This window comes from Ascaphus truei, unplaced genomic scaffold (assembly GCF_040206685.1).
Source record: "Ascaphus truei isolate aAscTru1 unplaced genomic scaffold, aAscTru1.hap1 HAP1_SCAFFOLD_1047, whole genome shotgun sequence".
Classification (NCBI taxonomy): Eukaryota; Metazoa; Chordata; class Amphibia; order Anura; family Ascaphidae; genus Ascaphus; species Ascaphus truei.
The window spans coordinates 35151-107239 of NW_027453912.1; the positions used below are offsets into that span (position 1 = coordinate 35151).

At 45.8% G+C, this 72089-nt stretch overlaps 1 protein-coding gene across 4 annotated transcripts; it reads left to right on the forward strand.

The window, feature by feature from the left end:
• The first annotated feature begins 1077 nt into the window (after positions 1-1077).
• On the forward strand, positions 1078-33072 carry LOC142475002 (transcription factor CP2-like protein 1). 4 transcript variants are annotated; one of them, XM_075581094.1, is made up of 16 exons: positions 1078-1465; positions 6345-6496; positions 17654-17730; positions 18073-18178; positions 18981-19087; positions 19414-19566; positions 19848-19958; positions 20691-20782; positions 22304-22352; positions 22802-22855; positions 22987-23089; positions 23998-24088; positions 24217-24317; positions 25820-25962; positions 28091-28142; positions 29411-33072. In XM_075581094.1, the coding sequence occupies exons 1-16, from the start codon at positions 1404-1406 to the stop codon at positions 29446-29448; spliced, it is 1491 nt and encodes a 496-aa protein (XP_075437209.1). In that variant the 5' UTR covers positions 1078-1403; the 3' UTR covers positions 29449-33072. The 4 variants fall into 4 exon arrangements, with proteins under 4 accessions (XP_075437209.1, XP_075437210.1, XP_075437211.1 ...); XM_075581095.1 differs by having other exon boundaries at positions 29414-33072; XM_075581096.1 differs by lacking the exon at positions 1078-1465 and adding an exon at positions 2302-2445 and having other exon boundaries at positions 18965-19087.
• The last annotated feature ends 39017 nt before the right edge of the window (positions 33073-72089 follow it).

Consider the following 72089-nt stretch of genomic DNA (forward strand, 5'->3'; position numbering starts at 1 on the left):
CAAGCACCTGCACTCCTGCGCACGGTGCTGCACACATGCACCTGCACTTCTGCACACATCAACCTGCACTCCTGCACATGGTCCTGCACACCTGCACTCCTGCGCACGGTGCTGCACACATGCACCTGCACTTCTGCGCACAAGCACCTGCACGCCTGCGCACAGTGCTGCACACATGCACCTGCACTCCTGCACACGGTGCTGCACACATGCACCTGCACTCCTGCGCACGGTGCTGCACACATGCACCTGCACTTCTGCACCCATCCACCTGCACTCCTGCGCATGGTGCTGCACACATGCACTTGCACTTCTGCACCCATCCACCTGCACTCCTGCGCACGGGCTGCACACATGCACCTGCACTCCTGTGCACAGTGCTGCACACATGCACCTGCACTCCTGTGCACGGTGCTGCACACATGCACCTGCACTCCTGCGCATGGTGCTGCACACATGCACCTGCACTTCTGCACACATCCACCTGCACTCCTGCGCATGGTGCTGCACACATGCACATGCACTCCTGTGCTGCACACATGCACCTGCACTCCTGTGCACGGTACTGCACAATTGCACCTGCACTTCTGCACATATCCACCTGCACTCCTGCGCATGGTGCTGCACACATGCACATGCACCCCTGTGCACTCCTGTGCTGCACACATGCACCTGCACTCCTGTGCACGGTGCTGAACACATGCACCTGCACTCCTGCGCATGGTGCTGCACACATGCACCTGCACTCCTGTGCTGCACACATGCACCTGCACTCCTGTGCACGGTGCTGCACACATGCACCTGCACTCCTGCGCATGGTGCTGCACACATGCACCTGCACTCCTGCCCATGGTGCTGCACACATGCACCTGCACACATGCACCTGCACTCCTGCGCATGGTGCTGCACAAGCCGGCACCTGCACGGGACACTCCCGCCACCTCCCCAAACCTCTGCACTCCTGTCCCATCCCAGGGCAGGGCCACCAAGGGGGTGGCATGGAGCGTGACGTCACGGGCAGCCTCCCAACCACCGCGCAGCAGGCGGTTGGTAAATAAAAGCGCGTGCAGAGGCGCGAGCGCCCGATCTTCCCCGGGCTCTGTGCAGCAGGCGCGCGCTGTGGAACGTTGTGCTGGCGAGGCGCGCGCTGCGGGGCAGCAGGGGGTCAGCAAAGGGGGGAGCAGAGGTCACTGCAGGGTGAAGGAGGGCTGCAGCTGGAGGAGAAGCAGCAGAGGAGCTGAAGGATCTGCTGCCTGGGGAAGAGGGTCTCTCTGTGCAGGGGAGAGGAGCAGGGGGCTCCCCGGGGGCACTGCACCTTCTCTGCTCCCGGACCCTCGCTGCATATTGCCCTGAGCCTCCCGGATTTGTTGCCCTCTTTGCGCCAGTCTGTGCCCCTGCTGAAAATGCTCTTCTGGCACACCCAGCCGGAGCACTACAACCAGCACCCGAGCGGCGGCTACCTGCGGTAAGAGCGGGGAGCGGGGTACCCGGGGGGGGGGGGGGGGGAGATAGGGCTGAGCTGTCAGGGGGCTCTGCAATGGGGCAAAACCCCTCCAGCAAACCTACCAACGCAGGAGATGCCACTGCTGCCAAAAGCAATGACCCCATGCAAATCTGGTGCCGTTTTTTTTGCCCCAGTTTTGCCCCCAGTGGGATGTATTTATCTGCTGAGGGGGTCTATCAAAGTACAAGGTGTGTGTGTGTGTGTGTGTGTGTGTGTGTATATTGTGTGTGTGTGTGTGTGTGTGTGTGTGTGTGTGTGTGTGTATATTGTGTGTGTATATATATATATTGTATTTCATAAATATGGGGTAACTTTTTTTTTTTGCCCTAGAATTGCTCCACTTTTGCTTGATACCCCCTAAGCTTGGTGTTTGTACCCCTGGGAGGTGTGATAACCCCCTGGGTGCATGTGACGGATACTCCGGGTGCTGCGTTATGACAGATGCTTCCCCCAGTAATATGACCAGCAATCCAACTCCTGACAGGGAAACAGAGACCGGGTCACTGCCTGTACAGTATGCGTAGCTCGCTGCACCAAGGTGCCTGAGTGTGGGTTATCTCCCGAGTGCCTTATTGCTGGGAGTGTGCACCATGGCTGCATGTAATCACTTGGGGGACATTACAGAGCAGCTTGATGAATAGTGTCGGGATAATGCAGACTCCAACACTAATAAACCGCTGCAATGGCAAAGTAACCGGTCTCTGCAGAGGTGACATGCATTCTTGTGCCAGTAACACTGTGATGGGATTGAGCAGCTTCTGCAGATGTGTTACAGAGTGTGTTACACACAGACATAGGTGCTGCTGCTGCTATCTCTCGCTGCCACCCAGTCTGTGCTGAAATGTGTACAGAGCAACATTCACAGATAGCCGGTTTCTACACTTCAAAAGCTTAACATTTAAATTAGGAAAGTGTCTCTTCTAAAAGCATCACTTTAAAAGGTAATGTTTCAGAAATGTGTATTGCTCTTTTCTCTATTCTGTGGCTAATTATATTTTGTACAAAGTTGGTTACTAACTGCCACCTTTAGTAGTTTTTATTAGTATTTTTTTTAGCTATTATTATTTATTTATGAAATGTTTTACCAGGAAGTAATACACAGTTACCTCTCGTTTTAAAGTGTGTTCTGGGCTCAGAATTGTGATGACAAATACATGGCTATTTGTTCGATTTGTAGTTTAGTTGTTTTGAGGTCAGATGTTAATTTAAGAAACTTTTTGTAGATTTTCCAGCCTATCTTATTTTTCTTTTGAAAATTATAATGTTGCTACTTGGTACCTGTTTTTTCTAATTATTAATATACATTTATACTTTTTTTTTTTTGCGCTGAAATTGTGGTGTTTTAAAAATGGACCTCTTCCTTACTTGATTTTGTTTATGAAAACTTGGTGCCCATATCTCTATTCAAAACATTACATGGCGGTTATTGGGCTTGGAAGCAGAATATAGGGAGGGTCATCATGGTAAACATGGGGCAGATGTCTGCTAGAAGGTTGACCTTTCACTATGCAAATGTCACCAGGAATGAGCTCAAGGCAGAGGACATGTTGGGCTCAGATATTGCGTACTAGCCGTTCTGGATCAGTGAACCCGATGTGAAATGCAGAACAGTCAGCAGGTGATGGCTCGGTAATAACGTTTAGGTTAATCCGTCCCCATAAGAGGCTTGTTTGGCTCTGTGAGAATCCGGTAATTGTGTGAGGGCTGGAAGACGCATTTGGTTCACCTTTCCAGGTAGATGACACTTCAAATAGAATAGCCATATGCAATGCTACTTTATATTGCTGCCTGCTCCTCTACTGAAGATTAAGCTTCATGGATGGAATGTAGTCAAGTTAACAAAGCTCAGATCCTAGCTTGGGCCTTACCTGAGGAATATACGTTTGTCCTCTTGTGTGAGCCCCGTGCTACTGACCGTAATAAAATGTCTCTGCAGGAACCTTGAGTTGGTCCAGTTGCACGTCTCTTGCCACGGATTGCTCCAGTTCGAGCAGTGGCTGCATCTCTTGCATTGTATTGAGTTTTGTTGGTTAAATCATTGACAAGCTTTCAGGATCTAAGCTTCTATCTTTATCATGTAATCATGCCTGATGGTAATATATTGGTAAAGGGTGCCACTTTATTTTGTAATTACAAACCTGTACTTTTAGCTTTCTCTGTTTATCCTTTCCCTGCTAAGCAATGCGTTACTGGCCTGCCTGGCAGCATGAGGGTTAACGGACTTAAAAGGGCTTCTCATTTTTATTTATAAAAAAACGTAGTTCATGGATCTTAAATATTGTGTAGTGAACGTGGCTCTCCTGTTTAGAAAGTTTCTTGTGCATGCATACCCACTACCACGGATTTTTCTTAAAAGCTGCAGTTCAGTCTTTTTTTTTTTTTAATTAATTTTTTTTACTTCAATAGTTTCATGTGGGCAATCTCTAATTACCTAAAGAACTGCATAGCGGACGGTCAATTCGTTCTCCGTCTATTGATCGGCAAAGTTTGGCGACATCTTTAAATATGGGGAATGTAAATCGTTGCTATAGGAACAAGCTTGCTTGTTAAAATAGAATACAAGAAAATTGGTCTTTCAAAGTTGTTGTTTTTTAAAACAGAAAATGCTAAAAGTATTTTTTCTTACTACAGAACTGATTTATTAAAAATAAACACACATGCAGGATATTGCCTGTTCTGCAGCTTTAATGCCAGTTTGATTGGTGGCTGATGCAGGAAGAGCCTCATTTTTTTCCTTGCCCTTTGCCAGGTCTATTTTTGTTCCCTGCCCTCTCCCAGTGACTGCAGGAGGAGTTGCCAAGGTTTCGTGTGCTGCCAATGTCCGTGTCCTCTGCTGACATGACCCAAAATGCAAGATGATATGTTCTCACCTCTATCTCCAAGCGAGATCCTGGCTCAGATGCAAGCAGATCTGTACAATGATTTTGAACCTCCTTCCCCCCTGTAGCCCTAAGGGAGGTGATTGTGTTTGAGGTGCTTGGTTAAAACTATAACTGTCTTATAGAATGTTGCTTAGTGACTCTTTATCCAGAAGATTAGATTTAGCAAACCAAATGTAATAAGGCAAAGTGCACGTTTTTTATTTTCTCTCTGAATTGCATTTGCTTTTCCTTCCTCGTCTCACACGTTTTGGGGGAAATTGTCCACTAGGATTGGAGACATTTTGATGTAATAAAATCTTTTTAAGTCCATTACTTATTCCTGGAAAGGTGGGACACTGAGCCCCTTTTCTATGGAAGCCACAGGTTACTGATTTGTGTTATTCTGAAGCAACCACATAAGAGCATATAGAGAGAAGCATGGGAGAAATACAGTATGATCCAATATAATGCAAGATTTAAAAGACATTAATAATAGCAATGCTCTTGAAACCTGTTCCAACTGTGATTGAAAGTCTGGTTTTGTTATTGGCTGCGTTCTAATCTGATTTGGGTACCAAAAGCAGTTATTTAATGACAGTTATTTTATATCTTTTAATAGTAACACAAAAAAGACTTTGAAATTCAACCGAATCCTACAAACATATATGTATATTTTGATTTGATTGCATGATGTAATACTCCTACAATTGTAATGTTTTAGGGTAATTTGATGATTGCTAGATTATTGTCAAATTGGGCTATGTATTTTCTATACATTAATTTTTGCTTCAATGCTTGTTGTTCTGCACTTGACACATCAGCATCAAAGTCCTCTATACCAAGGTGTTTTCGTAATAATCAATACAATTTAAAACACATTTTTTTCTCTCTACCTGTTTGCTAAATGTTTTTGTTTTGTGATGTTGCCCTCGAAAAAACTCCAGGGTTCCACTTATCCTGTAAGTTCAGTAATAACATTGTTATCTTTGCGTAACAAATTGCAAGAATACAGTAACACATTTTAAGTCAGAACTATAAAGATATTGGTGAAAATAGCCCTTGACTGTTTAACATGTAGTCACTGAGTGTATTGCTCCAGTGCATGATGGGTAATAGATATTTATTTCACTCGCTGATCTTGTTTGAACCAGATCTATCCTGCATGGAGTAGTCACATTTTGTTAAATGTGTTTAATACACATGGTCAGCCAACATCGATCTTCAGAATGTTCTAGGTTGTATGAGAGCAATGTAGAACATTACCTTTCTGTTTTTAATTAAGCATATCTTGGAGACATTAAAGTTTTGCTAATGGGAGTAAGGATTTAAATAATCTGGGATCCAGCAGATGTGAGACCTCCTGCATCTAAGAATATTACAGTTAATATGGTCAGCTCTACAGCATGTGCACATGAAAGTGGTTTCTTAACCTTTTTTTACTACTGGAAGGCTCCATCCACCATGCTGTTACACTCCTCTCCAGCACGGATAACGTATGAGAAGCTGGGTATTTTGGCTCTTTTGACCTTGGAAAGCCCTTTCTATATGGTTTTGCTGTTTTCATATTTACATATAGATATCGGATCAAAATAAACTTCCTTCTTGCCCTGCAGGGGTTGGGTTGCTGTGTCTTCTGTTGCCTAAAATGTCACTCGCTGGTTTGCCTTCAACTATTTTTGTAATATTGCTTCTTTAACCCCCTTCACTGATGGAAGGACCTGGAATCCAATGAGAAGGATATTGACAAGCTGTATAAGGAGTTGTCCAAGGAAGTGAAAGACCATCTTTCATAACCTGGATGTACAGCTTGAAGTTGGTCAGATAAAGCTACCCCTTACGGAGGGAGCCTTGTCCCATTTCTTTAGGGGGCCTCAAAAATTGCACATTTTTTATTGTGGCTCCAGACTTTATTTTTGAAAAGCCTGCAGCTTTTACCCCTTGGAATATGCTGACCCTGTCTGCTCGTGGTTTCGTTTCAGTGACGTCCTTGCACTGCCAATATTTAAGCAAGAAGAGCCCCAGCTTTCCCCTGAGAATGATACCAAGCTGCCCCCATTCCAGTATGTTCTGTGTGCAGCAACCTCCCCTGCTATCAAGCTACATGAAGAGACCCTGACCTATCTCAATCAAGGTATGATGCGCGTGTGTGTGTAATGACACAATGACATCGGCGTCATGCCTCGTTAAAGAAAACCCTTAACTTCACCAGTTTGGGGAGAAAAGGGGGAGAATAATCTTGTTGTTAAAGCTGAATGTTTATTGTTTTTGTTCAGTCTTGTTGAAATTAACATGTTAATATATTCATTAGGTTTGGGACACGTCCAGAAATTCTTGGGAGACATAATAACCCTTAGAGAGACTTATTTATTAAACTTTGGTAGCGCTCAAGTAAATAGGAGTTAATGTCCAGTTGGTATTGCCGTTCAGTGTTTAAAGATAACCTCTTCCATTCAGTATGTTTCCCTTGCCCAGGAAGATTTTAGCTTCATACAAATTAATGGAGGTGACACCTTAAAAAAAAGTGGAACTGGATTCTTCCGTGCACTGGGAAGATGGATTCATGGCATATTGATCTTGTATTCACATTTATTTATATCTTTGAAGATTAATTTATTTAAACATGTTTTAAAAACATGAAATTGAAGAATAACTTGGCAAAATAAACCTTGTAGAATTTACATACTTGGGGAAGAGTTTTGTGAAATCGCAGAACACAAAATATGTTGTTAGTCGTGCGATCGGCTGTTTGGGATATACATTTTACATCTTACATTTCTCATGCGTTTTTGTTTCATTCATTTTTTGCCATGTTGGTGGTAATACTCTTATATATTACATTTTTGGTTCATGTGCTTGCGCTGGAGTAATCCTTGTAGTACAGTTATCTACATACACAATACAGGCATACCCCGGTTTAAGGACACTCACTTTAAGTACACTCGCGAGTAAGTACATCTCGCTCAATAGGCAAACGTCAGCTCACGCATGCGCCTGTCAGCAAATCCTGAACAGCAATACCGGCTCCCTACCTGTACCGAAGCTGTGCGCAAGAGGGGAGACTATAGAACCTGTTACACATGCGTTGTTTATATCAGTTATGCACGTATATGACGATTGCAGTACAGTACATGCATCGATAAGTGGGAAAAAGGGAGTGCTTCACTTTAAGTACATTTTCGCTTTACATACATGCTCCGGTCCCATTGCGTACGTTAATGCGGGGTATGCCTGTACATAATCATGTTGCAATGCACGGTCCATCCCCGTGTCCGCAGACATGTGAATATATTGTAACATCCTGTGCTCCGTTAGCAGATATTGACGTTATTCAGGTAAGTTGAGGAGATATGAAACTTTCTGATTTGCAATTTTTATGTTCTTATGTCTGTGCACATATTAAGCTAAGAAAAGCTAAATGGAATTAGAGTAAATGTCAGTTTAAATAAACCTTTTCGGATGTATCGAGGTATCTCAAATACTGCAAGAAGGCTAACATTTTTATTTGCCTTCAGAGCACGTGAACTGTTTATTAAAAATTAAATAGATCAAAACCAGCAGAATTTCCAGGTAATTCTGTTCCTATGGATCACTGATAGTGTATATACTGTGCCATACATAGCTGTGTATATACTGTGCCATACATAGATGTGTACATGTTCCTTCCCCGTTTTCTAATTTTGGTACCTGAAATACGGGAGAAAGAAATGATTTACCTGTTACATAAAGAACTGATTTATTTTATTTAGTTTTAGTTGAGGATCAGGCTTTATTGCTTGGGACAGCATGTTAACATCTTGGATCATTTGTTCTCGAGTAGGTAAAGATATAGATTATATATTGTTCCAACATTTTATGGGTCATGGGTATAATTACAAAACACATAAACAGACTTATATTCAATCAAAACCTCAACCAGGGTAAAAGTAGTTAAAAATACTAACGTTGATTCCTAGACTTCTATTATTTTTTTGGTCTATTTTTATTTATGGACATTATATTTACATGAAGCCTGCAGTCATAGGATTCAAGTGATGAAATAATGATTTACACTTGGGAGACGATGTCAGATTTAGGGGGTAATTAATATGCTGTGAAGCAATCAGCCACTTCTGAGTATACTGAATTGCCCCCTTAATCAAAACGAGGAATGGGTGTTACACAGTTACATAACAGATGAGGTTGAAAAAAGACATGTCCATCATGTTCAAACCTATGCTAAATTTAGACGACAGATACTTATCCTATATCCCTATTTACAGTATTTGTGATCCAGAGGAAGGCAAACAAAAAAAACCCCCAGTGACACATCATCCAATAATATCTCATAAGGGGAAAAATAAATTCCTTCCTGACTCCAAATAATGTGACGAAGGAAATGCTAGGGCGCTCTCTCTTAATGGGAATAGCAATATAAAATAAAAACCGGATACGATGCTACCATTGTAGAGGACCCCTACATGCCCCCCAATGCCCCCCCCAATGCTGGTGCACTACGATGGGATCCAATATCTGCTGCTCAACCCCAGGGGTCTTTCCAGGATCCCCAAGTAGATAAGAGACAAAAGTAGAATAAGGGGGAGCGCAAATGTACAGATGGATAAACGATAGTGGATTGGCTAATAATCATATACACAGATAAATGCACAAGGGCTAATGAAGCCACAGTCAGTGCACTTACTTGATGGTGTGGGTAAAGATGGCGGCGTATATAAAGAAAGGTGCTACTTGCACGGCCATGTGTAAGCCAACGGTGCTTAAAGGTTTCTTTACTTTGTCACCATGCAAATTTGGAGTCTCCATGGGGTCTCCGGCGAGATGCTTTCCAGGGTGAAGGTTGTCAGATCGCCTCATCATGGGAGGGTCTCCCGAAGACATGTGTATAGAAAATGTTACGTTAAAACAGTATTTTATTTGTGCAGCATAAATGTAGACTTACATATTAAAAACTTCCTATACGCATTCAATGTCTTCGGGAGACCCTCCCATGATGAGGCAATCTCACAACCTTCACCCTGGAAAGCATGTCACCGGAGACTCCAAATTTGCATGGTGACAAAGTAAAGAAACCTTTAGGTATACAGTATATGGTGGTTTGGTTATATTATTAACCAATACAATATCGTTTGTCCATCTGTACATTTGTGCTCCCCCTTGTTGAGTTAAACTAGGGCGACCTGCAAAAGTGGCAGTCACAGAACATAGACTAAAAGTGCTTTCCATTCTGTTCCATCATTCCGTATAACCTGTATCCCTGCACCTCGGAGAAAGCACACGTTGCCTTTTAGAGGGAAGAAGAGAGGGTTGAATTAGGACTTTCAATGTTTGCAGAAACACTTCAGTTGCAGCTTTATGGCTGCAGCTTCACCAGCTAATTTAAATGGCTATTTTGTGTTTCACCATTCTGATCCTTGCTCTAGTTCAAAATGTCTTCATAATCTCAGTCTGTCTCATTTGCATATTTTGTCATATTCCTCATCACTGGTAGACCAGGAAATTGTACACCATACATAAAATTACAGCCATTCCCTATAGCCCACATGGCTGGCTTTTTTTTTTATTAGGTGGAATTGCTGCATTTTATCCTGCTCTGGTGTTGCAGTAATGCCAATTTTATTATTACCGCAGCACTGGGTTTTGTTGCAAGGAAATACTCCAGCCAATGCACTGAAGTCCTAAAGCGGCGTATTCCGAATATAGTCTCCCATAAATCTGAAATGCTGTGTCTGGTAAATGCAGCCTTGTAGAAGAGGAAGTCTCAAAGTCCGATTATTAAGGAAAGAAACGGAAACCTTTTTGATCTGGCTGCCGTAGTCCCGCGGGTTTCCAAACCCTTATTCAACAGATACAAGAAAAGAATGGCTCACGGTGCATGGATCGCAGTGTCCACAATGGAAGGGGAAACAAAGTATAATAATGTTACAACAATGTGCACGTAATGTTTCATTCACATTTTGTGATCAACATTGCGCCCACATTGTTATAACATTATTATACTTTTTTCTCTTCCATTTCGGAAACTCGGAAAGTTGCATGGGTGCACTTGAGACTCTGTCGGTCTCCCAGCTGTGGACTTTGTGCCAGTATTGTTGTCTGTATCCCTGTTTAAATAAAGCAGCCCCAGAGCTCTGAGAAAACAGCAGAGATAGTTTATTGCAGCCCCTCAATTAACTTGTCTCCACCTGGACTAATGAGAGCTCGGTAAAAAGCCACGTGAGACACAGGAGAGGGACTCCTTAGCTCACAATTGGGGTGACACGGGAAACCAGAGAAGCCTGCACACCGACACTGTCTTGCGCACAAAGGTCTGCTGACATCAAGACACCCAGAGGCCTATATTTCCTGGGCATAGAGGACCCAGGAACCTGCCAGAGACTGACATGGAGGGCCACCTGCTGAAGGTACCTCCTGAGACTTTGATGTCTAGGCTGGTAATGGGAATATCCCTCCAGTCCTGCAGATAGGGTCCGGGGAAGTAAGTTAGCCCTTACACAGGGATAGGGGTTTGTTATTTTCTTGGTTTTGTATGTTTTACCTGGATAAAGGAACAGGCTCAATAAAGCCAAGATATAATTTCACCCTAATCGGTCCCTATTATATGAACCTCAGCACACATCTCTTACAGGGCTCATTAATCCCTTGTTTTTCAAAGCACACACATTTAAAAGGAATCTTAAAACACTGATGCCATATTCCTGCATTAGTACATCAGGGTTAATTCCATCAACTACCTTCCTCCGTCCCGCACCCTAAACCTGCCCCGTATAGTTTTGCAATGATGTACAGTTTATTCAGCACAGAAGAGACTAGTGAACACATTTTTGTCTAACAAACCCCCTTTTTGTTGACCGCATTGGGGGGGGGGGGGGATATATTCCAGAGCTGAACCATGTTATTTTCAGATCCTCCTGCTTTTGGAGATGCTTATTATTACGTGCTGATTTTTTCCAATACTGTATTTTTAAACTGATGCTCCTCCCAGGAAATATTAGCATTTTAAATAAGCGTCCGGGAGTTTTAAATGGAGTTCTCCCCAGAGTCCTGTTAAGTTTAAAAGATGAAGAAAATCGTGTTTTTTTTTTAACATGTTAAAAATAAATCATAAAACGCTCAGGAGCCAAGATGCCAATGTTGAGTTCAACACACAGGCTGCCTGGCGGAGGGGGGAAGGGGAGGTGGGATTGCTGTTTTGATAGATAACCTCCAAAGTGTCCCTGTGAAAAAACAACAGATTTAAAAGAAAACAAAAACCTTTAACAGCCAGAATTGATTGATGCGTTTGCTGCTAATGTTGTGCGTTCTTTACATAAGTGTAGCCCCCTTTCCCTACGCCTAAGGGAACTACACTGGCGACTACGCGTGCTGCTGTTACCTGTCTGCTCACAGGAGGCCCAAGCCTCCGCTTCTGGGAGCCTGGGGATGAGCTCTGTCTCCTCGCGTGCAGCGCCTCCACCTATGAGGGATCCCAGCGTTGTCGGGATAACCCCTCACAGGAACCAATACAACAGTAGTAAGCAATACACCACACAATGTATATAACTAATCTTTACTGTACACAACACTAAACACTAAACACAGATAACACACAATATCAACACACAACACACAATAGTATAATGCAATGACCCCAAACACTGAGTGGTCCCCCCAAAGTACGGAGGGTGCCGTGGCACCAATAACCCCTGGTGTCCGTCCCAGCAATCCCACCCAAATATGAGGTAGTGCTACCCCCTGTAAATGTTGGTGCATGTTGGGTACCTGCCGGGGCACTCCAGTAACCGTGTGCTGCTTGGCACGGTGTGTTGGAGCGGGTCCCACGCAGCGGGGCCTCCGACACAATTCCCCTCTCTGCTAAGGGTCCCGATCCTCCTTGTGGGGTGAGCTCCAGACAGAGGGTCTCACTCAAGTGTTCTGGGATACTGCGGCCTGGTCGCAGATCGTAGTGTGGCCGTCCGCCACCGCCATACTAATGAGGGGAATGGTCCCTATCTTGGGCCTTGCCTGCAATATTGGCCTTCTGGTGTCTCAGGGTCTGACTGGGGCCTAGGGGCGAAGTTCTGGCCTAGTCATGGGGCTGCGGGCACCCTGGATGCATCTGTCCTCTGCTGGCTCCTGCTAGACTGATTTCGCGGGCTCTCCGCCCGCGAAAGATTTCCTATTCCTCCTCCTGCCATAGTCCCATTGGGTGGGACTGTCCCCTGTGGTATTTCCCTCCCACCTGAGGATTCTGGGACATGTAGTCCCGCTGCTGCATATGCTGAGCCATTCTAAGATGGCCGCTGCACTCCTGACACTGCGCATGCGTGTCTAGCAACGTGGCCGCCTCCACACTCCCGATCGCGCAAACCTCCGGCGATAGCCAGGCAGATCCCGGCACTGGAGGCAGGGTAGGGGACTCGGCTACATATGTAAAGGATTAACAGAATATTCTCCCCGTCAGCTTTCCCTGTACAGTTATCCCGTGTTTCATTCTCAATGGTCTTCTCCGTTCAGTGCAGGGAGACCTTGGGTAAGATGCAGGACCCTGCCACTTTGAAGCAGCAAAAACCATTTTATGAACACTAACTGCCATTGTACTGGTGTATTGGTCCCTGTTAGCATAAGCTCAGGGAATCTGTAGCACTTTGGGGTCGATTGTTCGTTCCTTTCATCTTCTCTCCACGATTTGTAACTTTATTTGATGTGAACAGTACACATTACTTCACGATTGTTAGAGAGAACTCTTCTGTTACATATATACATGGTTGTTTAGCAGCCCCTTTTTGCGTCGTTCTGGTATTTGTTATTGATTGATTTTTTTTTAATAAGCATACCCCCAAAAATAAAAAGTGAAAAAGATGTCACCCACAGGAAAATACAGTGTATCAGGATGAAAGCGAACATAGATCTGGGTACTTTTATTGGAAAACATGCGTCTTTGATGCAAGATCTTAACCCAGCATCTCAGTGTTTATTCAGGGACCTTAAGGACGGGGCATGAGTGTTGGAAGTAAAGCCGCTCCTCCAGGGCTAGATGTGCCAGCAACGCAGTGCTTGGAAAGGGTCCAAAAACACAAGAGCACCAAAAATGATATTCATAACTTCCTAAAGAGCTCTGAAGAAAAGACTTGACGTGACCCTGCTGAACTCTTCAATTTCAAATCTTCGATTGGTCAAAAATTGAACTCCCCCCAGTAACATGCTGTATTTTGCTTTCCGTTGATACATTGTATTTTGTACTGGCTCAAATCTAAAATACACAAGTCATCTTTGAGGTGTAAATGTTGTGTGTGTATGACCTCAGACATCATTTGTTGTAACTGCCCTCTCCCGGCAGGTCTCCTTCCCTATGTTTATCATCTTTCTTCAGTGTGATTTTTGTGTAGAAGCTATTTGCAAATCTGAGGGAGTGTTTTGTTTTCCCAGTTCTCACCTGTTTTCTTTCACCTGTTTCCCTGTGGAGTCATCAAAAAAAGCTTGTACTTGGCAAAGACATGGTCAGCTTGGGTGATGCTCTGGCCCCCGCTCTGAAATCTGCACCCTGCTGCCTTGTGTAGGTGGGTGGGTAGAGGAATGGCCTGATGTACACACCATATGGAGGTGATGATACATTTACTCCCTTCTCACAGGTATCTATTTCTCTTTTCTTCCTCTACCTTTTTGCATTTATCATCAAGGGCTCGTGATTTAAATGTACTTGGTAGTGTTTTGTACAGTCGATAGTAGACTCTATTGAAGGATAGCAACAAGTCCTAGGGTGTGTAAATTCACTGGGGATTGTATGGGTGTGCAAAAAATTGATTGTTAAAAATAAGGCGCCAGTTGTGTAGCTGCTGATATTGGCATCTCGGCACAATATTCACTGGCCGGTCAGAGATTCCATGATAAATGAATCCACGTGACATGAATCTGTGGCGTGTCAAAGCAGTAGGTCATTTTAATAAAATGTATTTTAGTTTCCAACCCAGAATACCACTTCTTTTTATTTTATTATTTTTAAACAGCAGGGGTGTTATGTTACTCTCCCTATGGGGAAGGTTCAGAAAGCCACGGTGTGGTTATCACTCCTCTGAGTGGTGGTGTGATACTTTGCATCACGGAATGATGAATCCCAGTCTATGGTCCTAAAGCATAAATATCGCATACGTTTTTCTGAAAAAAGTCTAAAAAAAACAAACTTTGGCCCTAATTAATACATTTTTATTTATTTTTAACATTGGGCCACCACTATTTTTTTCTATATGTATATATTTTTTTAAACCACTTTAGCCATTATGTCAAAGTATGCTCCTTTTAGTCTGATTTATTTCCTTCCAGCCTTGATGAAATAATAGCTTTCGATGTAATGATCAGAAACTCACCTGTAGTCACTAGCTCTAAATTGAAGTCTTGCCAACCAGGGTGAAGAGCCTGTGTGTGAGTCATTCTGCGTTTTGTGTTCCCACAAATCCAGAACAGCAGTTGGCTGCTGGTTTGGAAACACATCCTTGCCTCTTAATTGCATGCTACCATGTTAATTACGTGGGATTGTAAACTTTATAGCCAACCGCTCTTTGTTAAAAATGGGTGGAATAGCCTGTAACCTAGAACACCCTGATCCCGAGGCTCTGCTTGCTGCGGTGCTGGAATAACCTGGCCGCCTGCACTGCCCTAAGTTTGGATCACTTATTTTTGGGCAGGGATCCCCTATTTTGCTGCTAGAGCATAGGTGGGCATCTCCGGTCCTCAAGGGACACCAACAGGTCAGGTTTCCAGGATATCCCTGCTTCAGCACTGGTGGCTCAGTCGAAGACTGCACACCTGTGCTGAAGCAGGGATATCCCTAATACCTGGCCTGTTGGTGGCCCTTGATGACTGGAGTTGCCCCGCGCCCCTGTGCTAGAGGGAAGTGCAGTAGAGTCGTTAAAAGTCTTAGGCGTAATTATTTGCAATTAGTATTTTTTGGGGCTTCAAGTATGAATGCAAAGGCTTGCAATGCTGCACTGACCTCTATATTCATTCATATTTAGTTATCCCATCCATAAACTTCTTTCAAGTTTGGGAGTTTTGTGCACGTATACATTGTATAAGTTTAAAACGGCTTTTTGCTATGTAGGCACAGGTAATGTTTTTGTGTCATTTTTGAAAATATATCTCTTAATACTCAACTTAATTTTTTTATTTTTTTCACTTCTAGTACATAACTTTTATTTTTTCTTCTCCCATTTAAAGAATGGAAAATTGGCCCCAGCACAATCATATTGCGGATGTTTAAAAGAAAGTGAATTTCATCCTGAAATTTTTATTTTCTTGACCTCCATGGGGGTGCAAAGCGGATAAACGGAATTCTGGCTCAAAAAGGGCCACAGCGCCTTTCCATTAAAAAAAAGGCATATTTTGTATACTTCAGCCATGTGTTTGGCCATTTAACTCGCTTTTCCCATTTCCTGATTTTTCATTAGCAGTGCTTAACCCAGGGGTGGGCAACTCCAGTCCTCAAGGGTCACCAACAGGTAAGGTTTTAAGGATATCCCTGCTTAGTCTTTGATTCCGTCTTTGACTGAGCCACCTGTACTGAAGCAGGGATATCCTGAAAACCTGACCTGTTGGTGGCCCTTGAGGACTGGAGTTGCCCACCCCTGGCTTAAATGGTCTTCAATTTTAGTAATGCTTCTTTATTTACGGTTGGGACTCCCCTTCTTTAAAAAAATGTCATAATAAATAAAACCACTAAGTTCTTCTGTTACTGGTAAGGTGAGGCTTTGGAAAGTGTTGTGGTCTCTCGGATGCTGGCGAGTTGGTATTTTCCATGCCCCTTTCACAGAGCTCTGCCATATTGTGTGCAATTCTCATTGTAGATTATGTCTGAGGTGCTGCCCTAGAAGAGCTTGCAGTCCTCTTCGTGGTAGCACAGGGTGATAAAGGAGCTTGTGAAATATAAAAATGACACATTCTCCAGCTTCAGGGTTCTAAGGCACTAATGTCTAAAATAACTGCAATGAAGACCTCAAAGAATAAACTGGAAATTCTGCATAGTTTCTGCGTCCTGCAGCTGCTCGAGCAGCAGATCCTGCCCTAACCAGTTTTGAAGGTCAGTTTCCAGAATTGCCATTATTTTGAGATGGTTCATTGGAACGAAAGGTAGCCTGCAATATTCCTACATTTTGTTCACAGAAAAGAACAAGACAGATAAGTGTGTGTGATATATATATATTATTGTATTGTATGTCTTTATATAACGCCATTAATGTACATAGCGCTTCATAGCGCTTCACAGTAGTAATACACGTGGTAATCAAATAAATAACAGATAATATAAATAACAGTTCATGGAAATAACTGCATCAGACATAAAAGTAACATTAAGGAAAAGGAGTCCCTGCTCCGAGGAACTTACAGTCTAATTGGTAGGTAGGGAGAACGTACAGAGACTGTAGGAGGGAACTGTAGTAAGAGCGTCAGGGGGCCAAGCTTTATGTATCATGTGTCCAGTATAATCCACAGTGCTATTCATATGCTTCTTTAAGCAAGTGTGTCTTAAGGTGGGTCTTAAAGGTGGATAGAGAGGGTGCTAGTCGGGTATTGAGGGGAAGGGCATTCAAGAGGTGCGGGGCAGTAAGTGAGAAAGGTTTAAGGCGGGAGAGGGCTTTAGATACAAAGGGGGTAGAAAGAAGACATTCTTGAGAGGAACGCAGGAGCCGGGATGGTGCATAACGAGAAATTAGAGCTGAGATGTAAGGAGGAGCAGAAGAGTGTAAAGCTTTAAAAGTGAGGAGTATTGAGTGTGTGATACGGGATTTGATCGGAAGCCAGGAGAGTGATTTCAGGAGGGGAGACGCGGAGACAGATTTAAGAAAGAGTAGAGTGATTCTTGCAGCAGCGTTTAGGATAGATTGTAGGGGAGACAGGTGAGAGGCAGGAAGGCCTCTCTCTCTCTCTTTCTCTCTCTATATAGATAGATAACATAAAATAGAACTTGCTGCTATGTACTGAAGATGTTTAAACCTTTCACTGCCAGAGGCACCAACAACTCTCTGCTACGCAGTGTCCGGAGTTCTCTGGCAGTGAAAAGGTTAACACAGGGATGGCAGCTGTCCTTTTAAAGTATACACCTAAATGGGCTATATATGTGGGGTTCTACTGGCGCAGAAAGCCAAATGTACATGCAGATTTGTGTTTAGAAAGTGCCCGCTGTGACTCTTCTGAAAATCTCTGACCTAGGTAATATGTTTAAAGGTGTGAGAGTTTTAGGTGAATTTGTTCCTTCCTCTTCTTAGTAGATCAGTAACTACAATCTAAATAATACATTCTGAACCCGGTTGTGTCATTCCAGGACAATCTTACGAAATCCGTCTCCTTGACAATAGAAAATTGGGAGAGTACCAAGAGCTGAATACCAAATATATCAAGGTACAGGGACATACATACACACGTGTGTGTGTGTGTGTGTGTGTGTGTGTGTGTGTGTGTGTGTGTGTGTGTGTGTTTGTGTGTGTATGTGTGTGTCTGTGTGTATCTATCTCTATAAAACACTCCAAAATCCGAAGATGACCTTTGGATTTTGGAGTGCCTGTCCTGTTTTTCTGTATCAGATGTGCTGCATTGCTGACACTGGGCCAACCTGCTCCCTGCCTATCACCTTTAACTTTACATGGGACTGTCTCCTCCTTTTGACTGTGTGTGTGTGTGTATTCACACGAACACGCATTCCATATATAACACACCATTTATTTCCCCTCTCCCGGGTTTCAGAGCATCATAAGGGTCGTTTTCCATGACCGGCGTTTACAGTACATGGAGCATCAGCAGCTGGAGGGCTGGAGATGGAGCAGACCTGGTGACCGCATCCTCGACACAGGTCAGTCTGATTCAGTGTGACATTCCCAGGTGCTGTAGCAGGGACAGCACCAACTCTGACGATATCGCTGAAGCACGTAGCTGCGTCCTGAGGAAATGTACATGTGGCTGCGATAACGTTAAATAGACCAGCAATAGCTCTTCAAAATACAGCTCCCAGAACTCTCTGACCTTTCTTGTGTCCTGTCCTTCATCTCTACGTGTTCACAGTGCTGATGGAGACTTGTGGGATTAAACATACTTTTACTCTTGTTGATCCTTAAAAAATCTCACACAGTTTGTTTTGTCCGTGGTGTCTTAAACATTTTGAGTCAATGGCATAATCCTACTAAGAATTATTAAAGGTATCTAATGAAATAGTCCCCTCTCTTCCATCTGTCTTGTACATTACTGTAGGCAGATTTGTGCCAAAATATCTTGGGCCGATGCGGATAAAAAAAAGTCTATTATAAATGAGTCACACAAGAACTCGGCCACAATAGTTTCCCCTCCTGAGAGCTTATTCAACCTTTCTCACTCGCCTATCTCTTTCAGTCTACAAAGAAAACGCTTGCCCAACGTTTTCAGCCCGGTGGGCCATATTTATTAAGCGGTGCAAATGATTCTGGCCCATTCATCTGAACCATGAAGTACCTTAGTGTGTAACGTTACATTCGTGTCTCATGTATGCTGTGGTGATAACAGGCAGGAGGATGCAGCATGGTTTTTGCAGTAACTCACCATGAAAGGTGTTCGTTTTTAGGCAGGCGTGTGTTCTCTCTTCATTGTAATCTTTTTAATATTTTAGGGGTTTTCTTCTGCAGATATTCCATTGTCGGTTGGTATCTTGGATCCCAGAGCCAGCCCAACGCAGCTAAACACAGTAGAGTTTCTATGGGACCCAGCAAAACGAACTGCAGCCTTTGTTCAGGTAACATACATTTGGTAACATTTGTTTATACCACAACTCCTCATCACATATCTCATTGAAACACTTGGGGGGGTTTCTGTGTTTTGGTAGGAGAGAGCCTCATTGTCTAAGGGATGGTTAAATCGTTTATCTTAAGCTCCCTTCTGACCTTGGGTGGTGAGAGCAGTGAGGCATGGAAATTAAAGCAAATTAGAGGAATAATGGGATTCTCTGTATGCATATTTATTACCTTCTTAACACGTGTAAACCTGACTCTATGCATACGGTCATTTTGAAAGAATGTCACACACCACTCTTACGTTGCCCTGCTTCCTTACTTTTACCAGGTACATTGTATCAGCACAGAATTCACTCCTAGAAAGCACGGAGGGGAGAAGGGTGTCCCTTTTCGGATTCAAATTGACACGTTTAAACAGAATGAGAATGGAGAATACACAGAACACCTGCACTCTGCCAGCTGCCAGATCAAAGTATTCAAGGTACACAAGGAGTCGTGTGCCGCTGCAACAAAAGAACAATTCTTGCAGTTTACCATTCCATTGCATCCGTGTGACCTGCAAGCCCTGTATGTTTTTAGTACCCGTTTATCAGGACTTGCAGAACATGCCGCTGACGGTTCATTCTGGTACTAGGAGGGACTGGTTCTTTTTTTTTTTTTTTTTTAAAGATGTTATCCCTTAATTTTTAGTAGTACATGGAATCCACAGAATGTGAGCCGATGGTTTTCAGAGTCGTGTGTGTCTTGTGAATCTGTCCACAGCCCAAGGGAGCAGACCGAAAACAGAAGACCGACAGGGAGAAGATGGAGAAGAGAACCGCTCAAGAGAAGGAGAAATACCAGCCTTCCTATGATACTACGATACTGACAGAGGTGAGAGAACAGTGCGGTGATACTGTGTGGCAAATCCCTGCAAGTGAAGTAACCCCTCAGTATGATGCCCGGGGAGAGCACTGTATTTCTGGAGACCTCCTATGTTATTTTTGAGCAGTCTTTGTTGCTTTATACTGCATAGTGTGTGCAGGGAGAACCCAAATAGAGAGAACCTGTTTCAACTTGCAAAACTTTTCATGGAATCGGCTTGTGATGGAGGTTAATTACTGTACACACAGCTCTCTCTGTATATTGCATGTCCCTCGTACTTTTATTTTTCTGCAACCTAAATTACAAAATGAAAATTGGGGAAAATATAAACTGAGAAATAACTGATACTTTTTATTGCCTTTAAATGGTAGCCCAATTATAGGGAATATGTTGGGTGTGAATTAGGATATTCTGCATCTGGCGCTTGATACAGAGACCTGCACAGACATCTCCCTCACACCTGGAATTGCTCCATATGACATAACCACTCCCTATAACTGCTCCTTTATTCCTCATATTGCTCCATATAACACCTCCCTAATATCCCCTGTTGTTCCATGTAACTTCTCCCTAACTCCTTCTGCTCTGTATAACTGCTCCCTATAATTCCTGTTTCTTATTTGCTCCATGTAGCAACTTCCTGTCACTTTTTTGATACATTCCCCCTGAATACAACAGCGAGCTCGCCTGTATATCATTGCAGTGACGCAGTGTAACTCCTTTCTGCTTCTCTTTGTGCAGTGTTCTCCTTGGCCAGATTTGCCATGTCAGCCAAACAGCTCCTCTTCCCCTGGTTACAACAGCTCCCCAAACAGTTTCAGCATCGGAGATGGGTATGTTCATGTCCCTTGGTGCTGGAGGCTTTGTACAAAAACTATGTACAGGGCTACAAATACTATGGCCTGGATTCTCTAAACCAATACTAAGCCTTCAGCCGCCTGAATTCTTGTCCGGGGGAATCAATATGGCTGTCAGGGTGTGCATCACTACAGCAGCCAATAGAAAACCACAACGTCTTCAGGACATACAGTTGCAGCTTTCTATTGGGTGATCATGATGACCATATTGGATGGATCGATTTTATATCTATATATCTTAATAGTATGTAAGAAGCTTTATATGTAGGGGGTCTCCAGAGCTGATGGTAGTAATATTCAGCTGCACAGCACCTCCCATTTCAGATAATGAGAAAACAAAAATCACTATTTGCCCAAACATTAATTTAGATTACTTCATTTCTCATTTTGGTGTGTCATGTGGCTAAATTAAACTTTCACGTGCAAAAAAATTGGCATGTCAGTCATGGCGAGGGCATGGGGTTATATATGTATTTATATATATATATATATTCTCTTATCAGGGCTCAAAAAAGTCCAAAGGCCCACTCGTGGCCCCCACCCCCCCCCCCCCCAAAAAAAACCTCAACCCCCTTATTTTACGTGCTCGCGAGTGGTAGCGGCGGCGGGGTGAAGCATCGCCCGAATTGTCCTGATTCCTCCCCAGCAACTTCTGTGTCTCTGCTGCAGCTCCCGTAAAATGGCTGCCATGACAATGGGACGCTAGGTGACGTCACGCAGTGTCAAGTTGTCATGGCAAGGTGACGCCACATGATGTCATGGCAACGCGGCGTCCTTTGATGCCCCACAGCCATCTTTACTGTAGCTGCAGCGGAGACACAGAAGTTGGTAGGGAGGAGTCGGTAGAATGCCGTGAGATGCTGCCACACTCCACCGCCGGTAATGCCAGCAGATAAAATGCACTCGCCCCAGGTGAGGGGGCGAGTGCATTTGTCGAGCCCTGTATAGAATACTAAAGGTCCCATTGTATATGATGTGAGGAGGTCTTCCCTGTTCTTGAACAGATCAGCGCCGTTCAAATGAATGGAGATGAAATCTTCTCCAGCACAGGTGAAGTGGCTTCAGAGCATAGGGAATAAGGTGCAGGTGTGGTCAGACTAATATTAGAAACCTTCCTATACGCAGGCCTGCACAACTCCAGTCCTCGAGGGCTGTAAACAGGGCAGATTTTCAGGATATCCCAACTTCAGCATAGCTGGCTCAATTAGTGGCTCAGTCATACTAAACCACTAATTAAGCCAGCTGTGCTGAAGTAGGGATATCCTGAAAACCTGGCCTGTTTGCGGCCCTCGAGGACTGGAGTTGTGCAGGCCTACTATAAAGCGTTCACACATCTTCAGCACTGCTGTCTTGGACAGCGACATATCAGGAGTCCTCTTCCTTTTTGCAACCGTAGAAATGCCCTTCTATGCATTTCCAAATCATGATGATTTTATTAAACCTCCTTTTAACGAAGGCTTCATAATTCTTCTTTCCCAACTCTCCTGTCCATTTTAGGAACTGTTCTCCCACCCCCCAAGTGGAGCCCCCTCCTCCCAGAAATGATGTAAGTATCTTTGCAATGTGGGTCCTTTACCTGCCCGAGGTCCCGGCAAAGGATTTCAGGCAATGGTGGAAACCAAGGGGTTAAAAGTGCATGAGTTAACTACCTTCTGCAAATCATTAACATGCCTCCAATGTAGGAAATGTGAGCACAGAACATGAGGAGGAAGGTGGGTGTTTGGGGAGCTTGTCGTGGTATTCCGATCAGGAAGTTTATATTGTCCAATGTGTGAAAAGTTAAGGGTTAGAAAATGATTTATTTCCTCCCTTTGTCCCTAAATAAATCTGCTTCGGCTTCTCCATAACCGCGATCAAAGTTGTTTTGATACAAAGCAGAATTTTGAATGCCACTTAACTCCTTCCTTGCCAGAGGGGTAAAACGCATTGCAAAGCGCTGGTGGTTAAGGGGGCTGTTGGGAAATTACATTTTGCATCTTTTGTCTCTCAAAATAGAAACCTCCTGCAGGATTTCAGAACGATGTATTGTATCAGGATGAAAAAGGAAAAGTAAAAGCAATTTCTTTTTATATATATATATATATATATTTTTTTTTGTTTGTTAAACTGAAACTTTGAACTTTGAGACTGTGTGTAGCACTTACTTGAAATAACACTTACTTTTTTTTTTTTTTTTTAAGTCATTGCAGCACCTTAACCCCTCAGCCTCAATCCAAGATGCCCAACAGTGGCTGCAGCGTAACAGATTCCCTCAGTATTGCAGACTCTTCTCTAGTTTCTGCGGTGAGTGCTAGGAGCTCCGTCGCACTGCTGAGCTCTCATCCCTCACTACCAATGTGACTAGTTCTATGGTAGAAGGGGTCACCTTGCCCTGTATGCACTCACAGGTCTGCTACAAAATAACCTTGCTTTGCCATTCTGTGCTTTTTCACTTTCCCTGCTGTGTGATGTCTTGTTAATAAGATCCTACATCATTTTAATGCAAAAAATCTCTTCACGGCTACACTGCCACCTCTGGGGTGGAATCCTGGGAACACATTGCTGCTGCCATGAGTGATATATTATTAATAATTGAGAATGCAGGTAAGGTCAGAGAGGGCGTGGAAGTGTGTTGCCCAAGAATTTAGATATAAGGGTGGAATCAAAACTCGCAAGCTATTTCTGTCAAAGGCAACACCTTCACCTGTACATAACTTGTGTTACTATAGCAGGGTGGCCAACTCCAGTCCTTAGGGGCCACCAACAGGTTGGGTTTTATGTATATTCCTGCTTCAGCACTGGTGACTTGGTCAACAACTGAGACACCTGTGCTGAAGCAAGGATATCCATAAAACCCAACCTGTTGGTGGACCTTGAGGACTGGAGTTGGCCGCGCTTGTACTAGACGCTGGCAAAGACCAAGTCTTGTGTACAAGAGCAGCTAAGTGTATTTACTGCTAAAGCGATACCTTCACTGTCTGAACATCTGATAGTCTGATATACATGTCACTACTCTACTAGTTATACTCTGTTATATGCGCTGCCACATGTGTTTGTGATGATTATTTTTGGCAAATGCTGCAGTGTACTCTCATGGAACATCTAATGAAGTTCTTTGAGTTACATAGCTTTGTATACGTTATCTGTGTTCTCTAAAAACATAAACTGCTGTTACAGTGTATAGAAAATGATGATAATGGGGACTGTTCCAGGTGCTGACTTATTAAAGATGTCAAAAGAAGACTTTGTCCAAGTCTGTGGACCTGCGGATGGGATCCGGCTCTTTAATGCAGTTAAAGGAAGGTCAGTAAGAGCGGGTTTGCTGTAATTTAATGACTTTCACTGCCAGAAGGCATGCAACGGCAGCAAAAGGATTAATGATTATATATAAATATTCCCTTTTTTTTTCTCATTTAAAATTAAATCTACAGAAACGTGAGACCCCGGCTGACCATATACGTCTGCCAGGAACCAGAACAGAACCGATCTAACCAGCAACAGAAGCGGGAGCTTGGGGATGCCACTGTGTGTGGTATGTGTTTCTTTGGGGATGCCACTGTGTGTGGTATGCGTTTCTTTGGGGATGCCACTGTGTGTGGTATGTGTTTCTTTGGGGATGCCACTGTGTGTGGTATGTGTTTCTTTGGGGATGCCACTGTGTGGTATGTGTTTCTTTGGGGATGCCACTGTGTGTGGTATGTGTTTCCTTGGGGATGCCACTGTGTGTGGTATGTGTTTCCTTGGGGATGCAACTATGGGGTACATTTATAAAGTGCTGGTACAAGTTATTACTATAAGCGCACGCGACGGCAATGCATTTGTTCTGCATGACGTTGCGTCGCCGGCACTACAAGCGCAGCCTAATGCAGAAAATCTTTGGCCTCTCCAGCAACCATAAGATATTATATGTGAAGTCCTTGCCAGTATAATCTATAAAAGGTGGGTGTTTTATTGATGATGGACAAACCTGGTGCGATTCGCTTGCCCTGGATTTGTCTTGGGAAACCCCCCGTCACTTTGTATGGAATTCCTTTTCTTTGATAAACATGGGGCTGTTTTATTACTCTGTGTATCTGGGGACTTTTTAGTTAATAGGCCCCGAAATTAGAGAAATCACTTCAGAATATTCGGCATTTCCTCGTTTCACTTTATAAATCATGTCAGTGCTGGCACGCTCACTGCTTTGAACAGAAAACTAGATTCACCAGGATTGCACCTTCTGTAGATATTATTTTAGGGTCTGTATTTCCTGCTGAGCAGGTTTTTGACAAGTGATTGCAGCAGATAATTTGCTGTGTGAGGTGACAGCGGTTTGGGTATCTGCTCAGATGGAAGATTGAAGTCACTTTTGTTTGTGTGTGTGCGTGTGTGTTTGAACGGGCCCCACTATTTGGGACCCAGCCCCCCCCCTTCCACCCGAGTATGTCTTCACAGCGCTGTGCCAAATGTTTCAGCTGGTGCTTCTAACAGTTATTCTAGGGAGTGGTTAAACCAGAAATATAGCAGCCGTGCAGAAGGCCAGTGCGGTCAAGTCTAATAATCTACTGTATGACAGTTTTAGGGGGAATTTTGGGGTATAAATCTTGAACTTTCACAGCAACCCTCTGGAGCTATTGAAAGCACTAAAAGATTAAAAGTGCTGATTTCAGAAAAAGTTGCCAATTGCCTGCGCTGACCCTGCTAAACACATGGCTTTGGTGTTAGAGGGGACTGTACATTTAATTCTACTTTAATTAAAACAGCCTAATGAATCCTATGTCAGACATGTGGATGATATAATAACTTGAATGTTTTAATAAATTCACTACTCCATCCCTAGCCATGTGCAACTTGTATCAGAAACCTAAACATGACCCAGTAAAGCAAGTGCATTTCATGAGCAATCAGCCGCCTGGTTATACACTTGAGACAACAAAAGAGTTTGCTACATTCAAATCTTCCTTTGAAACGTGGTATCATTGTGCCTCGCGCTGTGCGGCGCTGGGTGGGAGCTGCCTTCACCAGGAATAGACGCAGGTGTTTTCTCTGTTGCAGTGTACCATGCGATTTTCTTGGAAGAGCTAACGTCCCTGGAACTGATAGAAAAGATTGCAAACCTGTATACGATTTCACCTCAGCAGATAAATCAGATTTATAGACAAGGACCAACGGGTATCCATGTGGTGGTGAGCACAGAGGTGTGTACTGAGCTGCAATGTAATGACTGGAAAATATTACTGTGTCCACTAACAAAAAATCGCCCTTAAACTGCATTTCAATTCTGTATAATTTCAGTGTTTTTTGTTTTTTCTTCACAAATATCTTTATTGGAGGTGTTTTTTTAAAGGTTGAATACGTGAATAAACGGTACCATTTTGCATTTGCACTCTAGGTGGCAATGAATCTTTACTAAAGGTTCAGTCCCCTTTTGTACCCAAGTGAAATGATGGCTGGGATATAGGTATGAAAGTGCAATGTTTAAGGAAATCACAGTGTTTACATTTAAATCTAAATATTAACACTGCTTGTACAGTTTGTGCCCCACCTGAGTTATTCCCTTCCTGCGGCAGGACTGATCCAATCCTGCTTGCCCCTGTGTTAACCCCAGATGCAAACAGACATCCCCATTTGCCCTATGAAGCAGAGTTACATGTTTTACTCCTTCCTTGTATATGAAACAAAGTACAGTAACCAGATTCTCATTAGTGTCACAGCTCTGACTTGGGGCACAAGTTCCATTTTTTGATACAAGGGCAGGCAGGAATTTCCCCTGCAGCATTGGGCAGGGGGGGGGGGGGTGCTGCATGATGATTAATTAGTGTCTACATTTTACAACATTGCTGTTCTCAAGTACAATTGTGACACAATTGAGCTGTTAGCAAGTTATTGCTGCAATGAAGAGGCAGAGCAGGGAAGACAGCCCCCTTTGCTGACACGCATAGCTGGAGGGGCATACAGGCGGCTGGTGAGTGAGCGTAATTGTTTTCACACTTAGAATAATAATGGCATATGACAGGAATCCCCAGAAGATGGTTCAGCCATTAACCACTTCAGTGTTAATGTAGGAGAGGGCATGGCTTGTTCTATAGTAGGTGCGTGCACGTGACGCACACTTTTTGTGTGTACAGTGCATGCTGCCAGGAGCGACAGGTTTGCTGTGTGTGTGTGTGTGTGTGTGTGTGTGTGTTTATGTAGATTGTGTGTTATTAATTTATTATATATTTTTTAAATAAAAAAGACGCGTGTAAAATAAGAATAAATAATTTATTAACATTGTACGTACGTACGTACATTACAGCGGCGGTAGCGGCGCGAATACTTACTTTTTGTGTCTTCCCAGCTATCGCCCGGCTCCATGCTCACTGCTGTGCGCGGGTGCAGCCCTAGCATACAATGGCTGGCTAACCACAGCCAACTATAACTGCCGCAAGCGCGCACGGCGCAGCAAGCGTGCCCACTATATTACGGGTCTTACTGTTTTCTGTGTGGTCCGGTGGCCGCTCTGATTCCACCCCCCCAAAAACGTTATCTGCCTGGGAGGATTATCTCTGCGGGGGTCCCTGCTTCTGAATACGACCCACGCAGTGTTAACCTTACCGGGCCAGATCCTGTCTGGAAGAGCTGCACAAAGGGATAACATTCAGGAGACGTGGAGGAATTTGGGACTTGAAAGTGAATGTTCAGAAGAAGCGAAATGTGAGGAAAAAAAACCTATTCTCTATTGCAAATCACTTCTTCTAAACCGCTTCTAAAAAACAGTGACAAACCGCATGATTTAGCAGCCAAACCGCCCGGATTGTAGGTGCTTTAGAAGTGAATGACCAGAGGTGCTAACTCCACCCCCGGTCTGATTTATGGGTTTTTCGGTCTCGCCAAACGTATATTTCAAGCTCTGAATAAAACTCGCGATCCAAATCTCGCCGGCCTTTACGTGCGGACTAAAAAAAAAGTGAGTTTTTTTAGAAGCGGTTTGCATTACGGTGTTACTACAATAGCAGTTGTGGGCCAAAAATGCGAGTTTGAGGATTTTTTTGACAGACCGATCGGATTGGCAGAGCCGGAGTGAAACTGCTTCTAAAAAAGCTGTTTAGACGCGGTCTGAACATGCGATAAGAGCTTACAGAATGGCAAAGCATTCCAGGCCGCCTTCTAAGAGCACTTCAGAAATCGTTTGTCACACTTCTGATGTACTAGAATAGGCAAATTACAAATAATGGTTTCTGTGTTTTTTTTTGTTTTTTTGACCATTATCACAGGTTTTTGGTTCATAGCACAGCATGACATGTAGCCAGCTCCCTGTAACATGAATACCACTTTACTTTTCAGATGGTTCAGAATTTCCAGGATGAGGCCTGCTTTGTAATCGGCACTCTAAAAGGTATTTGACACTTGTAATTACTCGGAAATAATCGCAGTCTTTGCTAGTGAAATGTAAACTTGTTTGACATGGCACCTAATGATTTGTTTCCATGATCACTGTCACGGGGTCTGCAAGTAATAGATCCAAAGTTTTTTAGTGCCCGGACAACCCAAGGTTTTCACACAAATGTAAGTGATTCGGTGTTTTAAATAACTGTCACACTTAAGCACACACAACATTTAAACAATTTCATTTATTTGATTTCTTTAAAGGACTAATTCATGCAATATCCTACATGTGTGGTTTTAAAATAATAATTCCGTTCTTTAGTATTAGATAATGCTTAAATGTTTTTTTATTCAACTCTTAATGTCATTTTTAATGAGTTTTAATATACGGCGATAATTTGTTGCCAATATTCCCAACAGTTTGAGCTGCAAACTGTAATAATAGATAATGTTACAAGTGATAATGCTCGGCGGCAGCTCAATGGGGAATCACAACACACACACACACACTCACTCAATCAGCACACACGGTCACGTCACACACACTCACAACAAACACACACAATCACAACCAACACAGGCAAGACACACACAACACACAAACTCAATCACACCACACACACGCAATCACAATCACAACACACACTCATAAGTCATACACTTTCACCTATGGAGTAATAAGCATGCTCCTGTGGGGAAACAGACAGGAGGAGGGGATGTCTGTGTGCAGAGAAGCCCCGCCCCCGCAGCACAGAGAGAAGCAGACAGCACAGAGAAGCCCCGCCCCCGCAGCGAGTGACAGCCAATGAGAGCCAAGGCCCGTCCTGTAGTCCGTCAATGAGCTCCAAGCCCCGCCCCGCAGTCTGCCAATGGGAGCGCGCACAAACCCACAGACAAACATCTTTTGAGATATATATATTGAAGCAGGTGGTCTCTAGAGTTAACATTAACAGGGTTTAGCTCCAGAGACCCCTGCTTCCAATTATATGTAGATTATATATAGATATCTATATATATCTTTTTTTGTTAAAGTGCTGCTTGGGTTTCCTCTTTAAATAAATGCAATCATCCTTAATGTGCTACGTCTCCTTTTTAACATGCAGAAAGCTTATTTTCGCTTGTCAATGCTTCTTTTTGTTGGCTGTAATTCCATTTCTAGACATTTTTGCTAGATGTTTTGAAAACCTGTGTTTGTTTAGATGTGATTTGCCTGATTTTAATAAGAAATGATTGTTCTTTATACACCGTTTTGTAAATGAGTTTTTTCTCTTCTTGCAGCAGAAAGTAATGCAGGCTACCACATCATTTTAAAATAAAGGTCCCCGGACTCTGTACAACCGCAACGAAGAATCTCCGTCCCGGCAATCACAGACAATGCGCAAACAAGTATTAAAGAGCCAGTGAACACAACGCTGGTTTAAATGTCACCGTTTGTTCCCTAGAAGTGGAGAACAAAAGTTGTTTTCTATCTGCTTTTACTTTTAAATCCAAAGTTCCTGTGCTTTATCCAAAGGGAATGTGTAGGAGAGAGGAGGCGTATAGATCCAGGCAGCTGAAACTCCGTGCAGGTTGAGGAAGTCACGTGCAGGGCTTTTACACCACCAACTGCACAGGTTACTCGTGTAAATCTGCCTCCTTCTGCTCCGTGTCGTAACCCTTTGTGTACATGCAAACCGTGAGATATTGTAAATAGTGGGGATATTGGAAGTGTATTTTGTATTTCCTGACACGCACATTCTTTCATCGCTGCAGATAACTGAAAATGGTCCAGGTTTAAAAAAAAATAATAATAATTTAATGCCTTCCTACTTGCGGGGGAAAAAAGATGAATTTTTGTACTTTTTTTTAATGTGTATATATAATATTTCCCAATGCGGTAGCAATCGTTTTCTAGCCAAGGGGCCTGCGTTTTTAAGGGCTTTTAACCCCTTCACTGACCGGGAAAATAGCATTATGGCAGCTAAGGGGTTAATAAACAGGCCTGGTTCACCCTGAGCTGGAAGGCGTTTTATAGATATAGCCCTAGAGCTGATGCATTAAATGCACGGCCCATACTCTGTGGCTTTGTACCTGCAAAACTGGGCATACTGTATGTTTCTCTCACAATCCCCTTTAGTGGGGGAAATTATACAATTCTGTTAGTGTAGAAATAACAGTTCAGTCCTACAAGTAATAGGAACCAGTTTTGTTTAGCCCTGTCCAAAAGACACCGGCAAAGGCACAACTCAGTTTAATATGTGATCATCGTGAATACAGAAATCTCTTATGTTACTGTATTTTATTGGGAGGGGTGCGCTGGTCCTCCTCCCCACTAATCCCCACCATTTATAGCCCCATAGAGATCAATTGGGTTTCCGTGCTTGACTTGAGTTCCTGCCAGGGTACCTTTAGGAATAACTAAACCTCTTGCAGTGCATAAATGCTAACAGGATGTGAGGGGCGGCCTAGTTAATACGAATGTAAATATATATTTACAGCTGAGCTGTTTGCACTCAGGGCCTATTTTTATTTTTGTTGTAGAGTGTAATATTGGTTTTAACATATAGAATGAGTTTTGAATTCTTTTAACATTCTGCACACCTGTAGAAATAATTGCATACCCCCCTCACCACCTAAAATATATTTGAATTATAATTTGTGTTTCATCCTCTCTGAACATTTCTGTAATCTGATGATAAAAGGTGTTGAATAAGATTTTTTTCACTGAATTCAAAGTGCACAAGGTATTAGTGAGAGCTGAGAGGGCTTTTGAGAACTTTATCTGTTAAAGCTGAATGAAACACTGACATCTTTTTCACATTGAACAATTCTTAAAGCAGCAATCCCCCACCCTCACCCCCAAACAATATTATTGGTAATTAAAGTAGTAATTTACCCTGCCTGTGTATGCTGTCATCAGCTGTTTATTTGGGGCTTAATGAGTGAGCACAGCCTTTTCAAACTCCAGGAGAGGGAAATAACAAAATATCTCCAGAGTATGACTACAGAATATAAAAGGGTTCGGACCAACAAAGACAAAAGCTGGAACTTCAAAATAACCCACTTTGCTTTAGCGAGCAGAAAGGATTGCTGCTTGGATATAGAATGAAGGGTGTTATTCACTTCCTTTTGCCAATCGCTGGTTGTGTAAAAGGTTTGCTCTTTGCAGAGCGGTGTTCCCTCCTGGGGACGCGTGGAGACGTGTAGCAAGGCTGTGGGTGGATGCTTGTTACAGCTCTGCTCCAAACAAACCAATCCTTTCTTCACAGAATGCTGAATGTCTCATGGGACTGTGAAATATGTTATGTACTTTGCACATTTTAAGTTACGGTGGGTGAAAAAGGCGACAAAAAACCTCCACCGTTAGCATGTAGCCAATAAAGAATATATCTTGTGAGCACATTCACGTGTCTTAGACAGGTCTGCAACCCTGCCTTTCAACCATTATCACCTAGCATACAGTGCTTCCACTGCAGCAAGGGATTCTGGGAAATGACATGCAAATGAGCACACAATGTGTCACCTTTTGCCTGAAATCTTTGTGTGTTTTGCTCTTTAAACTGTTCTGTTTTTTGGCATGAGCCAGATAGAATAATAAACGGGTAATATTAGAAATATATCAAATGCATATAATCCTCCTTCCAAAATCCAGTCCAATCTGCAGCCCATATTTTAATAGTATTCAGTTCCTGCATAATCCTGCAGGTTGTTTTGTAATATTTATTTCAGTGAAAATTCAGCCAACCTAGAAGGCGAGGATGCAGGCTTTGTTAAAAGGGAACACTGATTTAAGAGTCTTAATCCATAATGAACACTGAATATACAACTGAGCATCCTATATGTACAGTACAATGCAGCTGCCTTTATGATTTCTCATCCATATCACAATGTTGTACCTGTGTTTGCTTTGCTGGGCATGGCTAGTGGCCCTCCTGCCTTTAAAACACAACAGTCTAACATTCTGTAGCTCACCTTCAAGCAGCAAGAAAAAGAAGCACTTAACTTGGCATCAGACACAGTACATAGATTCTTTCTACCTCGTCCTTTCAACCAAAGAAGGGATGGAACAGGGGCATTTTATTTACACTTCCTGGAGTGACAGGGGGTCTCTGCTGTCATCGGACACAAAGCTGCAACATTTATACCAAAAACCAGCAAGGGGGGGGGCTTCACATTTCTGGGCTTTTCTGCTTGTGCTGGATGCTCTTTAGATTACTGAATGAAGTGTATGTCTGTTCTTTGAATGTTCCAGGTGTATAGGGGGGTGGGTGAGGTGTGGGGTCCTGGATACGATGTGCTCAGCAGGTCTGAGTGCATTGCACGGTGCCTTTAATTGCTTTTGCTCCAATAACTTTGGGCAATAATGACAATAAATGTGTGTTCAATGCCGAACTACAGTGACATTTTGCTTTTGGAAAACAAACTGTCCCCTGTCTGTATCTGAAGTAATTTGTAGTAACCTGAAATGATTAGGGTGAAGGTGTATATAGGCCCTGGCTTCTAATACTGGAGCTTCTAACCTCAGGTTTATTTTCTCTCTTATTCTGCAAATTAGACTTTTTTTTCTACTGATTATGCAAGGAGGGATTTTTTTAAAGTGGTTTCCTATGCATTGTGGTGTAACAGATTTGCTACCTTTGTGTTAAGGTAATTTCCTTTCCTGAATGTATATCTTCCTTTAAATGTTTCCGCACTGGATGATTTGGCGAGGTCGAGCCCCCGGCACTGAGTGGGGGCTGCTGATTTTGTTTGATAAATTTCAATTTTGCGACCGGCATATTCTTTATACTTTCTATGCAAGAGATGTGGGGGGTGGGAGTTCTGTGGGGGTGGGCCGGGCCGACTGAACCGTTATTATTTACTGCCACATTTTGTTTTTTGTACATTGAAAGAAAAAAAAAAGCATATTTTGCACTGGCTATTTTACTCTTGTACAGGAAAACAAAAAATTGGAACTGGAATCTGTAATAAATGCAAATAAACTTTGTACAAAAGTACGAATTATTGTAATGTGTTTTGTTTTTTTTTCACATTTCAAGTTGGAAATTCTGGCTGTTGCACATTCCATATGTAGAAAAGTGGAGTCCTTATCGCAGAAAAAAAGTTAATTTCTGTGTAGGTAAAAGGTCAGAATCTGAAACATTTTGTATCTTGCGGAGAGTCGCTCACAGCGTGGGAAATAAATAAAAATTTTTTTAAAAATTATATATATATATATATATATATATACACACACACACACACACACACACACACTCACTCACTGTAGTATGTATAGAGGGTAAGTATTACACGTACAAAAAGTATTTTAAAAAAGTCAAGCGTGTACAGTATCAGTAACACTTTGCCTGTCTCCCGCAACGTCCAAACCGGTCAGTGGGCACCTGACATCCAGTATCTGATCGGTAAGAAGGACTCCAAGATTCCAGCAACAAATGTAGCAAGCAGCGGTCTGGGTTACTCAAGTGTCCATACAAACAGCTACAATGTAGCGAAATAGAAGGTGTGCATGCACCTGGATGACATCACACTCATAGGTGGAACCGCGTATAGAGCAAATATTACCGGATTCATTACTGCCTCACTGTTTTTATACTGTTATATCTATAACACTTTTCTGGCTAATCCTGTGACGCACCGAGCATGCGCAACTGCACAAGATGGCGGCGCCCTGCAAAGGGAGCCACTGGCGACGTGATCGCCCCCTCCATGTCACCGGCACTCACCAGACACACCCACACCCCTCCCACACCGATCGAAAAGTAGAGAGGGGCAGGGGAAAGCCCAGAGGGGGACCCTGGCTACATCATATATAGATATACACATTTATTTTTTCCCCCCTTAAACTAAGCACTTGGGTACATTTAAAGAAATAGAGATTTATTTGGTCCAATATTTCAGTAAAATTACAGAACCTATCAAGAAAAAAAAAATGCTGTTCTACAGGAGCACTTTAATTGGCTGACTATTCCCTGTCCTACAGATTTTGCCCTGTATTCTGTATTCCATGGCATACAAAGAACAGTTGAGGTATTATGGTGGTCCAGTTTTATCAGTTTAAACTCATCCACAGCTTTAAGAACACGACTGATAGAATCCAGTGGAATTGTACAGCACAAAGAAGATGACCAGTTTTACCCTATTATAAGGAGAGGTTCTTTTTCAATAAGTTGAAAAATACATACACTCCTTATAATCGGGCTCCTCCCACTTTGTGAGCCAATTAGCAGTCAGATGTATGAGGTAGGCGGGTAAAACGGAGGAAGCTCCTCCTTGGGGGGCCGGAAGTAGCCATGTTGCTTGTGGCAGGAAGCAGGAAGTTCAAACCGAGAGACAGTGTGTGAGCCTTTTTCTTTCCAGCTACTGCTGACATTAGAAGGTCGCGTTATGTTTAGGGTCGACCTATAATTGTGAAAATACACTACTTTATAATGTCAGGTGTTTGGGTTTTTTAACCCTGACCTCTGCATTTTACTCATTTTATTGGTTCTTCAGACTTATGCCATGGTAACTCGAAAAGCCTCGTCAGGGTGGTGTTCACGGACAGCTGGCTTGAGCCGTACATTGTTGGCTCTTCTGGTTTCAAAGGAAACATAGAACCATATAAACGGACACTAGATGAGAACCACCGAGTCCCAGAGCCACAGAAGGGTGCTAAGCTTCAGCATGCCGCGGCTCCCAGTTATATGAAAGGGAGTAAAGGCGTAAAACCTCAGACCTTTGATCCCTTCTATCTATCCCAAGCCCTTTGTTTACTTCATTTGTTTTACATTTTTTTATAATATTTTAGGGGTACAAATAGAAAGTGTGGGGGTGTCGCAGGATGCAATGTTGGGGGGGGGAGGGGGTGGGTGGTGATGCTCATAGATAATAAAAGACAACTAAAATGCATGCTGGAACTTTTGGGTGTCGGCCAGGTAGCGGTTTATCTCGGTCTGGTGGAATTCTTTCTCTTCTTCCATCGTCGAAGTTGGTTAGGGAGGGAGGGAGCGAGCAGGCGTACGTCTTTGCAGTAGTACTACCACCACGTGCGTCTGTGGCTAAGTCTCCAGAACCGCGGCTCGGTAGCAGATAGATACGCCCTCAGCTCCTCCCTCTGGTTGGCAATAGTACACGGTAGAGAACAGGGTGGGACTGGCACTCATGCCAATCCCAGATAATTCTGCCAGAAGGGCGCGGCCAGGGTTTGCGTCAAACCCAGAGATTTGCAGATAGTCTTGCAACTTTGCACAAGTTGCCATGCGGTCTCCCGGTTTCATCGGGAACACCATTTTACATGGAGAAAGTACGGTATGCAGCTCCCTTTTTGGGGGCCGCGTTATGCGTGGCTGCAGCTACTCAAACAGAGGTTCTGGTCACCCGCATAGTAAAATCCTGGCTAACAGATTGAACCCTATACTTCCTAGATTAATCCATTATGACCAAATGGGTTTTGTGCGCGAACGCCATGTGTCGGATAACAAAAGGAAAATTATTAATGTGATTGAACAGATACATAAAGTGAAAGCAGTGTTGTTGAGCCTGGATGCGGAGAAGGCATTTGATAGGATAAGATGGGATTTCCTGGATAAAACGTTAGAGGCATTTGGATTTTCGGGGCTTTTTTTTACAAGGGGTTCGGGCCCTCTATCAGACATCAACAGCCACTCTGAAGATTCCAGGGGGGGAGAGGAATCTAATAACAATTAAGAATGGGACCAGACAGGGGTGCCCCCTCTCTCCTCTTCTTTTTGCCTTGACAATCAAACCCCTCGCGGCTACAATCAGAGCTTCCCCAAATATACAGGGGATTAAAGTGAAAGATGAATGTTACAAAATATCACTCTTTGCGCATGATATTAATCTTACTATATATAACCCTTTGACATCTCTCCCGAATTTACAATCCGCCCTCCGGAGGAATTGGGAGCTATCAGGGTATAAAGTCAATGTAGGAAAGTCTAAAGCGCTAAATTTAACGTAAACGGAAAAGGAGGCTGAGGTCCTTAAACGACACTTTGACTATAAGTGGAAAAAGACCCAACTAAAGTATTTGGGATATACCTTACTATATAAATATAACTATCCTGAGCCTTTTTCTCAGATAAGAAAAGAACTACAAGCCTGGAATTCTCATTGCATCTCCTGGATAGGGCGTATAACCGCGGTTAAGATTAATTTCCTCCCCAAACTTCTGTATTATTTCCAGACGCTACCAATATCTGTCCCACATACAAATATATAAGAAAATCAAAATCGAATTATGCAATTTATTTGGAAACATAAACAACCGAGAATAGCCAGGTCAATTATGTTGGAGTCTAAGGAAGGAGGGGGTTTGGCAGTACAGTACCAAATATTCTAAAATATTATATAGACTATCATTTGAGACAAATGGTGTACTGGCACTCCCCGGGAGGGACTTATGCTTGGGTGGATCTGGAAAGCTCACTTAAAATTCTGGTCAGTCTGCCTTCTTTACTATGGTCGAGCTCCGGGGGTGGGCTTGGGAGACAGTCTGAGCCAGCGGTAATCGAGTTTACCCTGAAAATCTGTCAGTGGGCAAAAAAGAAATATAAGGTTATGTCAATTCCATCTAGACTTACGCCCCTGTTCGGTAACCCAGGGTTCCTGCCGGGTTTCCAGGGTCAGGGTTTTGAAATCTGGAGACATAGAGGGATTCTAGAGACGGGAGATTTATTAGGAAAAGACAAGTTGATGTCATTTGAGGAAGTGAAGAGAAAATATGGTCTAACTCTAAGATGTTCAAATATACGCAGGTCCGACATTTTGTTCCTCAGGTTTTCTATGAGGAGGAATTCCCTAGATTCACATGATTTGAAAATTTATGCAAAACAAAAAAATACCAAAAAGCCTGATTTCATCTCTTTACCAAGGTTTAATCCCCCAAAAGGATGATACCCTAGCCCATAAATATATGGACCAGTGGGCTCTGGATTTAGAGACTGAAATAACAAGAGAGGACTGGGAAGATATTTGGGAGAATACGGGTAAAACCTCTATATGCACAGTAACAAAAGAGAATATTTATAAAATTCTGTTACGCTGGTATTACACCCCCAAAAGGTTAAAGCAAATGTTTCCGGAGTCTTCTGATAGATGTTGGAACGGATGTGGACAGATAGGGGACCTAGCACACATCCGGTGGTTTTGTCCAGTAATTGCAGATATATTGGAGGACAGTTCTGACATTAATAGAACATGTGACGGGAATCAAGATTCCGCTAGACCCAGTTTTAATTATTCTGGCTAAACCCACGGAGGATGTGAATCACTACTCAGCTAAACTGATCCTGCATATTCTAACGGCAGCAAGATGCGCTGGAGCAGCAGCAGCAGCGGGGAAGAACACACTCCCGCCCTCCAGGAGAGAGGTTATTAGAAGGGTTAATGATGTCCAATTAATGGAAAGACTCACCTCATTCCTGAATCATACCACAAGGAAGTTGGATAGGGGTTGGGATCCCTGGGATGTTGGATAGGGGGATGATCTGAATGGGAAAGAGGATTTGGGATTGAGGAGGGTAGGATATGGTGCTTATAAAACATTGTATGCTATGTAATGTGACTGTTGATGACTGTAAGAATTCTGTTACAAAATGGTTGTTACCCCTCCCTCCCTTTTTCTTTTTGTACCCCTTTCTTTCCCATTTATACTTGAAAATCTTAATAAAAATGTAAGTAAAAAAAAAAAAAGATATGCTGGATATTGTGTCCCATATTTCTGCCCACTCCTGTGTCTCTAACTGTTCACCGATACCCTTCTCCACACTGCCTAATGTATAGTCACTGAAAATCACCAGTTCGGGAAAGGGGGTCAAGATAGAGGCGCGAGATAAGCTGCTTTGCAAAAGGAGTGGAAGAACAGATCCCGTGAAGCCGTACTTCTCTGTACAGGCCGCTCGGAATACCAGTTTATATACCTGGGCATATCTGAGGAATTCTGTATCGGGAATCTGTTTAGCTTCTCTGAGACTTATAAATGGGGGCCGTGCCTGTGTGGGTGCTAGAGAGGCCCTTTTCAAGACCAACCCTGTCCCAAATTTTTAGGGAGTGGGGGGTGTTGATAGGGCCCTGTTAGTGACTGACCTGGCTCTTTTAGGGATCCACAGTAAGGCTGAACTGTGGCCCGGCTTCATGAAGATGTTTTCTAGTTTGACCCATCTTGTCTGGTTGGGCGAGGTGTGTCAATTCTGCTACTTGCAACGCTATGTTGTAGGTTTGCAAACGGCACTGCAAGGCCACCCTCAGCGTGAGAATGGATCAAAACCTTTCCGTTTATTCTGGGTTTCTTCCCTTTCCATACAAACATGTTCTTCCGGAGACTTAGCAAATCTTTAGTTCTAACGGTGGTTGGAAGCGCTCTAAAATGATATAACATTTTCAGGAGGAGAGTCACCTTGAGAACATATATCTCACCTACAGTATCCGTGATATTGAGTAGGGTGACTAAGATTCAAGATTTATATTTACAGGATTGGTACATATAAGCAGTGGTTGACAAATCACCAAAAAATCTACTCGCCACACAAAAAAATCTACTCGCCACCTAGTACCAAACGTGTGCTGCTTGGGCCAATATTTACTCGCCCGGGGGTTAAATCCACTCGCCCGGTGCGAGCAAATGTATAGGTTTGTCAAACACTGTATATAAGCAAAGATATCTTGGGAGAGTGGGGAATATGAATTGGTTAGCTTAAATCCCAGGTATTTGATGGTGTTCTTCTGCCATTTAAACTTGAAATGCAAGGATGCCATTCTCCCCGATACAGGAAAGAGATTAATATTTACGCCTCCGATTGACTCGTGTTAACCCTATAACCTGAGGGTGGGAAGAGATATATGGAGGTTACTTAGAGGGCATTATATGGTGTGCAAACAGACTTCATTAATAGTCTCCATTTTCGATCTTAATCCCTGAGATATCCGCGTTGCTATGAACCATTCTGCCCGAGGTTCATTGGTGAGGGCGAAGAGCAACGTTCCCTTTTGAATGGGAAATTGTGTGGCTGCTTGCCCCGCATTTCTGATAAAGGCTTTTGGGGAGCTATAAAGTATCTTGATCCAGTTAATAACATTTCCCTTAAATCCGAAAGCCCGTAGTCTCATAAAAGATATCTCCAATCTACCCTATCAAAGCTTTTTTGACTTCTATGGAAAGGAGCATTGCAGGGGACTTGTATATTTTAGCTGTGTGGATTAAGTCTACGCTCTTCCAGATATACAACCTCCCCCAACGCCCCAAATGCATACAAAAAAAACACCTACCCAATACATATAAAAAACAATACATATAACCCCCCATATATATATATACTAGCTGAGAGACCCGGCGTTGCCCGGGATGTGAACCGTGCTCACACTGACACACACTGCTCATTGTTCACACTGCACACACACACTGCACACACACTGCTCATTGGTCGCACTGACGCACACTGCGCACACACAGCTCACAGTGACACACACTGCACACACAGTGGTCACACTGACACACACAGTGGTCACACTGACACACACTGCACACACACTGCTCACTGCTCACACTGCACACACACACATTCACAGCTCATTGCTCACACTGACACACTGCACACACACTGCTCACACTGCACACACTGACACACACTGCATACTGCACACACACTGCTCAATGGTCACACTGCACACTGCACACTCACTGCTCAGACTGACACACACTGCATACTGCACACACACTGCTCATTGGTCACACTGCACACACTGACACACTGCTCATTGGTCACACTGCACACACTGACACACTGCTCATTGCTCACACTGCACACACTGTTCACACTGACACACACTGCACACTGCACATACAGTGGTCATTGCTCACACTGCACACACTGACACACTGCTCATTGGTCACACTGCACAGTGCACCACACACACACACACACACACACACACACACACACACACACACACACACAGTTACAGACAATCACAGACAGTTACACACACACACAGTCACACACACACAGTCACACACACTTACACACACTTTCACAGTTTCAAACAGTTTCACACAGTCATAGACACTTACACAGACTTACACACACTCACACACTCTCACACTGTGAAACACTTACACACACTGTCACACACAGTTACACACAGTTTCACACAGTCACTGACACTTACACACAGTCACAGACACTCACACACAGTCTCACACAATTACACACACCAGCACCAACACCCGCTCCCCCCCCCCTCCTCCTGCGCAGGCAGCGGGGACAACGGTGGGGAGAAGGTGAAGCGGGGACCGGAGGGGCATCCCCCCTCCCATCTCACGTCCCGCGGCGACAGGGGGGAGCCGGGACCGGAGGGGCATCCCCCCTCCCATCTCACGTCACGCGGTGACAGGGGGGAGCCGGGAGCGGAGGGGCATCCCCCCTCCCATCTCACGTCCCGCGGCCTGTCACGCGGCGACAGGGGGGAGCCGGGACCGGAGGGGCATCCCCCCTCCCATCTCACGTCCCGCGGCCTAGGGGGGAGCCGGGATCGGAGGGGCATCCCCCCTCCAATCTCACGTCCCGCGGCCTAGGGGGGAGCCGGGACCGGAGGGGCATCCCCCCTCCAATCTCACGTCCCACGGCCTAGGGGGGAGCCGGGACCGGAGGGGCATCCCCCCTCCCATCTCACGTCCCGCGGCCTAGGGGGGAGCCGGGACCGGAGGGGCATCCCCCCTCCCATCTCACGTCCCACGGCCTAGCGGGGAGCCGGGACCGGAGGGGCATCCCCCCTCCCATCTCTTGAGCTTGGGGGGGGATGAGCATGGGGGGGGGTGAGGTGTGTGTGAGCTTGGGGGGGTGGGAATGTGTGTGTGTGTACACGGGACTCCGGGTAAGTTCGGGCACAGGGAGGGTGGGGGTGTGTGGAAGTTGAGGTGCGGTCCAGCTGACGGGGGAGAGTGAGGGGCACCGGGAGGGGATTGTGTGTGTGTGTCCCCGTCCGTGTCCGTGTGTGTGTGTCCCTGTGTGTGTGTGTGTGTCCCTGTGTGTCCTTTGGCCCGTCACTCCGCCTCAGGCCAATGAGAGGTGTGCGGGGGCGGGCCAAGGGACCAATGAGATTTCCCCTAGGGACACCGGACATCCAGGCAGGCAAACATACAGTGCTTTCACTAATATAGTATAAGATATACACACACATACTATACATACATATATATATACACACACATCATATAAAAAAAAAACAACCCTCCCAATACATATAAAAAATACCCCAACAAATATAAAAATACCCCCAAGACCCCAATAGATATAAAAAATTCCCCAAGCTCCCCAATACATATACACATTCCCCCAAGCCCCCCAATACATATACAAATACCTCCAAGCCCCCCAATACATATACAAATACCTCCAAGCCCCCCAATACTTATACAAATATCCCTAAACCCCCCAATACATATATAAATTCCCCCAAGTCCCCCAATACATATATAAATTCCCCCAATACATATATAAATTCCCCCAATACATATATAAATTCCCCCAATACATATAAAAATTCCCCCAATACATATATAAATTCCCCCAATACATATATAAATTCCCCCAATACATATAAAAATTCCCCCAATACATATATAAATTCCCCCAATACATATATAAATTCCCCCAATACATATATAAATTCCCCCAATACATATAGAAATACAGACTTACCTTGGGTCAGGCCAGGCCTGGTGTCTGCGGGGATCCGCTGGCCAGCGCTGCAAATTTCCCCCGACCTCTGGCCAGGCCCTGCTGCCGGTCGCGGCCGGGCCCGACTCTCAGCTGCTGGCAGGACCTTTCCTCTCTCTGTCCCACGCCGCTGAGCTTCCACTGCCGGCGCGTGCCGGTGCTCTGACGTCAGTGCGCGGCACGCCGGAAGCTGGGCCAAGCTTACTTCTGGCGCGCTGATGTCAGAGCCCCGGCACGCGCCGGCAGTGGAAGCTCAGCGGCGTGGGACAGAGAGAGGAAAGGTCCTGCAGGCAGCTGAGTGCCGGGGCCCGGCAGCAGGGCCTGGCCAGAGGTCAGGGGAAATTTGCAGCGCCGGCCGGGCTCCCCTGTCAGCGGGCCCGGGACACCAGCCCCGGCTAACCCCCCCCTCCTGGCGGCCCTGCCCAAGCCCTTACCTGTCTGTTGGCAGGTTGTTCACCACCATTTCCGTGAATAACCCTGATGAGTTTAATGCCGCAGACCATGAACCATTTTACTAGCTCTTCCTGGCACAATCTCCATTTATTTATGTCCTTTGGAAGATATGGTCTCTAGGACTGAACAGAGGTTAACATTGCCTAATATGCAGCAAATGGTTATAATCTGGGGCAATGGGCTAGGATTAACCATTTAACCATATTTTATAGAAGTCTTTATCCAGGCAATGAAGTTTATAACTTGCCATCACATATTGGAAAAGGTGGAATCCATACGTCAGAACATCCCATCTGTTGCCTCCTCCCATCCCACACCGCTTCCCAACTCTCCTCCTGCCTTTCTTGACTCTTTTTCAGCTATCATGGAGGAGGATGTGTTACTGCTGATCTCCTCTTCTCCCTCTACCACTTGCCCTCTTGATCCCATTCCCTCCCATCTCCTTAAACCTCTGGCTCCTTCTATAATCCCTATGCTCACACAGATCTTTAACTCTTCCCTCTACTCTGGTACCTTTCCATCCTCCTTCAAGCATGCAACCGTTATACCATTACTCAAAAACAGCAAGCTTGACCCTACCTGTCCTTCTAACTATCGACCTGTCTCCCTCCTGCCTTTTGCCTCCAAACTCCTTGAACGTCTTGTATTCTCTCGATTGCTACACTTTCTCAACACCTATTCTCTCCTAGACCCTCTACAATCTGGCTTCCGCACTGCTTACTCTACTGAAACAGCCCTCACTAAAATAACTGACGACTATCATGCTGCCAAAGACAGAGGTCATTACACTCTGCTCATATTACTCGACCTCTCTGCAGCATTTGACACCGTGGACCACCCTCTTCTCCTTCACATTCTCCATACTCTTGGTATTCGGAATAAAGCTCTATCCTGGATCTCCTCTTACCTCTCCCATCATACTTTCAGTATCTCTTTTGCTAACACCTCCTCCTCCTCTATTGATCTCTCTGTGGGGGTACACCAGGGCTCTGTCCTGGGACCCCTTCTCTTTTCTCTTTACACACTCTCTCTAGGTGACCTAATCACATCTTTTGGGTTTAAATATCACCTCTATGCTGACGACACACAAATTTACCTTTCAACCCCTGACCTTACACCTGCTGTACAGACCAAAGTTTCTGAATGCCTCTCTGGAATATCATCCTGGATGGCCATCCGCCGACTGAAACTTAACATGGCAAAAACAGAGCTCCTTATACTTCCTCCCAAACCTGGCCCTACTACCGCCTTCTACATTACTATTGGAAATACGATCATTCACCCAGTAGCCCAACCACGCTGCCTAGGGGTTACACTTGATTCCTCTCTCTCATTCTTCTCTCATATTCAAAACGTTTCTAAAACTTGTCGCTTTTTCCTCTGCAATATCACTAAGATACGCTCTTTCCTCTGTTACTCAACTGCTAAAACTCTGACTCAGGCCCTCATTCTCTCACGTCTCGATTACTGCAACCTCCTGCTGTCCGGCCTTCCTGCCTCTCACCTGTCTCCCCTACAATCTATCCTAAACGCTGCTGCCAGAATCACTCTACTCTTTCCTAAATCTGTCTCCGCATCTCCCCTCCTGAAATCCCTCTCCTGGCTTCCGATCAAATCCCGCATCTCACACTCCATTCTTCTCCTCACTTTTAAAGCTTTACACTATTCTGCCCCTCCTTACATCTCAGCCCTAATTTCTCGCTATGCACCATCCCGACTCTTGCGTTCTTCTCAAGGATGTCTTCTTTCTACCCCCTTTGTATCTTAAGCTCTCTCCCGCCTTAAACCTTTCTCACTGAATGCCCGCCCCTCTGGAATGCCCTTCCCCTCAATACCCGACTAGCACCCTCTCTATCCACCTTTAAGACCCACCTTAAGACACATCTGCTTAAAGAAGCATATGAATAGCACTGGATAATCCTGGACATGATACATAAAGCTTGGCCCCCTGCAGACGCACTTACCAGAACTCCCTCCTACTGTCTCTACGTTCTCCCTACCTACCAATTAGACTGTAAGCTCCTCGGAGCAGGGACTCCTCTTCCTTAATGTTACATTTATGTCTGAAGCACTTATTCCCACGACCTGTTATTTATATTATTTGTTATTTATATGATATGTATTACTACTGTGAAGCGCTATGTACATTTATGGCGCTATATAAATAAAGACATGCAATATTGTGCTTCTCTGCTCTATGCCAGGGTTGCCCAACATCCGCGATCCTATTCACCTATAAATACATATATCTTGAACTTGCACAAGGCCCCTCCTGAATTTTTAATTTAGTGCTGTGTCCTGGTAGCAAAATATTGCGATAATTTGTTATTAATTATAGTCACTTAGGCTGCCCTGTGATTATGTGTATTAAGACACACAGATCTTCCACATGACAGAAAAACTAATCAGAACATGTTTAATTGCATTGGTATCCGAGCACATCACAGGGTGTAAGTGTTCTTCAATGTTACTCACGTTTGTGGTGCATAATCATCTTGTTTAAACTGCCCCGAGAATATTGTTTTCCAGTAATTGTGATGTGGTTTCCAAAGTAATTCACCAGGAAGTTTTCTAGGGCAGGATGTGCTCGGGGGGGGGGACAATTATTCATTGTCATTCACTGGATTTATGTCTTGCTGAAAGACGATTGGGTTCATTGTGCTAGTTTTATGTGTCTGTTGCTATTGTAAGGATCCGTGAGTCTCGCTACCCTCGGCACGCTTCCTGCTTACCTCAGCCCAATATCGGGTGCGCGGCTTCCCCCGCCTCCTGCGGTGCGTCACCGTGGCCATCTACCTTTGGGCGCGCGCGTCATGTGGGAGAATTAATGCAGACTCCTCTGTTCCCGCCTCCGGGTTGCGCCCACGCGAGGGCATCATCGGCACGCTAAGTACACGTGGGACGCGCGCTCTACACGCGGAGGTACCGCATCACCAATCCCCGTCAGTAAACCTTCCTACACCTGTCTCCGGCACATCTTCTGCTAATCACAGAAGGCGTTCCTGACGCGCCCCCTCTCGCCTTGTCCTCATTGGTCCCAGTATGCCTTATATGCTCAGCCGTTCCACTGGTTCATCGGCTGAGCATAAACCTTCCTGCGTGCGAAGTGTTCACTGCTGTCTTGTCTCCACAGTCTTGTCGTGCTTGGTGATCTTTGCTCCTGACCTTAGCTATTCCTTCGGACTCCGCCCTTCTGTTCTCCTGACCTTGGCTACCTACGACGATCCGCACCTCTCCATCCTGACCCCGGCTAAGTACCTCGATGATCCGCTCCTCTCCAATACTGACCTCGGCTAAGTACCTCCTATGATCCGCTTCTCTCCAACACCGACCTCGGCAAGTATTACTGACCATGCAGACCTCTCCTACCCCGACCCGGCTACCTCGATCAATCTACACTCTAGACGCGCCCACGCGGCTGTGGGTTGGTGTAATAACAAATCCCCACCTTGGCCTCGCGGTCACGCCTTGTTTGTGGTGAGCACTCCGTTAGTTATGTTGCTGGAGATCCATCACACTAGACTTGATGATTAGCGATGTTTGAACTTTTAGCCTAAATTAGCAAACCTGGCAAAATTGCAGGTTTTTTACCCTTGGAGAAATCCAACAATTTAAAAATGTCAGGAGCTAATTTGCATATATAAATTGGTTTATTTCCCAGGTGTGTTCGCCAGTATCTCTCCACGTGTATAAAGCCATGGATACTCAACAGGGCTGCTGCCTTGGTCACGATGGCAGTGTGTGCTTCACGTTTTAGGAATAACCAATGAACTGGCACACAGGGGAATTCACATAATTTGCGCATGAACAGAATGTTTGGCGCCTGGCCGGAGGTCCGGAGGAGAGGTTTGGGAGTCACTAAAGTAAATTATTAATCATTCAACTGCACTTTTATATTTCTTGTATGTCATAGATACATTCAATGTGCTTGTCTTTATAGTGTGTGTGTGTGTGTGTGTGTGTGTACACAAGTGGAGATATCTGCAGCACTCTAAATAATACACAAGTATATCAGCAATACTTACCTTCCTGTAGGGTGCACACGGAAGATCTAGGATCCCCATCGACTCCAGAGAATATTTATAGAAGTAAAGTCTGCAGCGCTCGCTCAGTAATATTAAAAATGGGCCATTATTAATCTTTTTCATTGCTGATGGAATAAATAGTAAAAAGTAACACTCTCCTAGAAAGGGAAAGTAACTTGGCCCCAAGCGTTTCAGTCGGTATAGTAGATAATTGATTGGAAAGGTAAATCCATAGAAACAGATCCTTTGAAAGGAGTATAAAGAATCATTGGGTCCGTCTGTGTGAGATTATCACTATACAGTAGATGAGTATTGGGCTGCTCATATAGCAGACGTCGTACTTTCAAAAAGTGGCAGACAGGGAGATAGGATTAGGAGGTGAATAAGCCTCAAAATATCCTGTCCTGGGGCCCAGCACGTGTTCCTTGATACGCTCTATGTCCAGTGCTAGAAAGACATCTGTGGACAGACTGGTATCCGTTAAACGTGCTATTGAATGAAAATGTTACGCACATGACCGGATGAACAGACCACTCCTTAGGCGCGCGTCCCGTAAGTGACATGGCAAACAGGAGGACTCCAGCTGATAAGCTGCAGGTACATGTGTGTATGTGTGTATTTGTGTGTATGTGTGACTGTGTGACTGTGTGTATCTGTGCACTGCTGTGTAGGACCAAAATTCTGGGCTAGACCAAAGCTGGAAAAAAAACAGTTTTAATGAAACATCCCCCTGATGCGCTGCTACAAGAAAAACTCTCAGGCTGCGTCCATAGTCACTGCAGCCGTGCAGAGGCGTGTGGAGGCTGAGAGAAAGCGGGTGCTTTCCCTGGCCTTAATATGCGCGCCGTCCGGGGGCATGTCTATGGGTGGGCCAGTGACGTCTCGGAGCTGGTTCGCCCTCATTGGGCGAACCGCTCACGTGACCGCCCTATCGCGCAAGAAATCAGTATCCGATTGTGTGTGTGTGTTTGAGTGCTAGTGAGTGAATGTCTCAGTGTGTGTGTCTGTGTCTGTGTGTGTGTATGTGGTGACAGACAGTACATACAGTACTGACACCTTTGTTTAATTGCTCTCTCTCCCTCACTTTTCTTTTACTATACTAACAGTCTTCCCATTTTCAAGATCTATTAAAAATAACCAGCATTGTAAATTCTCAGAAAGGCTCCATAACTCAGCCCTCATCACAGCAGCATTGCAATCTCTGCAGCACTCGTACTTACTGATCCTCCCCAAGAAGGCAGAGCAGGTTACTTATTCAATGGCATGATTCAATATGCAATTTAAAGCTGGATTTTGAAGTCTACATTTGAAAGCTACTGTACTGATAATGACAGGGAGGGGAGTGGTGGTGGTGGGGGGGGGGGAGGGGGAGGTGAGAGGATGAAGGGATGGGAGTTAACAGAGGATGAAGGGAGGGGGGATGGGGGGTTGAGAGAGGATGAACGGAGGGGGTGAGAGGACAAGGGGGGAGTGAGAGGACAAAGGGGGGTGGGAGGGTGAGAGGACAAGGGGGGTGAAAGGACAAGGGGGGAGAGAGTGAGAGGATGAGGGGTGCAACAATCTTGGAATCTGTGTGAGGAGCAGTAAGATCAGTATTGCTCTCCATGTACAGTGTGACTGCAGGTCAGTTATTTATAAATGATCTGACCATTACGTAATTTGTTCTAAATTTCACTTCAAGCGCGCACATTTTGCACTATTTAGATCAGGGGCGACCAACTCCTGTCCTCAAGGGCCACCAACTGTCAGGTTTTCAGGATATCCCTACTTCAGCACAGTGGCTCAATCAACAACTGAGCCACCTGTGCTGAAGCAAGGATATCCTTAAAACCTGACCTGTTGGTGGCCCTTGAGTACTGGAGTTGGCCACTCCTGCCTTAGATAAAGGGCCTTCATTTTGTTCTTGTTACAATGTTGCCCCGCCATGCCTCTGACGCAGATGGAATTTGTGTTATGCTCCTTGGAACATAGTCATTATTTCGTTTCTTTCCTGAGACTCGGGGTCTCCTTTATAAAAACAAGTACAGCAGATAGCATTGCGGCCGCGCAGGGCAGCCTGGCTCCTTTCAGCAAGCCGCGACGCCATGTAACACATCAGCGGAAATGGAGAATGTGTGGTATGCGTGTGTGGAGACACAGCGGGGACAGGTCCGCTGCCAGGTCCCACCTGATTGTATTAGCAACAAATACCAGGCATCAAAAAAGGAAGTCTCACGTGTTTCAGTTCTTTTTCTGGAGCCCTGAATTCCAGCTGCCAGTACCAGCACCGATCCATATGCACCGATCTGCTTACCTAGCGGCAGGGCATGCGGGGAGTCACTATAGATTGAATGAGTAGAGGTGTATGTGGGAGATGTATAATAGTTTAATAATTCTGTTTGTTTTGTCTGTATTGTCACTATTAAAGATGCCCTTAAAATATACATAGAGAAATAAAAGTGCACGCGCCATAGTGTAATAACGTATACTAAGGTTATTTAAGGTATCTAGAAATAGTGAGCAGTGCTCTCACAAGAGAGGACAGATATAAAGCATTTGAAAGAGAAAATATCATAATAACCACACAGGAACCAGGAATCTTGGCACGGATGTTCAAATGTGTCCCAAAATAGCAAGGTGTCTGCGTGGACCCATCGCCCATGCAAAGTAGCTAGCAAGAGGCTCACTGGCAGCAGTGAGACCGAGTTCTGGGCAGGAGGAGCAGACACACGGCGGGACAGAATGGAACGTCCAGTGGGAAAGTTCGTAGCCCGAATCCAGATCAACTGACGTCTCCACCCAACGCATTTCGTGACTTGGCACAGTGACTTCCTCAGGGGATAAAATGAATCATATCCTATATCCTAAAAACCATGCATGGTGTTCCCAGCACTCAAAGTATGAAAAAATGGCAAAACAAAGTAATGAAGTGGCATAAAAGCTATTTACTGACTAGATGATTGCTACTGTATACAGCAGGGCACGCACATCACTGACAAAAAGCACCGTGCAGACGTAAAGGATAGTCCAAATAATAAGGGGGGGGGGGGTGATTAAAGCAAGGGGGAAAAAGGAGTACACAAAAACTTAGACAAGAGGGGCAACGTTTCGGGGGATAAGCGTTTCAGGGGTCTTGAGGCCCATTCCCAAAATTCTTCACTGCATTGACTCTTCGTTTCTCTGTATTGACTCGTCGTCGTGCTGCATTAACTCTTCGTTTAGCTGCATTAACTCTTCGTGGCACTGCATTGACTCATCGTTGCATTGACTCTTCGTTGCGTTGCATTGACTCTTCGTTGCGTTGCATTGACTCGGCGTTGCGTTGCATTGACTCAGCGTTGCGCTGCATTGACTCCTCGTTGCGCTGCATTGACTCTTCGTTGCGCTACATTGACTCTTCGTTGTGCTGCATTGACTCTTCATTGCGCTGCATTGACTTCATTGCGCTGCATTGACTCCTCGTTGCGCTGCATTGACTCTTCGTTGCGCTGCATTAACTCTTTGTTGCGCTGCATTGACTCTTCGTTGCGCTACATTGACTCCTCGTTGCGTTGCATTGACTCTTCGTTGCGCTGCATTGACTCTTCGTTGTGCTGCATTGACTCTTCATTGCGCTGCATTGACTCTTCATTGCGCTGCATTGACTCCTCGTTGCGCTGCATTGACTCTTCGTTGCGCTGCATTAACTCTTCGTTGCGCTGCATTGACTCTTCGTTGCGCTGCATTGACTCTTCGTTGTGCTGCATTGACTCTTCATTGCGCTGCATTGACTCTTCTTTGCGTTGCATTGACTCCTCGTTGTGCTGCATTGACTCTTTGTTGCGCTGCATTAACTCTTTGTTGCGCTGCATTGACTCTTCGTTGCGCTACATTGACTCCTCGTTGCGTTGCATTGACTCTTCGTTGCGCTGCATTGACTCGCCGTTGTGCTGCATTGACTCGTCATTGCGCTGCATTAACTCTTCATTGCGCTGCATTGACTCTTCGTTGTGCTGCATTGACTCGTCGTTGTGCTGCGTTGACTCGTCGTTGCGCTGCATTGACTCTTCATTGCGTTGCATTGACTTTGTTGCACTGCAATAACTCTTCGTTGCGCTGCATTGACTCTTCGTTGCACTGCATTGACTTTGTTGTGCTGCATTGACTCTTCGTTGCACTGCATTGACTCTTCGTTGCGCTGCATTGACTCTTCGTTGTGCTGCATTGACTCTTCGTTGCGCTGCATTGACTCTTCGTTGCGCTGCATTGACTCTTCGTTGTGCTGCATTGACTCTTCATTGCTGTCAGGATCCTGCGACACGCTCGGTGCACTCATCACCTACCCCAACCCATGATCGGTCCCTCCGTTCCTTCCGTCAGCCATGACGCTTCTCTTTCTTCTCCTGGGACCAGCCGCCATGCTAGGAGCGCATGCGCATACCACATAGAGGTTCATACCACTCTCTCTGGTCCCGCCTCCAGACTCTGCCCACGCGGCAACGTCATCGGTGCGCAGCACGCACACGCGGCACGCACGCCCACATCATCTTTCTGCTTCTGGGATCCTCCCCACACCTGTCTCCTGCATCCCTTCAGCCTTACACGGTCAGTCTTAGTAACGCGGCTCCTCCAGCCTGTACTTCATTGGTACCTCTCTCCTTTATATGCTCAGCTGGCCCACTGGCAAATCGGCTGAGCATAAACCTTCCTATGTGGGAAGTGTTCACCGCTACCCTTGCCTCCATAGTCTTGTCTTGCATTCCGGTTCCTAGTTCCTCTGATTCTGACCTCGGGCATTCTTCTGGACTCCGCTCTTCTAAACTCCTGACCCCGGCTAACAACGACAATCCGCACCCCTCCAACCCCGACCTCGGCAAAGTACAATGACAATCAACACCTCTCCAATCCTGACCATGGCTAAGTACTTCAACGATCCGCACCTCTCCAACCCCGACCTCGGCAAGTATCTCTGAGACCTCGGCAAGGTTCTCTGACTATCCATACCTCTCCAACCCTGACCCGGCAATCTCAACCTATCTACACTCCATAAGCACCCACACGGCTGTGGGTTGGTGTTATATACAATCCCCACCTCGGCCTCGCGGTCACACCTTGTTTGTGGTGAGCACTCCGTTACAGTTGCGCTGCATTGACTCTTTGTTGCGTTGCATTAACTCTTCGTTGCGCTGCATTGACTCTTCGTTGCGCTGCATTGACGCTTCGTTGCGTTGCATTGACGCTTCGTTGCGTTGCATTAACTCTTCGTTGCACTGCATTGACTCTTCATTGCACTGCATTGACTCTTCGTTGCGTTGCATTGATTGCTTTGCATTGCATTGACTCTGCATTGCATTGACTCTTCATTGCGTTGCATTGACTCTTCATTGCATTGACTCTTCGTTGCGTTGCATTGACTCTTCGTTGCGCTGCATTGACTCTTCGTTGTGCTGCATTGACTATTCATTGCATTGACTCTTCATTGCGTTGCATTGACTCTTCGTTGCGTTGCAATGACTCTTCATTGCATCGACTCTTCGTTGCGCTGCATTGACTCTTCGTTGCGTTGCATTGACTCTTCATTGCATCGACTCTTGGTTGCGTTGCATTGACTCTTCATTGCATTGACTCTTCATTGCATTGCATTGACTCTTCGTTGCGCTGCATTGACTATTCATTGCATTGACTCTTCATTGCGTTGCATTGACTCTTCGTTGCGCTGCATTGACTCTTCGTTGCGTTGCATTTACTCTTCATTGCATCGACTCTTGGTTGCGTTGCATTGACTCTTCTTTGCACTGCATTGACTCGTCATTGCGTTGTATTGACTCTTCGTTGCATTGACTCTTGTTGCATTGCTGAATTTCGGAGAAGCTTACCTGGAGGCCCGCTGTGGGGGGCAGTGAGTGGCCAAGCCCGCTGCAGTGGGAAGAGTAGTTGTCCCAGCTCTGCTTCCATTGGTGACCCTGGTGGCCACTCAGAAAAGGCTTGGTGGGCACCATTGGGGCCTGGGTACCGCGTTGTGGACCCCTGATATACATTCATGCTACCAGAGATATTTTCATCTTGTGTCAATGTACCCAGGTACTTTGCAGCTGTGTTACCCTGAATGAGTCACCTTGTGATTTGAGGAAGGTCAGGAGGAGTTACGTGTTGCACATATTGTAATGGGATGTCAGATGCCGCATCTCCGTCCATTTTCAGATTGTGAGCTCATCGGAGCAGGATCATACTGTGAGGATTCAGGGATCGTGGCGCCCGCGGCCCGGCCCCTCCTCATCTTCTTTACCTCCCGCTGCTGAGGTCCGTGCCCCTCGCTGGCACCACTTACCTCCTGCTGCTCTGGGGGTTCCCCACCGTCCCCGGCGGTCTCTCGCTCCTGCTAGCTCTTCCCTCTCCCATGCGGCTGCCGTGTGTCCCGGCCGCGCGCGTGAACTGCGCACGCCGGGTGAAGATAATTTATTCACTGCTCTAGCAGTGAAACCACGCCCCCAGCAGACGAACAGGACCCCCTGCCAAAATAAGAGTTCTCACCTGCCTGCCAATCAAGTGGACCTATCCAAGATAGCTCCACGCACTCCTCCAGGCCTGCCTCCACTTCCGATTGGTCAGTCGCACTTTACGTTGCCTGTCCTCCCATTTACTCATTGCTCGACATAGTTTCCACTAGGATTACTACTCTGGCATTCTCTCTCTTATTTCTCTCAGGTTACGACTTGGCTTGGCGGATGTCTATCTCTGGCTCTCGACTCCTGCTTGGACAACGACCTTCCGGAATTCTCCAATCCCTGACCTTGGCTAAAACGGCAATGACGACGGCACTTCTTTACCGGTACCGGCAAGTATTGCTAGCTAACACCACCTGGCCTGGCAACGCCTAAAACACCACACTCCGGACACGCTCCTTTTGCTGCGGGTGCGTGCCCATATACGTTCCTCACCTCAGTAGAAGGGACGGGTCTGGTCTGCGGGCAGCACCGGCGTAACATTATGTTGAGCCCACAAGACGCAGACCAGACAGATGTGGACTCTATGATGACGGCCATGTACCAACAAATCCAGGCTTTAATGGATCAAGTGGCTCTCCTCTCCCAACAGGTACAGGACATTTCTCTACAGGCATCCCCACGCTTGTCGTGGCTTTCTCAACCAATGTGAGATCCAGTTCGAGATGGCTCCGCAGCTGTATTCTACTGGTCAGAAAAAGGTGGCTTATGTGTACAGTCTGCTCACAGGTAATGCACTGGCATGGGCCTCACCGATCTGGGAACTGCGCCCCGATATTACTCGAGATTACGCAGCCTTCAGACGAGACTTTTGACAGGTCTTTGATACCCCCGCATGACAAGAGACAGCTTCTGATTCCCTGCTGCAGCTTACACAGGGACGTCGGCCTGTGGCCCAATACGCCTTGGAATTCAGGACCATAGCAGCTGAGACTCGTTGGGGCCAGGAGGCCTTAGTCTCCGTCTTCTGGAAAGGCCTAGCGGACTCCCTGAAGGATGAGCTTGTTTCTCAACCCAGGCCAGAACTTCTGGAGGAGCTCATCACCCTGGCCATTCGTATGGACCAGCGTCTCCAAGTACGCCGCGCTCAGCGTCAGCAACCCCGGTCAACATCTTTCCGTGCTCCTTTCTCCAGGTTCTCTACTACCTCGAGACCCGTCTTTTCCCCGCTGCCTGTGCTGGAAGCCACAGAGTCGATGCAACTCGGAGTCCAGCACCCTCGGGCACCCTTACGACAATTTCGCTCAACCGGAGAGTCGTGCCATCATTGCGGATCTTCTGAGCAGTGTACCCGTGACTGTCCACCATCTCTGGGAAATGACCAAACCCAGTGAGTACGAAGGGGCTCTCCCTGGGTGCTAAATCTCATTGTCCCCTATCCAGAAGGGAACTCCCTAAAAAATTGACCATTCCCGTCTCCCTTTCTGGCCCAACCTTCCGCACCTCCACAGCAGCATTTATCGATTCCGGCGCAGGAGGGAACTTCATGGATCAGACCTTCTCTGAACAAAATCAGATCCCACTCTCTAAGAAGAAGTCCCCCGTTCCCTTGGTCGGGATTGATAATCGGCCACTCACTCCGGCATATATCTCTTTGGAGACCGGACCTATCACCCTTTCTTCTCACTCCCACAAAGAGACCCTGGGCTTTGATGTGATTCATGCCCCGGGTACACCGGTCACGCTTGGCCTGCCCTGGTTGCAGAAGCACAATCCGCGCATCGATTGTGTATCCCCTAATCCCATTGTCTGGAGGTCAAGGTCAGAGGAATCTTCTTCGTCTACGGAACATCCGTTCCACCTACTAGCTAACACATCCAATCCTAAGAGGGAGTTACCTTCCCCTTACGCAGAATTTTTGGACGTTTTTAGCAAGACGCAATCTGAGCTCTTACCCCCTCATCGTTCCTACGATTGTCCGATTGACCTGGTACCTGGATACACCTTTCCAAAGTCCAAATCTTATCCCCTCTCGTTGCCCAAGACAGAAGCCATGGATGAATATATTCGTGAGAACTTAAAGCGGGGCTTTATACGTCATTCCAACTCTCCCGCGGGGGCTGGATTCTTCTTCGTCAAGAAGAAAGATGGTACTCTCAGACCGTGTATTGATTACCGGGGCCTGAACCATATTACGGTGAAAAATCGTTATCCACTCCCACTCATCTCCGAACTCTTCGACAAACTTCAGGGGGCCAACCTCTTTACCAAACTTGACCTCCGTGGGGCATACAATCTCATCCGTATCCGAGAGGGCGATGAATGGAAAACTGCCTTCAACACCCGTAGCGGGCACTACGAATACCTAGTGATGCCCTTCGGTTGGTGCAACGCACCTGCAGTTTTTCAGGACTTTATCAATGACATCTTTCGGGATGTCCTTAATCGCTTTGTAATTGTCTACCTGGATGACATCCTTATTTTTTCTCAAAACTTACAGGACCACGAAGTTTGTGCTTTCGCGTCTCCGAGAAAACCGTTTGTTTGCCAAGATGGAGAAATGCCTTTTTCACCAGTCTACCACTTCCTTTCTTGGTACATTATCTCCAACAGAGGCTTGGCCATGGACCCAGAGAAACTGAAAGCCGTAATGGATTGGCCACAACCCAATTCCCTCAAATCTATTCAGCGATTTTTAGGATTTTCCAACTACTACCGGAAATTCATTCGCATCTTTTCCACCATCATCGCTCCTATCATGCCACTGACCCAAAAAGGTGCAGATCCTGCATCCTGGTCACCCGAGGCAGCCACGGCCTTCAAAGCGTTGAAACAAGCCTTTGTCTCTGCTCCCATCCTTCGACATCCGAACACTCATTTTCCATTCACCCTAGAAGTTGATGCTTCTGACTGTGGGGCTGGTGCGGTTCTGTCTCAGAAATTTTCTCCCCAGGACAAACTTCACCCTTGCGGGTTTTTCTCTAAAAAGTTTTCTCAAGCGGAGAGAAATTATGACGTGGGCAATAGGGAGCTTTTGGCTGTCAAGCTGGCTCTTCAAGAATGGAGGCACCTTCTGGAGGGGTCAAAAGAGCCATTCACGATTCTCACGGACCATAAAAATCTGTTGTACATCGAGAATGCCCGCCGCTTAGGTCCTCACCAAGCCCGCTGGTCGTTATTTTTCTCCAGGTTTAATTTTATTCTGTCATATATTCCCGGCACAAAAAAGTCAAGGCGGATGCTCTCTCTAGACAATACTCTTCTGAAGAGAGACCGGAAAAGACCACCGAGTCCATCCTTCCTAAACAAAGGATCCTAGCAGTTGCGGCGTTCAAGAATCTTGAGAAGATCATCAAATCACAAAAACATCTTCCGACTGGTCTTGAGGTTCCGAAAGACACCTTGTACGTAGAGCCCAAGTTCGTTCCTGAGATACTCGACTGGGGACATGCTGCCCGCTCGGCAGGACATGCAGGATTCAAGAAAAGCTTGGATCTCATCCGTTGCACCTTCTGGTGGCCCAATATGGCCAAAACCATTCTCGAATTTACACAGTCCTGTCCGGTATGTGCACGTAACAAGATTCCTCATCAGAAACCTCAGGGCCTTCTCTTACCTTTACCTATTCCGGAGCGTTCCTGGTCACACATATCGATGGACTTTATTGGGGAGTTGCCCAGGTCGAATAGTATGAACACCATTCTTGTAGTAGTGGACCGGTTTTCCAAGATGGCACATTTTATCCCTCTCAAAGGATTACCCTCCTCACCCGCCCTAGCTGATATTTTCTCCAAAGAGATTTTCCGGATCCATGGGATTCCTACATCCATCGTATCTGATCGGGGCTCTCAATTCGTCTCCAGATTCTGGAAGAATTTCACCAAGAGACTGGGCATCTCATCTTCCTTTTCTTCTGGATATCACCCTCAATCTAACGGACAGACCGAGGGTTAATCAATCCCTCGAGAAATACTTAAGGTGCTTCGTCTCTAACTCTCAGGATGACTGGGCAGAATTACTTATCTGGGCTGAGAATGCCTTTAATTCCTCCAGGAACGAGTCTACCCGTGAGACTCCCTTCTTTATCAACTACGGATTCCATCCGGCTCGCCTACCTATTTCTAAAATCTCCTCTGGAGTACCAGCCGTGGACGAGCACATCACCCTCCTACAGGACTCTTGGTCCAGAATTCAATCTGCACTGCAAAAAGCCTCCTTGACATCTAAAACCCAGGCTGATCGTCACTGCCGACCGGCACCCAACTACAAACCCAGGGACAAGGTTTGGCTATCTTCCAAGAACATCCATCTCAAGACTCCTTCCCCCAAATTGGCACCTAGGTTTCTGGGTCCTTTTTCCATCGTGGAACAGGTAAACCCGGTTTCCTTCCAACTTCAACTACCTCAAAGCATGAGAATCCTGAATGTCTTTCACACCTCGCTTCTCAAGCCCTTCATCTCCAGTAGCCTCTTTCCGGACCCCACTTCTAAACCAGACCCTGTGATTGTACAGGGTAACGAAGAGTACGAGGTCCAGATTTTACTAGATTCCCATCTTTCGAGAGGTAAGGTCCACTTCTTGGTGCATTGGAAGGGTTTTGGACCCGAAGAGAGGTCGGGGGTACCCCTTAAAGACACCCGGACTCCTCAAACGCTTCCGAAAGAAGTTTGCATCCAAACCATGGAAGGTTCGTCCTGAGGCCGACCCTGAGGGGGGGGGGGGGGTACTGTGAGTATTCAGGGATCGCGGCGCCCGCGGCCCGGCCCCTCCTCGTCTTCTTTACCTCCCGCTGCTGAGGTCCGTGCCCCTCGCTGGCACCACTTACCTCCAGCTGCTCTAGGGGTTCCCCGCCGTCCCCGGCGGTCTCTCGCTCCTGCTAGCTCTTCCCTCTCCCATGCAGCTGCCGTGTATCCCGGCCGCGCGCGTGAACAGCGCACACTGGGGGAAGATAATTTATTCACTGCTCTAGCAGTGAAACCACGCCCCCAGCAGACGAACAGGACCCCCTGCCAAAATAAGAGTTCTCATCTGCCTGCCAATCAAGTGGACCTATCCAAGATAGCTCCACGCACTCCTCCAGGCCTGCCTCCACTTCCGATTGGTCAGCCGCACTTTATGTTGCCTGTCCTCCCATTTACTCATTGCTCGACATAGTTTCCAATAGGATTACTACTCTGGCATTCTCTCTCTTATTTCTCTCAGGTTACGACTTGGCTTGGCGGACGTCTATCTCTGGCTCTCGACCCCTGCTTGGACAACGACCTTCCGGAATTCTCCAATCCCTGACCTTGGCTAAAACTGCAACGACGATGGCACTTCTTTACCGGTACCGGCAAGTATTGCTAGCTAACACCACCTGGCCTGGCAACACCTAAAACACCACACTCCGGACACGCTCCTTTTGCTGCGGGTGCGTGCCCATATACGTTCCTCACCTCAGTAGAAGGGACGGGTCTGATCTGCGGGCAGCACCGGAATAACACATACTTACCTTCTGCATCACTGTATTTATTTATTTATAAAATGTTTTACCTGGAAGTAATACATTGGGAGTTACCTCTCGTTTTCAAGTATGTCCTGGGCATAGAGTTAAGATTGCAAATAATGCATGGTTACAAATAAATATTTACATAAGTAAACAGGGTATACATTATATACAAGACATTGCATGCACAGTTAGAGATTATATATATTATAGGCTTATGTAACAGTTACAGACCAGATTAAAATGTGAGACAGCTTTTGTTTTGAAATAACTTAGACTGGTGGTGGATATGAGAGTCTCTGGTAGGTTGTTCCAGTTGTGGGGTGCACGGTAAGAGAAGGAGGAGCGGCCGGATACTTTGCTGAAGCTTGGGACCATGAACAGTCTTTTGGAGTCTGATCTCAGGTGATAAGTGCTGCGTGTGGTAGGGGTGAGGAGCTTGTTCAGGTAGCTGGGTATCTTGCCCAGAAAGTATTTGAAAGCAAGACAGGAAAGATGAACTTTGCGCCTAGACTCAAGTGATGACAAATCTAGTTCTTTGAGCATTTCGCAGTGATGTGTGTTGTAGTTGCATTGGAGGACAAAATGGCAAATTTAATTGTAGAGGGTATCAAGTTTGCTAAGGTGGGTTTGAGGTGCCGTGCCATATACTATGTCTCCATAGTCAATAATTGGCATTAGCATCTGCTGTGCGATACGCTTTCTGACCAGCAGGCTTAGGGAGGATTTGTTCCTGTAAAGTACCCCTAGTTTGGCATAGGTTTTGGATGTCAGGGTATCAATGTACATCCCAAATATTAAATGGGAGTCAACCCATATACCCAAGTATTTAAAACTAGTAACAGGAGTTAGGGTGGTATTAGCGTTAGTTCTGATCTGGAGCTCAGTCATTGGAAGCTTTACAAATGTAGCCTTGGTCATAAATACCATTGTTACAGTCTTGTCAGTGTTTAAAAACACTTTGTTTTGGGAAATCCAGTTTTCAAGTCTAAAAAGTCAGATTGAAGTATGTGCTGAAGGTCAGAGAGGCTATGGCTGTGTGCATATAGGATTGTGTCATCTGCATACATGTGTATTGAGGCTTCCTGACAAGCTGTGGGAAGATCATTAATGAACACTGAGAAGAGTAGGGGCCCCAGAACAGAGCCTTGCGGGACACCACAGGTGATATCCAGGGGGTTGGAGTTAAAGCCTGAGATGGACACATGTTGGGATCTTCCTGATAGGTAGGACTGAAACCAGTTTAAAGCATGTTTCCCTATTCCAGAGCTCTGGAGTTTGTTAAGCAGGATAACATGATCAACTGTGTCAAAAGCCTTTGCAAAATCTAGGAATACTGCACCAGTGAGTTGTCCCCGTTCCATTCCACACTGGATCTCATTGCAAACTTTTAGCAGGGTAGTTACGGTGGAGTGTTTGGGGCGGAAGCCAGATTGGAATTGGCTAGGGAAATTTGTCTTGGTACAGTATAGTAGTCGCTTAATTGGGAGTGAACACATTTTTCCATAACTTTGGATAATATTGGGAGAAGAGAGATTGGCCTGTAGTTTGAGACAGTGTTTTTTGTCAAATTGTCAATGCCATTTTATTGTTATAATAATTTCCATGTTTTATATTCCCCTAAATCTCAAAAAGTTGCAAACAGAATTTTTATTTTTTTTTATATATATTGTATTGAATATAAACTTTTCTTTGCGTTGATACATGGGCTGCTGGGACTTGCTATTTCTGCTCAGATTAAATAGCTGAAATAGGTCGGGACATTGATAGCCTAAGGTGCAGATCTGAAACAGGTAAGCACTTTTATGGCTGTCCTGATATTCCTGTTGCAGAGTAAGACGGATGGGGCGAGACCCAAATGCTGATAGCTGTTAATAGGAGCCTTTTTCTGAGAACAGGTCTGCCCAGGCTTCGTACTAATTGGTGAGTTATTTAGGCTGCTGGATTTCAAGAAGAACAAGTATTCAGAGAGGTGTCTTTAGCCCCTACAAGAATGTCCCTCACCTGCTCTGCGCTGTTTAAGGACCTACATTCTGTAGCTATACATATTGGGATCGCAATCAAGTGGAAATCCCAGCCAAATAACAGCAGGGGTGTCAAACTCAGTCCTCAAGTGCTACCAACAGGTCAGGTTTTCAGGATATTCCTGCTTCAGCACAGGTGATGCAGTCTTTAATTGAGCCACCTGTGCTGAAGCAGAGATATCCTGAATACCTGGCCTGTTGGTAGCCCTTGAGAACTGAGTTTGATACTGTACCCTTGCTTTAAATGTTTTTTTCCGAATTTAAGATACTCTTTTGCCAGGGCTAAATGTTAAACCAAGGTTTTCCCAGCAATATTTCTGCTAGATAATAAACTACAGGAGGTTTCTCACAAAGAATGGTGGGAACCGCGTCACGGCAAGGAAGCAATTTATGGGATTGAGTAAAGCAGCAACCTGAACCCATTCAGTGCTTTGCGATGCGCTGCAGGTGTCTCAGGCACTGAAGGAGTTGGTGTATCCAGGCTCACTGTAGCATACAAGTGAGCAGAGTCTGTGCCAGAGATCCCTGCACTGCAAAGTTATCATTTGTTCAATGATTTTGCTGACAACTGGAAGGTTCCAAAAAGTGACCTCTCAAGCTACAGCAAACAATCTGGTGGGGGAACACGTGTGCTTATGGTCCAAGGAGGGTTCTTAATAAGGTCAGCTATTCTTTTATTATTGTGATTGCTGATGGTGTTATTGTTATATTGCACACTACACTACAGAGTACTCACATTTGCCACATATTTGCTACAAAGTTGCCTTGAAACATGAACCCCAAAGTCAACTGTCCCGGGCCCCAGGTGACTATGAACTGGGATTAAGAATTGGACCAAATTCACCAATTTCAAAGGCAGGGCTTCTAGCACTGGAACACTTCTCCGCATGTTCTCCCCCTATCACTTCTCCGCATGTTCTCCCCTATCACTTCTCCGCATGTTCTCCCCTATCACTTCTCTGCATGTTCTCCCCTATCCCTTCTCTGCATGTTCTCCCCCATCACTTCTCTGCATGTTCTCCCCTATCACTTCTCCGCATGTTCTCCCCTATCACTTCTCTGCATGTTCTCCCCCTATCACATCTCTGCATGTTCTCCCTCTATCACTTCTCCGCATGTTCTCCCCTATCACTTCTCCGCATGTTCTTCCCCTATCACTTCTCTGCATGTTCTCCCCCTATCACTTCTCCGCATGTTCTCCCCCTATCACTTCTCCGCATGTTCTCCCCTATAACTTCTCTGCACGTTCTCCCCTATCACTTCCCCGCATGTTGTCCCCCTATCACTTCTCTGCATGTTCTCCCCTATCCCTTCTCCGCATGTTCTCCCCTATCCCTTCTCCGCATGTTCTCCCCCTATCACTTCTCCGCATGTTCTCCCCCTATCACTTCTCTGCATGTTCTCTGCATGTTCTCCCCCTGTCACTTCTCCGCATGTTCTCCCCTGTCCCTTCTCCGCATGTTCTCCCCTATCACTTCTCCGCATGTTCTCCCCTATCCCTTCTCCGCATGTTCTCCCCCTATCACATCTCCGCATGTTCTCCCCCTATCACTTCTCTGCATGTTCTCTGCATGTTCTCCCCCTGTCACTTCTCCGCATGTTCTCCCCTATCCCTTCTCCGCATGTTCTCCAATATCACTTCTCCGCATGTTCTCCCCTATCACTTCTCCGCATGTTCTCCCCCTATCACTTCTCTGCATGTTCTCCCCCTGTCACTTCTCCGCATGTTCTCCCCTATCCCTTCTCCGCATGCTCTCCCCCTATCACTTCTCCGCATGTTCTCCCCTATCACTTCTCTGCATGTTCTCCCCTATCCCTTCTCTGCATGTTCTCCCCCATCACTTCTCCGCATGTTCTCCCCCTATCACTTCTCTGCATGTTCTCCCCTATCACTTCTCCGCATGTTCTCCCCCTATCCCTTCTCCGCATGTTCTCCCTCTATCACTTCTCTGCATGTTCTCCCCCATCACTTCTCTGCATGTTCTCCCCTATCACTTCTCCGCATGTTCTCCCCTATCCCTTCTCTGCATGTTCTCCCCCATCACTTCTCTGCATGTTCTCCCCCTATCACTTCTCCGCATGTTCTCCCCTATCACTTCTCTGCATGTTCTCCCCTATCCCTTCTCTGCATGTTCTCCCCCATCACTTCTCTGCATGTTCTCCCCCTATCACTTCTCCGCATGTTCTCCCCTATCACTTCTCCACATGTTCTCCCCTATCACTTCTCCGCATGTTCTCCCCCTATCCCTTCCCCGCATGTTCTCCCTCTATCACTTCTCTGCATGTTCTCCCCCTATCACTTCTCTGCATGTTCTCCCCCTATCACTTCTCTGCATGTTCTCCCCCTATCCCTTCTCTGCATGTTCTGCCCTATCAGCTATTCTTTTATTATTGTGATTGCTGATGGTGCTATTGTTATATTGCACACTACACTACAGAGTACTCACATTTGCCACATATTTGCTACAAAGTTGCCTTGAAACATGAACCCCAAAGTCAACTGTCCCGGGCCCCAGGTGACTATGAACTGGGATTAAGAATTGGACCAAATTCACCAATTTCAAAGGCAGGGCTTCTAGCACTGGAACACTTCTCTGCATGTTCTCCCCCTATCACTTCTCCGCATGTTCTCCCCTATCACTTCTCTGCACATTCTCCCCTATCACTTCTCTGCATGTTCTCCCCCTGTCACTTCTGCGCATGTTCTCCCCTATCCCTTCTCCGCATGTTCTCCCCTATCCCTTCTCCGCATGTTCTCCCCTATCCCTTCTCCGCATGTTCTCCCCTATCACTTCTCTGCATGTTCTCCCCTATCCCTTCTCTGCATGTTCTCCCCCATCACTTCTCCGCATGTTCTCCCCCTATCACTTCTCTGCATGTTCTCCCCTATCACTTCTCCGCATGTTCTCCCCCTATCCCTTCTCCGCATGTTCTCCCTCTATCACTTCTCTGCATGTTCTCCCCCATCACTTCTCTGCATGTTCTCCCCTATCACTTCTCCGCATGTTCTCCCCTATCCCTTCTCTGCATGTTCTCCCCCATCACTTCTCTGCATGTTCTCCCCCTATCACTTCTCCGCATGTTCTCCCCTATCACTTCTCTGCATGTTCTCCCCTATCCCTTCTCTGCATGTTCTCCCCCATCACTTCTCTGCATGTTCTCCCCCTATCACTTCTCCGCATGTTCTCCCCTATCACTTCTCCACATGTTCTCCCCTATCACTTCTCCGCATGTTCTCCCCCTATCCCTTCCCCGCATGTTCTCCCTCTATCACTTCTCTGCATGTTCTCCCCCTATCACTTCTCTGCATGTTCTCCCCCTATCACTTCTCTGCATGTTCTCCCCCTATCCCTTCTCTGCATGTTCTGCCCTATCAGCTATTCTTTTATTATTGTGATTGCTGATGGTGCTATTGTTATATTGCACACTACACTACAGAGTACTCACATTTGCCACATATTTGCTACAAAGTTGCCTTGAAACATGAACCCCAAAGTCAACTGTCCCGGGCCCCAGGTGACTATGAACTGGGATTAAGAATTGGACCAAATTCACCAATTTCAAAGGCAGGGCTTCTAGCACTGGAACACTTCTCTGCATGTTCTCCCCCTATCACTTCTCCGCATGTTCTCCCCTATCACTTCTCTGCACATTCTCCCCTATCACTTCTCTGCATGTTCTCCCCCTGTCACTTCTGCGCATGTTCTCCCCTATCCCTTCTCCGCATGTTCTCCCCTATCCCTTCTCCGCATGTTCTCCCCTATCCCTTCTCCGCATGTTCTCCCCTATCACTTCTCTGCATGTTCTCCCCCTGTCACTTCTGCGCATGTTCTCCTCCAATCCCTTCTCTGCATGTTCTCCCCTATCCCTTCTCCGCATGTTCTCCCCCTATCACTTCTCCGCATGTTCTCCCCCTATCACTTCTCCGCATGTTCTCCCCTATCACTTCTCTGCACGTTCTCCCCTATCACTTCTCTGCATGTTCTCTGCAGGTTCTCCCCCTGTCACTTCTGCGCATGTTCTCCCCTATCCCTTCTCCGCATGTTCTCCCCTATCCCTTCTCCGCATGTTCTCCCCCTATCACTTCTCTGCATGTTCTCTGCATGTTCTCAACCTGACACTTCTCCGCATGTTCTCCCCTGTCCCTTCTCCGCATGTTCTCCCCTATCACTTCTCCGCATGTTCTCCCCCTATCACTTCTCCGCATGTTCTCCCCTATCACTTCTCTGCATGTTCTCTGCATGTTCTCCCCCTGTCACTTCTCCGCATGTTCTCCCCTATCCCTTCTCTGCATGTTCTCCCCTATCACTTCTCCGCATGTTCTCCCCTATCACTTCTCCGCATGTTCTCCCCCTATCACTTCTCTGCATGTTCTCCCCCTGTCACTTCTCCGCATGTTCTCCCCTATCCCTTCTCCGCATGTTCTCCCCCTATCACTTCTCCGCATGTTCTCCCCCTATCACTTCTCCGCATGTTCTCCCCTATCACTTCTCTGCATGTTCTCCCCTATCCCTTCTCTGCATGTTCTCCCCCATCACTTCTCCGCATGTTCTCCCCCTATCACTTTTCCGCATGTTCTCCCCTATCACTTCTCTGCATGTTCTCCCCAATCACTTCTCCGCATGTTCTCCCCCTATCCCTTCTCCGCATGTTCTCCCTCTATCACTTCTCTGCATGTTCTCCCCCTATCACTTCTCTGCATGTTCTCCCCTATCACTTCTCCGCATGTTCTCCCCTATCCCTTCTCTGCATGTTCTCCCCCATCACTTCTCTGCATGTTCTCCCCCTATCACTTCTCTGCATGTTCTCCCCTATCACTTCTCTGCATGTTCTCCCCTATCCCTTCTCTGCATGTTCTCCCCCATCACTTCTCCGCATGTTCTCTCCCTATCACTTCTCCGCATGTTCTCCCCTATCACTTCTCTGCATGTTCTCCCCTATCACTTCTCCGCATGTTCTCCCCCTATCCCTTCTCCGCATGTTCTCCCTCTATCACTTCTCTGCATGTTCTCCCCCTATCACTTCTCTGCATGTTCTCCCACTATCACTTCTCTGCATGTTCTCCCCTATCCCTTCTCCGCATGTTCTCCCCTATCCCTTCTCCGCATGTTCTCCCCTATCACTTCTCCGCATGTTCTCCCCTATCACTTCTCTGCATGTTCTCCCCTATCCCTTCTCTGCATGTTCTCCCCCATCACTTCTCTGCATGTTCTCCCCTATCACTTCTCCGCATGTTCTCCCCTATCACTTCTCTGCATGTTCTCCCCCTATCACATCTCTGCATGTTCTCCCTCTATCACTTCTCCGCATGTTCTCCCCTATCACTTCTCCACATGTTCTCCCCTATCACTTCTGCGCATGTTCTCCCCCTATCACTTCTCCGCATGTTCTCCCCCTATCACTTCCCCGCATGTTGTCCCCCTATCACTTCTCCGCATGTTCTCCCCTATCCCTTCTCCGCATGTTCTCCCCCTATCACTTCTCCGCATGTTCTCCCCCTATCACTTTTCCGCATGTTCTCCCCCTATCACTTCTCCGCATGTTCTCCCCTATCACTTCTCTGCATGTTCTCTCCCTATCACTTCTCCGCATGTTCTCCCCTATCACTTCTCCGCATGTTCTCCCCCTATCAATTCTCCGCATGTTCTCCCCTATCACTTCTCCGCATGTTCTCCCCTATCACTTCTCCGCATGTTCTCCCCCTATCACTTCTCCGCATGTTCTCCCCTATCACTTCTCCACATGTTCTCCCCCTATCCCTTCTCTGCATGTTCTCCCCTATCACTTCTCCGCATGTTCTCCCCCTATCACTTCTCCGCATGTTCTCCCCTATCACTTCTCCGCATGTTCTCCCCCTATCACTTCACTACATGTTCTCCCCTATCACTTCTCTGCATGTTCACCCCTATCACTTCTCCGCATGTTCTCTGCATGTTCTCCCCTATCACTTCACTACATGTTCTCCCCTATCACTTCTCTGCATGTTCTCCCCCATCACTTCTCCGCATGTTCTCCCCCTATCACTTCTCCGCATGTTCTCCCCCTATCACTTCTCCGCATGTTCTCCCCTATCACTTCTCTGCATGTTCTCCCCTATCACTTCTCTGCATGTTCTCCCCCTATCACTTCTCCGCATGTTCTCCCCTATTATACATAGTTACATAGTTACATAGTAGATGAGGTTGAAAAAAGACGTAGGTCCATCAAGTTCAACCTATGCTAAATTTAGATAACAGATACTTTATCCTTTATCTATACTTCCTCATTGATCCAGAGGAAGGCAAACAAAAAACCCCAGTGTCATATCATCCAATGATATCTCATAAGGGGAAAAATAAATTCCTTCCTGACTCCAAGAATTGGCAATCGGATAAATCCCTGGATCAACATCTTCCCATGTATACTTATTTGGTATATCCCTGTATACCTTTCCCATCTAAAAAGATGTCCAACCTTTTTTGGAACAAATCTATTGTATCTGCCATCACAGTCTCCATGGTTAATGAATTCCACATTTGAACTGCCCTTACTGTAAAGAACCCTTTCCTTTGTTGCTGGTGAAATTTCCTTTCCTCCAACCTTAAGGGATGGCCCGAGTCCTTAGTACTGCCCGTGGGAAGAATAGTTATTTTGAAAGCTCCTTGTATTGTCCCTGAATATATTTGTATATAGTTATCATATCCCCTCTTAGATGTCTCTTTATAATAAATCTAATTTAGCTAGCCTCTCCTCATCAGTTAGAATGTCCATCCCCTTTATTAATTTGGTGGCTCTTCTCTGCACTCTCTCTACATGTTCTCCCCTATCACTTCTCCGCATGTTCTCCCCTATCACTTCTCTGCATGTTCTCCCCCTATCACATCTCTGCATGTTCTCCCTCTATCACTTCTCCGCATGTTCTCCCCTATCACTTCTCCGCATGTTCTTCCCCTATCACCTCTCTGCATGTTCTCCCCTATCACTTCTCCACATGTTCTCCCCTATCACTTCTGCGCATGTTCTCCCCCTATCACTTCTCCGCATGTTCTCCCCCTATCACTTCCCCGCATGTTGTCCCCCTATCACTTCTCCGCATGTTCTCCCCTATCCCTTCTCCGCATGTTCTCCCCCTATCACTTCTCCGCATGTTCTCCCCCTATCACTTTTCCGCATGTTCTCCCCCTATCACTTCTCCGCATGTTCTCCCCTATCACTTCTCTGCATGTTCTCTCCCTATCACTTCTCCGCATGTTCTCCCCTATCACTTCTCCGCATGTTCTCCCCCTATCAATTCTCCGCATGTTCTCCCCTATCACTTCTCCGCATGTTCTCCCCTATCACTTCTCCGCATGTTCTCCCCCTATCACTTCTCCGCATGTTCTCCCCTATCACTTCTCCGCATGTTCTCCCCCTATCCCTTCTCTGCATGTTCTCCCCTATCACTTCTCCGCATGTTCTCCCCCTATCACTTCTCCGCATGTTCTCCCCTATCACTTCTCCGCATGTTCTTCCCCTATCACTTCACTACATGTTCTCCCCTATCACTGCTCTGCATGTTCACCCCTATCACTTCTCCGCATGTTCTCTGCATGTTCTCCCCTATCACTTCACTACATGTTCTCCCCTATCACTTCTCTGCATGTTCTCCCCTATCACTTCTCCGCATGTTCTCCCCCTATCACTTCTCCGCATGTTCTCCCCCTATCACTTCTCCGCATGTTCTCCCCTATCACTTCTCTGCATGTTCTCCCCTATCACTTCTCTGCATGTTCTCCCCCTATCACTTCTCCGCATGTTCTCTGCATGTTCTCCCCTATCACTTCACTACATGTTCTCCCCTATCACTTCTCTGCATGTTCTCCCCCATCACTTCTCCACATGTTCTCCCCTATCACTTCTGCGCATGTTCTCCCCCTATCACTTCTCCGCATGTTCTCCCCCTATCACTTCCCCGCATGTTGTCCCCCTATCACTTCTCCGCATGTTCTCCCCTATCCCTTCTCCGCATGTTCTCCCCCTATCACTTCTCCGCATGTTCTCCCCCTATCACTTTTCCGCATGTTCTCCCCCTATCACTTCTCCGCATGTTCTCCCCTATCACTTCTCTGCATGTTCTCTCCCTATCACTTCTCCGCATGTTCTCCCCTATCACTTCTCCGCATGTTCTCCCCCTATCAATTCTCCGCATGTTCTCCCCTATCACTTCTCCGCATGTTCTCCCCTATCACTTCTCCGCATGTTCTCCCCCTATCACTTCTCCGCATGTTCTCCCCTATCACTTCTCCGCATGTTCTCCCCCTATCCCTTCTCTGCATGTTCTCCCCTATCACTTCTCCGCATGTTCTCCCCCTATCACTTCTCCGCATGTTCTCCCCCTATCACTTCACTACATGTTCTCCCCTATCACTGCTCTGCATGTTCACCCCTATCACTTCTCCGCATGTTCTCTGCATGTTCTCCCCTATCACTTCACTACATGTTCTCCCCTATCACTTCTCTGCATGTTCTCCCCTATCACTTCTCCGCATGTTCTCCCCCTATCACTTCTCCGCATGTTCTCCCCCTATCACTTCTCCGCATGTTCTCCCCTATCACTTCTCTGCATGTTCTCCCCTATCACTTCTCTGCATGTTCTCCCCCTATCACTTCTCCGCATGTTCTCCCCTATCATACATAGTTACATAGTTACATAGTAGATGAGGTTGAAAAAAGACGTAGGTCCATCAAGTTCAACCTATGCTAAATTTAGATAACAGATACTTTATCCTTTATCTATACTTCCTCATTGATCCAGAGGAAGGCAAACAAAAAACCCCAGTGTCATATCATCCAATGATATCTCATAAGGGGAAAAATAAATTCCTTCCTGACTCCAAGAATTGGCAATCGGATAAATCCCTGGATCAACATCCTTCCCATGTATACTTATTTGGTATATCCCTGTATACCTTTCCCATCTAAAAAGATGTCCAACCTTTTTTTGAACAAATCTATTGTATCTGCCATCACAGTCTCCATGGTTAATGAATTCCACATTTGAACTGCCCTTACTGTAAAGAACCCTTTCCTTTGTTGCTGGTGAAATTTCCTTTCCTCCAACCTTAAGGGATGGCCCGAGTCCTTAGTACTGCCCGTGGGAAGAATAGTTCTTTTGAAAGCTCCTTGTATTGTCCCTGAATATATTTGTATATAGTTATCATATCCCCTCTTAGATGTCTCTTTATAATAAATCTAATTTAGCTAGCCTCTCCTCATCAGTTAGAATGTCCATCCCCTTTATTAATTTGGTGGCTCTTCTCTGCACTCTCTCTACATGTTCTCCCCTATCACTTCTCTGCATGTTCTCCCCCTATCACATCTCTGCATGTTCTCCCTCTATCACTTCTCCGCATGTTCTCCCCTATCACTTCTCCGCATGTTCTTCCCCTATCACTTCTCTGCATGTTCTCCCCTATCACTTCTCCACATGTTCTCCCCTATCACTTCTGCGCATGTTCTCCCCCTATCACTTCTCCGCATGTTCTCCCCCTATCACTTCCCCGCATGTTGTCCCCCTATCACTTCTCCGCATGTTCTCCCCTATCCCTTCTCCGCATGTTCTCCCCCTATCACTTCTCCGCATGTTCTCCCCCTATCACTTTTCCGCATGTTCTCCCCCTATCACTTCTCCGCATGTTCTCCCCTATCACTTCTCTGCATGTTCTCTCCCTATCACTTCTCCGCATGTTCTCCCCTATCACTTCTCCGCATGTTCTCCCCCTATCAATTCTCCGCATGTTCTCCCCTATCACTTCTCCGCATGTTCTCCCCTATCACTTCTCCGCATGTTCTCCCCCTATCACTTCTCCGCATGTTCTCCCCTATCACTTCTCCGCATGTTCTCCCCCTATCCCTTCTCTGCATGTTCTCCCCTATCACTTCTCCGCATGTTCTCCCCCTATCACTTCTCCGCATGTTCTCCCCTATCACTTCTCCGCATGTTCTCCCCCTATCACTTCACTACATGTTCTCCCCTATCACTTCTCTGCATGTTCACCCCTATCACTTCTCCGCATGTTCTCTGCATGTTCTCCCCTATCACTTCACTACATGTTCTCCCCTATCAATTCTCTGCATGTTCTCCCCCATCACTTCTCCGCATGTTCTCCCCCTATCACTTCTCCGCATGTTCTCCCCCTATCACTTCTCTGCATGTTCTCCCCTATTACTTCTCTGCATGTTCTCCCCTATCACTTCTCTGCATGTTCTCCCCCTATCACTTCTCCGCATGTTCTCCCCTATCATACAGTTACATAGTTACATAGTAGATGAGGTTGAAAAAAGACGTAGGTCCATCAAGTTCAACCTATGCTAAATTTAGATAACAGATACTTTATCCTTTATCTATACTTCCTCATTGATCCAGAGGAAGGCAAACAAAAAACCCCAGTGTCATATCATCCAATGATATCTCATAAGGGGAAAAATAAATTCCTTCCTGACTCCAAGAATTGGCAATCGGATAAATCCCTGGATAAACATCCTTCCCATGTATACTTATTTGGTATATCCCTGTATACCTTTCCCATCTAAAAAGATGTCCAACCTTTTTTTGAACAAATCTATTGTATCTGCCATCACAGTCTCCATGGTTAATGAATTCCACATTTGAACTGCCCTTACTGTAAAGAACCCTTTCCTTTGTTGCTGGTGAAATTTCCTTTCCTCCAACCTTAAGGGATGGCCCGAGTCCTTAGTACTGCCCGTGGGAAGAATAGTTCTTTTGAAAGCTCCTTGTATTGTCCCTGAATATATTTGTATATAGTTATCATATCCCCTCTTAGATGTCTCTTTATAATAAATCTAATTTAGCTAGCCTCTCCTCATCAGTTAGAATGTCCATCCCCTTTATTAATTTGGTGGCTCTTCTCTGCACTCTCTCTACATGTTCTCCCCTATCACTTCTCTGCACGTTCTCCCCTATCACTTCTCTGCATGTTCTCCCCTATCATTTCTCCGCATGTTCTCCCCTATCAGTTCTCCCCGTCACTTCTCCGCATGTTCTCCCCTATCACTTCTCCGCATGTTCTCCCCTATCAGTTCTCCCCGTCACTTCTCCGCATGTTCTCCCCTATCACTTCTCCGCATGTTCTCCCCTATCACTTCTCCGCATGTTCTCCCCTATCACTTCTCCGCATGTTCTCCCCTATCACTTCTCCGCATGTTCTCCCCTATCACTTCTCTGCATGTTCTCCCCCTATCACTTCTCTGCATGTTGTCCCCCTATCATTTCTCAGCATGTTCTCACCCTATCACTTCTCTGCATGTTCTCCCCCTATCACTTCTCTGCATGTTGTCCCCCTATCACTTCTCCGCATGTTCTCCCCCTATCACTTCCCCGCATGTTGTCCCCCTATCACTTCTCCGCATGTTCTCCCCTATCCCTTCTCTGCATGTTCTCCCCCTATCACTTCTCCGCATGTTCTCCCCCTATCACTTCTCCGCATGTTCTCCCCTATCACTTCTCTGCATGTTCTCTCCCTATCACTTCTCCGCATGTTCTCCCCTATCACTTCTCCGCATGTTCTCCCCCTATCAATTCTCCGCATGTTCTCCCCTATCACTTCTCCGCATGTTCTCCCCTATCACTTCTCCGCATGTTCTCCCCCTATCACTTCTCCGCATGTTCTCCCCTATCACTTCTCCGCATGTTCTCCCCCTATCCCTTCTCTGCATGTTCTCCCCTATCACTTCTCCGCATGTTCTCCCCCTATCACTTCTCCGCATGTTCTCCCCTATCACTTCTCCGCATGTTCTCCCCCTATCACTTCACTACATGTTCTCCCCTATCACTTCTCTGCATGTTCACCCCTATCACTTCTCCGCATGTTCTCTGCATGTTCTCCCCATCAC

What these genes read in the sequence shown, in the direction of transcription:
- LOC142475002 (XM_075581094.1), top strand. Translation starts at nt 1,404, where the DNA reads ATGCTCTTCTGGCACACCCAGCCGGAGCACTACAACCAGCACCCGAGC. An exon ending in GAACTGCAGCCTTTGTTCAG is followed by an intron (nt 19,088 to 19,413) that starts GTAACATACATT and finishes TACTTTTACCAG; the next exon opens with GTACATTGTATCAGCACAGA. An exon ending in AGTTTCAGCATCGGAGATGG is followed by an intron (nt 20,783 to 22,303) that starts GTATGTTCATGT and finishes TGTCCATTTTAG; the next exon opens with GAACTGTTCTCCCACCCCCC.